This window comes from Gossypium arboreum, chromosome 1, assembly GCF_025698485.1.
Source record: "Gossypium arboreum isolate Shixiya-1 chromosome 1, ASM2569848v2, whole genome shotgun sequence".
NCBI lineage: Eukaryota > Viridiplantae > Streptophyta > Magnoliopsida > Malvales > Malvaceae > Gossypium > Gossypium arboreum.
Window position 1 is genome coordinate 1,002,111 of NC_069070.1, and position 71,663 is coordinate 1,073,773.

At 30.4% G+C, this 71,663-nt stretch overlaps 8 protein-coding genes across 15 annotated transcripts in view; 2 read left to right on the top strand and 6 right to left on the bottom strand.

Annotated features, from left to right (window-relative positions):
- The first annotated feature begins 10,338 nt into the window (after positions 1-10,338).
- On the top strand, positions 10,339-13,634 carry LOC108482230 (protein SIEVE ELEMENT OCCLUSION B-like). The gene is made up of 7 exons (XM_017785342.2): positions 10,339-10,635; positions 10,729-10,833; positions 10,919-11,367; positions 11,460-11,569; positions 11,897-12,033; positions 12,116-12,595; positions 12,692-13,634. Exons 1-7 carry the CDS (start codon positions 10,411-10,413, stop codon positions 13,304-13,306), a joined length of 2,121 nt encoding a protein of 706 aa, XP_017640831.1. The 5' UTR covers positions 10,339-10,410; the 3' UTR covers positions 13,307-13,634.
- A 3,247-nt stretch (positions 13,635-16,881) lies between these two features.
- LOC108481498 (probable serine/threonine-protein kinase PBL15) lies at positions 16,882-19,356 on the top strand. 4 transcript variants are annotated; one of them, XM_053025770.1, is made up of 5 exons: positions 16,882-17,401; positions 17,487-17,635; positions 18,230-18,356; positions 18,466-18,589; positions 18,694-19,356. In XM_053025770.1, exons 1-5 carry the CDS (start codon positions 16,979-16,981, stop codon positions 19,167-19,169), a joined length of 1,299 nt encoding a protein of 432 aa, XP_052881730.1. In that variant the 5' UTR covers positions 16,882-16,978; the 3' UTR covers positions 19,170-19,356. The 4 variants fall into 4 exon arrangements, with proteins under 4 accessions (XP_052881730.1, XP_052881738.1, XP_052881735.1 ...); XM_053025778.1 differs by having other exon boundaries at positions 17,487-17,630; positions 18,228-18,356; XM_053025775.1 differs by having other exon boundaries at positions 17,487-17,624; positions 18,222-18,356.
- A 9,470-nt stretch (positions 19,357-28,826) lies between these two features.
- LOC108482236 (COP9 signalosome complex subunit 8) lies at positions 28,827-31,105 on the bottom strand. The gene is made up of 5 exons (XM_017785350.2): positions 30,960-31,105; positions 30,793-30,872; positions 30,108-30,289; positions 29,768-29,875; positions 28,827-29,026 (listed from the first exon to the last, which is right to left on the bottom strand). Exons 1-5 carry the CDS (start codon positions 31,041-31,043, stop codon positions 28,887-28,889), a joined length of 594 nt encoding a protein of 197 aa, XP_017640839.1. The 5' UTR covers positions 31,044-31,105; the 3' UTR covers positions 28,827-28,886.
- A 1,895-nt stretch (positions 31,106-33,000) lies between these two features.
- Positions 33,001-37,518, bottom strand: LOC108482231 (GATA transcription factor 26-like). Of its 2 annotated transcripts, XM_053025761.1 has the most exons (9): positions 36,940-37,518; positions 35,289-35,633; positions 35,156-35,187; positions 34,755-35,062; positions 34,482-34,554; positions 34,278-34,381; positions 33,900-34,086; positions 33,708-33,810; positions 33,001-33,617 (listed from the first exon to the last, which is right to left on the bottom strand). In XM_053025761.1, exons 1-9 carry the CDS (start codon positions 36,977-36,979, stop codon positions 33,313-33,315), a joined length of 1,497 nt encoding a protein of 498 aa, XP_052881721.1. In that variant the 5' UTR covers positions 36,980-37,518; the 3' UTR covers positions 33,001-33,312. The 2 variants fall into 2 exon arrangements, with proteins under 2 accessions (XP_052881721.1, XP_017640832.1); XM_017785343.2 differs by having other exon boundaries at positions 34,755-35,187.
- A 15,073-nt stretch (positions 37,519-52,591) lies between these two features.
- Positions 52,592-54,970, bottom strand: LOC108482233 (bax inhibitor 1-like). Its single transcript, XM_017785347.2, has 6 exons — positions 54,785-54,970; positions 54,480-54,623; positions 54,281-54,372; positions 53,380-53,566; positions 53,120-53,275; positions 52,592-53,018 (listed from the first exon to the last, which is right to left on the bottom strand). Exons 1-6 carry the CDS (start codon positions 54,893-54,895, stop codon positions 52,965-52,967), a joined length of 744 nt encoding a protein of 247 aa, XP_017640836.1. The 5' UTR covers positions 54,896-54,970; the 3' UTR covers positions 52,592-52,964.
- Positions 54,971-55,446: 476 nt separating this feature from the next.
- Positions 55,447-58,282, bottom strand: LOC108482235 (vesicle-associated protein 2-1-like). Its single transcript, XM_017785349.2, has 7 exons — positions 57,824-58,282; positions 56,669-56,739; positions 56,499-56,580; positions 56,298-56,413; positions 56,097-56,213; positions 55,922-55,990; positions 55,447-55,789 (listed from the first exon to the last, which is right to left on the bottom strand). The coding sequence occupies exons 1-7, from the start codon at positions 57,885-57,887 to the stop codon at positions 55,655-55,657; spliced, it is 654 nt and encodes a 217-aa protein (XP_017640838.1). The 5' UTR covers positions 57,888-58,282; the 3' UTR covers positions 55,447-55,654.
- A 1,858-nt stretch (positions 58,283-60,140) lies between these two features.
- On the bottom strand, positions 60,141-61,472 carry LOC108482234 (50S ribosomal protein L19-1, chloroplastic-like). Its single transcript, XM_053028376.1, has 5 exons — positions 61,429-61,472; positions 61,316-61,364; positions 60,941-61,027; positions 60,724-60,857; positions 60,141-60,490 (listed from the first exon to the last, which is right to left on the bottom strand). Exons 1-5 carry the CDS (start codon positions 61,470-61,472, stop codon positions 60,382-60,384), a joined length of 423 nt encoding a protein of 140 aa, XP_052884336.1. The 3' UTR covers positions 60,141-60,381.
- Positions 61,473-69,344: 7,872 nt separating this feature from the next.
- The window catches only part of LOC108482232 (uncharacterized), a 2,787-nt gene continuing 468 nt past the window's right edge, over positions 69,345-71,663 (bottom strand). Inside the window, exons 1-6 of one of the 4 annotated variants that reach the window (XM_053025781.1) lie at positions 71,365-71,663; positions 70,915-71,003; positions 70,743-70,818; positions 70,270-70,616; positions 70,081-70,119; positions 69,345-69,969 (exon numbers count right to left, since the gene is read on the bottom strand). The exon at positions 71,365-71,663 is cut by the window's right edge and continues 233 nt beyond it. In XM_053025781.1, coding sequence (XP_052881741.1) covers positions 69,787-69,969; positions 70,081-70,119; positions 70,270-70,616; positions 70,743-70,818; positions 70,915-70,992 — 723 coding nt within the window. In that variant the 5' untranslated portion in view covers positions 70,993-71,003; positions 71,365-71,663 and the 3' untranslated portion in view covers positions 69,345-69,786. The remainder of the gene's footprint in view (positions 69,970-70,080; positions 70,120-70,269; positions 70,617-70,742; positions 70,819-70,914; positions 71,004-71,364) is intronic. The other 3 variants (XM_053025785.1, XM_017785345.2, XM_053025782.1) reach the window with 3 other exon arrangements.

A 71,663-nucleotide genomic window follows, 5' to 3' on the forward strand; every position in this document is an offset into this window, starting at 1 on the left:
AAATTATACAAAAGAGGTTGAAGAATAATATTATCTCTGATTTCAAATTGAGTTGATGTCACGAGTTAATTAAACATCAATTTAATTGAAAAATTATCGATGTATTTTTTTATGTACAAAGCAAGTTATATTATCATAAAAGTATTTTTATCTTTCTACATTTACAAATCAATGAAAACTTAGGCGTAATTATATTTGAACTCATGACACAAACTTTATACAATTAACTTTACCATTTATATCAAAGGACCGTTTGATTTTTGTATAAACTTTTAATTAAATATATTTGTTTATGAAAATAAATAAATAAACAAAAGAACAACATGACAAACATATATGAAGCTGTCTCTAAAAATAATTAATAACATGAGAAAAAATTATATATAAGTTTACCCTTTAAACATAAGTTATGAAAGGTATAGAATTCCAAATACATAAAGTGTATAGAAATTTAGAACGTATTTTATAATTTTACGTTATAATTTAAAGGAAAAGATATTGGTGTACACGTGTCAAGTGAAAGAAAGTTTTTTTTTTGAAAAAATAGTATAACTAAACTAATTACAAAAAGTAAACTATCCCCTCTAATGGAAGGTCTCAAACAAAAGTAAATTATATGTTTTATATTTGACCAAATTAGTTAATCAATCAATTTCTTTATTATCCTCTCTAGAAATGTGTCTAATGCTCCACTGCCTAAACCGGGACGACATGATGGATCCTCTTAAACAAGGTAGAATTGGACATTTATGGAGAATTAAGTGGAAGAAAGTTATTAAATTGAATGCGATTTTTTTTTCTTTTCATTGTGAAATTAAGGGACAACATCTAATAGCTAGAGTGAACGGATGTTATTCACTCTAACAAAAGTGGTAAATTGTTTTATTTGAACTCAAGGGTTGATGTATCAAAATGTTGCGCGGAAGCGTGTGAAAGAGTAAAATTATTGTACTGAAAAATCACACTAAGTTCAATTCCCAAGAAAGAGAGGTAGATCACGAAGATCACTTAAATACCAAGTCTTTCCTAGCCAGAATATCCCTCTATCGTAATTTAATAGCACAATAAATCACTACAATCACATTCACAAAATATGCAAAACAAATAATAAAGAACACGAATTTTAACGAGGTTCAAAGAAATTTTGCCTACGTCCTCGGGCACTACCAAATATATTTCACTCCAAAATTACAAGTGAAATTTACAAATAGAGAGAGAGAATAATGCCTTAAGTAGAGAATGGCAATTATGGGATGAAGAAAGTAAGCAATGGTTAGGCCTATTTATAGTTGAGGTTCAAGGATCAACTTGCAATGTCCCTATACAATTAGGGACCAAAATTGCAATTATCCCATGCCAACTTTTAACCCAACTTGCCAACCAATATTACTTTCTACTTTGATGCCCACCCATTTGACTTTTCAAACAATGGTGGGTTCCAATAATCTCCACCTTGAAGATTTGATTACGATAATCTTATCTTCACACAATTCTTCTGCTTTTGACAACAATACTTGATAGTGCCTTCTTCAACTGTTAAACTTGCAGATATTAATCAAGTTCAAACAATGTTCGAACTTGGTTCTTTATTACTACCTTGGTCATCATATCTGCGGGATTATCTGCGGTCTTGATCTTCTGAAGACAAATTTTCCCCTCTTCAATAATTTCCCGCACAAAATGGAATCGTACGTCGATATGTTTTGTACGTGCATGATAGACTTGATTCTTTGCTAAATGAATAGCACTTTGACTATCACAATACACGTTAATATGCTCCTGAACCAACCCCAAGGTTTTAGCCATACCTTGTAACCAAATAGCCTCCTTTATAGCCTCTGTTACAGCCATGTACTCGGCTTCTGTGGTTGACAATGCAATCAGAGATAGTGTAGACTTCCAACTTATTGGTCCTCCAGCAAGTGTAAACACATAACCGGTGGTTGATCTTCGCTTGTCCAAATCACCAAAGATAGTCGAATCAACGTACCCAATAACACCTTTACCAAGTGTATTATCACGCTTGAGCAGTAATCCAACATCCTCGGTCTTACGAATATACCGTAGAATCCATTTCACGACTTGCCAATGTCCTTTTCGAGATTATGCATATACCGCTCACTATACTAACTTGCACGTGAAATGTCGGGTCTTGTACACACCATTGCATACATCAAGCTACCTTTGCATTAGAATACGGAACTTGCAACATGTATTCTCGTTCCGTATTCGTCGAAGGAGATAGTTGTGCAAAAGCTTGAAATGAGAAGCCAACGGGTACTTACAGGTTTTGTCCGCTCGTTCATGCCAAACTAGTAGTACCTTTTTCAAATCGCTTACGAGACAAGCTAACTCTATCATGAGCTCTATCTCTCCATATTTCCATGCCGAGAATCTTTTTAGCTTCTCCTAGATCTTTCATCTCAAACTCGAGATTGAGTTGAGTCTTCAATCTTTCAATCTCAACTTTGCTCTTAGATGCTATTAGCATATCATCAACATATAAGAGCAAGTATATGAAAGTTCCTTCTTGTAGCTTCTGAAAATACACGCAATGATCAAATTTACTTCTTGTGTACCTTTGCCCTTTCATGAACTGATCAAATCGCTTGTACCACTGCCTCAGAGATTGCTTCAATCCATAAAGTGACTTTTTCAGTTTGCAAACCCAATTTTCTTTTCCAGCAAGCTTGAATCCATCTGGCTGAGTCATATAGATTTCCTCTTCCAAATCACCGTGTAAAAACGCGATCTTCACATCAAGCTGAACTAGTTCAAGATCATATTGCGCAACCAAGGCTAGCAAAATCCGAATAGACGAATGCTTCACAACTGGAGAAAACACTTCATTGTAGTCTATTCCTTCTTTCTGAGCGTAACCCATTGCTACTAATCTAGCCTTGTATCAAATTTTATTTTTATCAGGAAATCATTCCTTCTTTGCATATACCCATTTGCATCCAATTGCCTTCTTTCCCTTGGGTAGTGTCACCAACCCCCAGGTCTTATTTTTATGAAGAGACTGCATTTCTTCATTCATTGCTTGCTTCCACTTTACACCATCAGGGTTACTTATTACTTCTGTGTAAGTAGAAGGAACATCATCATCTGTAATTGGAAGTGCATAGGCCACTATATCATCAAAGCGAACAGGCTTACGAATCTCTCTTCTTGGCCTTCTATATACAATTGAATCTTGTTGCTGTAGAGGTTCTTGGGTAGGAACCTTTTCATCATTTGTCCCTTCAATATTAGCTGGATCATCGTTAACCTTTTCAAGCTCCACCTGCTGCAAAGTACTACTGGTTTTGTCATCCTTTTGTGAATCCTTGTACTTCAATATGGTTGATTCATCAAAAGTCACATCTCTACTGAAAACAATCTTCCTTGTATCAGGACACCAGAGACGATATCCTTTTACTCCATCAGTTATACCCAAGAATAATGCTTTCTTTGCTCTTGGGTCTAACTTAGATTCTTTACATGATAATATGCAGGTGGAACCAAATACATGTAAAGAATCATAATCGATGTGATTTACCATCCACATCTCCATAGGAGTTTTTCCATTTATTGTAGCTGATGGCAAACGGTTAATTAGATAGCACGCATATGTAACTGCCTCAGTCCAAAATTCTTTACCCAATCCAGCATTGGACAACATACATCGAACTTTCTCGGTATAGTTCGATTCATGCGTCTGCCACCCCATTCTGCATGGTGTATCCCGAACGGTGAAGTGTCGCACAATGCCCTCATCTTGGCATACTTGTAAAATGGATCGTTTTGTACTCGGTACCATTATCGATCGAAGTCGTTTGACCTTTCGACCAGTCTGAGTCTCCACCATCTTCTTCCATTTCAGAAATGCATCCAAAACTTCACTTTTTCTTTTCATTAGATACACTCATACTTTTCTTGAATAATCATCAACAAAAGTAACAAAATAGTGCATACCTCCCAAAGAAGCTACTTTGGTAGGTCCCCACACATCACTGTGAACGTAGTCCAGAATTCCTTTCGTATTGTGAATTGCTGGACCAAATTTTACCCTCTTCTGCTTGCCCAAAACACAATGTTCACAGAATTCCATTTTGCAAGAATTTGCACCTTTCAATAAGCCTTGCTTCACCAATGTCTGCAAAGTTTTTTCACCAGCATGTCCCAATCGCATATGCCATAATCTGGTAGCCTCTGAATCTACATCTTTTGTAGAAAGCTGTTGATGTTGATCCAATAAGCGTACTTCTATTTAAAAATACAAGTTATTTCTTCTTGTGCCTTTCATCACCGTCGGTTGCCCACTACTACTTTTAGTAATCCATCTCTCAAAGTGATTGTAAGCCCTTTAGATTCTAGGGCCCTAATGAGATGAGATTTTCTTGAGGCTAGATGCGTAGTGAACATCTGTCAAGACTTGGATTGAGCCGTCGTGATTCTTCAATTGGACTGTACCCACTCCCATTGTCTTACAAGCACTATCATTGCCCATAAGAACAATTCCACCTTCTAGCTCTTTAAGACTAGAAAACCAGTCATTATTAGGACACATATGGTAAGTACATCCTGAATCCAAAATCCACTCATCCGTTTGACATGCCATTGCCATGCCAACCAAGCTAAAGTCTGACTCCTCATCATGCTCCGCTACACATGTATTAGAAATAGCCTTGCCCTTTTCTAGCTTAGGACAATTCTTTTTCCAATGCCCTTTTTCACGGCAAAAGGCACATTCATCTTTGGCGGGTCTCCCTTTGGACTTTCCCCTTCTACCGATTTTCTTTGTGTGAACGACCTCTTCTTGTTAAGACTTCTGCGGTTGTATCTCTGTGATCTCTTTTATATTTCTTTCGAGTCTCGGATCTATACAACGCACTCTGATCGCATCAAATGTGATCGTGTCCTTCCCATGAAGCAATGTGGTGGTAAGATGATCATATTCATCGGAAGGAATTCAACAATAATAATGCCTTGTCTTCATCTTCAAATTTCTCATCCAAATTTAGCAAGTCTGCTAAAATTTTATTGAATGAGTTCACATGGTCATTCATCGACATACCGGTGCATCGTGAATCGATAAAGTTTCTTTTTCATATATAGCCTATTTTCAAGACTTTTCGTTAGAAACTTTTCTTCCAGTGTATCCCATAACTTCTTGACGATGTCTCCCTCATGACAGTACTTCGCTCTTTGGCCAAACATAGGCGGATTGTACCACACGCTTTGTCTATTGATCTTGGCCCACCTTGTCATCCATCTTGTCGGGTTTTTCTTCAAGGGCTATATCTAGCTCTTGCGACATAAGACATCCAGGATCTCACATTGCCACATACCAAAATTATTTGTACCGTCAAATTTCTCTACTTCAAATTTTGTATTTGTCACGATAGTCCTTCTTGATGGCGATCTTTGCTGCCATTTTTCTCCTCAATCCCAACTCAGTATCGTGAACAGATCAGTATATCGTGAATAGTCTTTATATCGTGAATAGTTACGTATCGTAAATAGTGCCGATATCGTGAATAGTGCCATATCGTGAATAGTACCATAAGCGGTCGTATTCCCCAAGTACGAATCGCTCTGGTACCAATTGTTCTTGTGAGCGTGTGAAAGAGTAAAATTATTGTCTTGAAAAATCACACTAAGTTCAATTCCGGAAAGAGAGGTAGATCACGAAGATCACTTAAATACCAAGTCTTTCCTAGCCAGAATATCCCTCTATCGTAATTTAATAGCACAATAAATCATTACAACCACATTCACAAAATATGCAAAACAAATAATAAAGAACACCAGAATTTTAACGAGGTTCAGCAAATTTTGCCTACGTCCTCGGGCACTACCAAATATATTTCACTCCATAAATTACAAGTGAAATTTACAAATAGAGAGAGAGAATAATGCCTTAAGTAGAGAATGGCAATTATGGGATGAAGAAAGTAAGCAATGGTTAGGCCTATTTATAGTTGAGGTTCAAGGATCAACTTGCAATGTCCCTATACAATTAGAGACCAAAATTGCAATTATCCCATGCCAACTTTTAACCCAACTTGCCAACCAATATTACTTTCTACTTTCGGTGCCCACCCCATTTGACTTTTCAAACAATGGTGGGTTCCAATACAAAATTTACCCATTTTTGTTTATTGTTCTTTTATGTTTTATGGGTTTGCATTGAGAATGGCTAAACAGGAACTTTGGGTGGTGCTGTTCTTCTTATCTCAGACATGCACAAAAAGAAAAAAGAAGTGTTTGTTTTGGAGATATAGACACATGGATGTTCTTTTGGTCACAATTCTCAAAAGTGTTTTACTCCATTATTTGTTGGAAGTGGCAATATTTTTGTTAATGGAGAGTTGCCTCATTATTTAAGCCAATAAAAGTGGTAGTCACCATCTCAAAAGAGCTGTTAAAAGTAAAAAAAAAAAAATATGGTTTTTGGCGCTACTACCATATTTAAAATTTGAGATGGGTTGATTTTTGAAAGCAAAGAGGGTGTCTATAGAAAATTTGATTTTTCAGTCTAAGATGAGGGCTCTGTTGTGGATTTGGTCTGTGTATAATGAAGTTAAGTTGCAGAAGAGTTTTTGGTGAATTTGTCCGAACAGGTGTAGTTTTGATACTTGTGAATCCAAGTCAACTGCTGCATTTTGGCGACCTCCCCCTCGTGGATGGTTAAAGTTTAATGTGTGTGGCGTTGCAAAAGATGGTAGAGCGGGAAGTGGCGGGGTATTGAGTGATAAGGAGGGTGTTGCAAGAGCATTATTTTCTAGTTCAGTGGCTGCTAACGATGCTGATGTGCCCGAGGCTGGTGCGGTAAAGGTGGCTCTGGAAGTATTTTTAACTATGAATTGGAAAACTTATGATTCTTTATTTATTGAACTTGGTTCTTTGGTGTGTTTTCTTGGTGTGTTAACAAGGCATCAATAGAGATTTGTTAAAGGCTGGAAATGTTGTATTCTAGGTGCAGATAAGAAAGGTAATGAATTGGCATTTTCCTTCGTGATCGCTGGTGTTAATAGGGAGAAAATGTTTAAAGCTTGGTGGTGAGATTTTTGTATTGTTGCTCTATTGATGTAGTATTGTTGCAATGTGATTTTTTATCTGCTAAAATTCTGTATTATTGTTAGATATTCTGTTTGTCTTTAGATAACAGTACAATTCGAATGTTGCAAAAATAAAAATAAAAATTGAGATTTAGTCTTTATAGTAAGGCTTAATATAACATTTGGTACTTGAACTCGATAACTTTCTTTTTTAATTTGGTATTTAAGCTGTTTTTTTTTAATTCAATTTGATATCTAAACCTGTCAAATGTTATCAAATTACCCCAAAACATTATCGGTGTTAGTTTTATATGTGGGGACAAAAATAGCTAAAGTTTTATATGAAGGGACAAAAATAGCTAATGTATGACTGACATGTGGTAGATGACATTAAATTTAATTGCATGAATGATTACATTTATTTGGAGTTTCCTCTGTTTCACTAAGCAAGATGTTCAAATTTTAGTTTTCATTGGGACTAAGATTATTTTAACTATTGATGTTAGGAATGATTTAAGAGGGACTACATGTTTAAAGCATGATTAGGTCTTCACAAAACCCTCAATTCCATAAAAATATAGTTAGTATCAAAAGAAATTCATGTGCAAAAAATTATACTTTGATATCACATGAATATTTATAGCATTCTAACAAACTTTTAAAAAATCCAACAACAAATGTGTGAAAAGTACGAGGGAACTCTTGAAATTTGACAAATTAATTTTAATATCACATGAATGAGGAGTACTTGCTTTGCAAACTGAAATTATGGCTAAAATAGTGTTTGAAACTGACATCATAATTTTAACCACGAAATAAAAAAAAAACATGAACAATAGTAAAAATGAACCCCAAGATTGAATATGCAGTTCAACCTCAGTCTATGTCAGCGGAACGAGGGCTACTTGCTTTGCAAACAGAAACGGTTGGTAAAATAGTGTTTGGAACTATCATCATAGTTTTAACAATGAAATTAAAAAAAAAAAAGGTGCACAAAAGTTAAAATGAACACCAAGATTATTTATACAGTTCAACCTCAGTCTATGTCTGCAACGCCTTGTCCAAAGTAACGACACATATCTTTCTCAGAGTACAACCAATTATTTAAGTTCTCAGAGTACAACCAATGAATTAAGTCCTAATACCTATTTAACTCTCATCAATTTAGCTATCTCACCATTGTTCAAAGACTAGATTACTCTCCTACTAAGCTTCCCCCTCGAAAGCTTAGTTTTGCAACTTAAGAGACTCTCTTGATTGCTTACAAAAACAATGCACGCATAAAACATTACTAACTTGAACAAATTTGTGCTCTCTCTATCTCTTGGTATTTTTTGGTCCACTTAACCTAGATAAAACTTAAGTTTATATATCACTTAAGCTTTGCTTACATAAGAGTCATAGTCTAATATCTTTCCTATAAAAAAAAGGTACAAACCAATGTAGGATAATAATTCCATAAGAGTCTTGATGTAATTCAATGTCTTAAAATATGGAAAGTGAATTTATATGATCCGCAAAAACCAATCTTTAAGTCTTTAATCTCAACTCGAATGGTTTTCATCTTTTGGGCTCTAACTTGTCCGATTATTTTCAAAATAGGTAGCCCAACTTATATTAGGTCCATAATTGAGTTGGTGTTACGAGTAAACTGAGCAACAACTTAATTGTGAAATTACCAAAATAGCTCTTTACAAAACAAGTTATATTATTGTAGGAAGATTTTCATGTTTTTATCTTTTATAAATAATAAAAACTTAAACATAGTACAATAAATTTTAAACATTTAATTTTTTTGTATATATAAAATTTTAAACATAGTACAATGAATTAATAACATGAGAAAAACTATATATAACTTTATATTCTTTAAACATATAAACATACAAATATATAAAATGTATTAATATCAATAAAAAATAATCATTATATTAAAATATTATAATTTTTAATCAAAAATAGCACGAACATTGAAACAAATTTTTAATATAAATTTATAGTATTTTAAAACAAAAATTAATACTACCAAATAAAAACATGCGATTTTAAACACAATTTTTATATGAATTTATAGTATTTAGAAAAAATAAAATAGTTCAGTGACTTTAATAAAAATTTTAAAAAGATTTAATAATTATTTTATAAATTTTAAAATTAAATGACTGAAACATAAATTTATTAATAATTTAATAACTTTAATTGTAAACTATCCAAAAATTAACCAGAAATAAAAAAAACACCCAGTGTGAACAGATGTTATTCACTCTAACAAAAAAAAGGTAAATTGTTTTGTTTGAACTCAATAATTGATGTAGTTTTTTATTGATATGGAAAAAGCCAACCATTTTAAATAACCAAACAACAACAATAATTACGGAAAGAAGGCCAATTTTACTTTATTATATTTTATAAGGAAACGTGCATATATTTTATAAGAAAAATGTACACATATTTACTTTACATTTTATAAAGTAGGATATATCTTATATTAAATTACAATCAAGCAAAATGTATTTCTAAATAATTTTATATTTTGTCAATTAAACACTTGAATGTTTATAACTAATTGAACTAAACAAGATAATTTTACATTACACCGTCATCTTACATTTTATAATTCTCTTATCAAGCGCATGTAACCAAACAACGAAGAAAGATAACAACAATAGGTGTGAGAGAAAAATAATTAATAACTGTAAAATAATTTTAAATAGTTAAAATTCATGTATTGTAAGGTAATAAAATATTTAACTAATTATAAATATAGATTCAATAATATGATAAAATATTTTGCATAATTGAACCAAAGTTTTTTTATTTTATTTTTACCTTTGAATGTTTGGCATTTATTGAAATTTGATTATTTTAAATAAATATTTTAATTTTCTATTTTAATATTGGTAAATTGAAATTTGTAATATTAGAGTTAAAACATATTGGTAAATTGTATACTTAAATATTTTATTACTTAATAAAATTTAACAAAATATTTTACATTTAATAAAATTAAAAAGCCAATATAACCTTGGTAAATAAAACTAAGAGTACAGTATTCTAACAAAAATTTAAATTCCAAAATTATAAAAATAATAAAATTTGATAAATTAAACATTTACTTATTATTTTTAATTATTAATAAATATAATTAAAAAGACAAACAACGCATAGTCGGATGTATTCCTCCAAGTAATATATAAAAGTTAAACGTAGTTACAAAGTGGAAACAGGACAAGGACCGGTAATAAAACAAGACAAAGAGCACCGTCCCCATTGCATGCTCCCATCATTATATAAACCCTACAATACTTACTAAGCACATCACACATCAAACATCCAAAATAGTAATACTTTCATATTTTCAACAATGGCTACCCCTATCTCACTCTCACTCTCATCACTAGCTTCTAAATCCCAGCAACTGGTGAGGAATGAGCGTCGGATGTTGGCCGCATCCGACGATGGTGCAATGATGAAGCAAATTCAGTCGACTCATGCCCCCGATGGTCGTGTTGTTGATGTTAAACCAATTCTCCAAGTCATTGACAATGTGTTGCATCATATCATTCCCAACATTGATCATGCTATGAATGTAAATTTTGATAACCCTATGATTTCATGATGTTTATATTCATGAAAATAGAAGGATTTTCAAGAAAATGGTAATTTGTTTTTTGTCTTGTAGGGTGGAACGGGACACATCGATGCCCTCGATGATCGGACCAACTCGTCTGCCGTTGATGGTGCACTTGATGCTTTGGCTTATATCGTACACAAAATCTGCTGCGAGGTTCTTCGGCTCTTCTTTTTTCTTTCGGAATCTCGATCTTTTCCGAAACCGAAAAATGACGATAGTAACATTTGATGTTTTGTAGGTATCATGCAAGTGTTCAGGAGGAGGGGATGCTCATGCAACAACAATGGGGATTCTCAACATGCTTTCAAGCTATTCGTGGGATGCAAAAGTGGTGCTAACATTAGCTGCTTTCGCAGTGAATTTTGGGGAATTTTGGCTGATCGTTCAGCTTTGCACTTCCAACTCATTGGCCAAATCCGTGGCTCTCCTCAAGCAGTTACCCGACATTTTAGAGCATTCCCCAACATTGAAACCCCACTTTGATGCACTTAACAAGCTCATCAATGCAATGATTGATGTAACCAAGTGCATTGTTGAGTTCACTGAGCTACCTTCTGAGTTTATTTCGATCGATGTGCCACCATTGTCGACCGCCATGGCTCATATCCCCACTGCTACCTACTGGATCATTTGGAGTGTCGTCGCTTGTGCTGCACAGGTTACGGGTCTTGTAGGGATGAGACACGAGTGAGTGATGAATTTTTTACGTGCTCTCAATAACACAATATGATGACCAAATTTATCAATAATCAAATCTTTTGTTCTTTTTTTTGGTTCAGGTTCATTACATCGACTTCGGAGGCATGGGAACTATCAAGCTTGGCACATAAAGTTAGTAGCATACATGAACACCTTCAAAGTCTATTACATCTTTGTTATCAACGCATTGGTAAGTCCATCCTAGAGAAATCTAGAAACATAAATCATATATGTATATATATGCTAAAAAGTGCAATGGATCATTTATATTAATAGTTCGGTTGTATTTTACTTTTTATATTTAAAAAGTGAGTAAATTAATCATTATATATTAGAATTTGATGAAATTTTTAATAGAAAGAATTATGTTGCTCTTTGATCTAATATATAAGAACTAATTATCAATTTTATAAGTAAAAGGGACAAAATACAACCTTACTCTTAATATAAAAGCCTCAATAGTACTTTTACCTTATATTTATATAAAGAGATGACACATAATGATAATGAGATGCAGATGAGAAGAAGCTATTGGAAGCTTTTGAAGACTTCAAGCGTACTATTGAAACACCTCAAATGGACAACTTGAAGATTCTCCTAAAAATATTCCGCAAGGAAGAGACTTATTATCTCTTGAATCCAGACAAGACCAAGGTTGATTTAATTCCATGTTCCAAGTTTCAACCATGTTTTTAAATTGATTGGACCGTATATTAACTTCATATAAATTTAGCAGGTTCTTATCGATGTCTTAAGAAGAAAGCATGTTTTATTGCTCATTTCAGATCTTGACATCTCCCATGAGGAGATTCGAGTTCTTGAGGCTCTTTACAAAGGTGAAAGGGTATCATCTGAGCTTAACTATGAGATCCTATGGCTCCCAATCGTGGACAGATCAACTTGGAATGATGGTTATGAACAAAAGTTTTTGAGCTTGCAATCAATTATGTCATGGTATACAGTGAACCATCCTTTCGCCATTGAACCAGCAGTGATTAAATACATAATGGAAGTATGGGGTTTCGTTAAGAAACCAATTGCGTTGACATTGGATCCACAAGGAAAGGTTTTATGCCCAAATGCACTCAACATGATGTGGATATGGGGAAATTCAGTTTTCCCATTTAGCAGTGAAAAAGAAGAAAGTTTTTGGAAAGCTGAAGCTTGGACCCTTGAGCTTCTCGTTGATCGCCTTGAGCCAAACTTACCTACTTGGGTACATGAACATCTCCATATAACTTTAATATACATATGTATATCAATTAATAAGCTTAATTTATTCATGGTTTTGCATGGTTTCTTATATAATCAGGTGAACCAACAGAAAGTGGTATGTTTCTATGGTGGTGTGCAAATGGAATGGATCGAAAGTTTCACTACCGTAACAAAAGGGGTTGCGAAGGCTCTCGACATTGGCTTAGAAATGGTTTATGTTGGCAAAAACAATGCAAAGGAACGAGTGAAAAAGATTACTGGTCTAATCAAAGAGAAAAAACTTAGCCACGCTTGGGAAGATGACAATGTGTGGTTCTTTTGGAACCGATTAGAGAGCATGTTGTACTCGAAAACACAACATGGGAAAGCCATTGAAAACGATTTTATAAAGCAAGAAGTGATGACCTTGCTTGCATATGACGGTAGTGAAAATGGATGGGCAGTGTTCTTCACTGGTTCAGATGAAATGGTGAGAGCCAATGGAGAGAAAGTGCTTAGCAGCATGAAGAGCTTTGATGAATGGGAAAAACTTGCGAAGCAAATGGGGTTTATCCCAGCACTTCGTAAACATTTGGAAGGGATTATCGATGAACATCACTGCACTCGCCTTATCCTACCGGGAAACAGTGGCGGGATTCCGGAGAAGGTGCAGTGTGCTGAGTGTGGACGTCCGATGGAGATGTATTTCATGTATCGCTGCTGTGTTGAGTGAGCTAAACAAAGCCAAAAAATTACTTTTGGGAGGGACCAAGTAAAAGACTAGAAATAAAAATAACAATCATCATAGTTTGATGTTTGTTTAGAGTTATTTATGATTATCATATCTAAAGTCTACGATGTAGTGATGTTTGTGCGGCTTCTAATAATGTTTAGGGATCTTTTATTAGCCCACACCGGCTATCAAAGAGCCTTAGCTGATTTTATATGATTGTGTGTTTTGTTTGTAAGATTACTTTTGCCAAATATAGTGTTTTCCAAGTTTATGGCTTGGATTTATGTTTTCACTTTTAAATAAAGTATTTGCTGGTTGTAATAATAAACCATCACCAATATTCCCTTTCAAATACCTTGATATATCCTCTTGACTGCCTGCCAATGTGAATAGTAAGGATTACTCATATACTAACCCAGAGTAAATCTAATAATTTATTTATGTTCGAAATTGAATCATAAAATTTTAAAGGTTAAAATATAATAGTAAAAATTATAATGACTAATTAATTTAATTTTTGCTTCTTTTCACTTATTTAATATCATTTAATTAAAAATATAATTTAAAGAAAGCTACAAGACACATATACTGATATAAGACTCAAAAAAATTTATAAACTTTGAAAACAAAAACGCTCACATGAATCCATAATCTCCTTGAGCCTAGTTCACATCAAATAAGTTGCTTAAAGCATCACCAGCTAAGTATAAACAGTTGCCATCCTTAACTTCAAAGACTGATAAGCAAGTAAGAATGCCATACTCAATGCACCACTAGTTTCTTAATGGCCGAAGCAAGATGAAAAGGAACAACAAACCATAATCTAAACATCACGATTCGCACCCGTTAATGCAAATCAATAATATCAAAAAATAAAGACACTCATGCCAAAGCGAGGCAGCAGCCCAATCACATTTCACATCACCAATTCTTTAAAAAAATCAAACCTCCTCCACCAAAATTCATCCAACAACAAAAGCATCGACCAAGGCTGTGACAAACCAATCACTCTGAAAACCAAAAAGTAAACTTGTTCCTATGTCAAGATCATCAATGCTAAACTTTTGGATTGAAAATTTACAATTCAGCACAACAATGAGTCATATCTATTCACTACCATCTTCACATGCAAAATTACACTTCCCCTTCTCCACACTATCAAACACCAGCTCCAATGTTACACTAAAAAACCACCAGAATTTATCCTTTAACAGAACATCAAAACCTTCCATTATTGTTGTTCTCTCAAGACTTAAAAACCAATAGAAAAGTCAACAATAGTCCATGTAAACCAAATCCCAAGGTCATATCTTTTCAATTTTAAAAGGTAAAGAAATTTCACATCTTAAAATAAATGTATAAATGTATCTCCACACCACAATGAGAATATATGGTCGCAACAACCGATTCAAAAATGAATTCATACGATTAAAATTTACCAATTCAAAAATTATATATTTTTATAATAGTAAAAATGTAATTTCGACATTTTAATAGCCTATATCTTTATAATTTTTAGAGAATTAAATTAATTTTTTATCATTTTTTAGGGAACCAAAATATAATTTACCATTACTAATTTAAAATTTTATAAATTATAAACGGCTTAAATGAAAAATCTTCCATTTTAAGGGGTCGGGGTCCTTTCCAACCCCCCTCGATCCGCCCTTGCCAACAAAGGTCTCATATTGAACCTACAAGAGGTCTGCGATTAACCCTTCATGGGATTAGGGATGGTTCCAACCCGAGCCGAATCATTAGGGTCAATTTTTTTTTGACATATCGGGTTCAAGACAGGTCAGGTTGGGTGGAATTAGAAAAAATAGTCATTCCGTGTTAGCGTTAAATTTTAGGTAAATTCGTCCTACCTGTCCTAAGATATTTACAAAATGCCCTTAATATATATATTAATTTTTTCTTTCAATAAATAAGTATATTAAATTTTAAATCTAAACTAAAAAAAATCTTATTTGCTTCAAAACAAAAAATAAAATAATAAAAAATGTTATCTTATTTGCTTCAAAATAAAAATAGAACAATTAAATTAAATTTGAGTTGGGTTCAAGTCTCCAATTAAATTTTGGGTTCAAGTTCGGAGCAGATTGGTCAAAGTTCGGGTCAAGGTCGGGGCAAGAAAAAATCTGCCTCGCCCCATTACCATCCGACACCTTTCGCTTAAGATTTCTTTCCTGAGACTTCTTGCGTAAAGACGAACGAACCCACCTATCATTTGGCACTCTAAAGGACAATAATATCAAAATAAGATAATCCATAACATAGATAAAACCACGCAACACATACCATAAAAACAACTAACCTGCAACAATAATACTGATTTGGCATCTAACTTCTAACCTTTGGTTTATCCGCACAACCATACGACTCACTCTATGTGACTATAAAACAAAGAATATCCCATTATATAATCATCCAGTTTTTCGCCTGAACCGAACTTTATCTTTACCATCGGGTACTTATTATCATATTCAAATTTTAAAGAATTTTATAGATTTGAATCCAAATTTTAAAGCAGCAATACGAATCTTGATTCCAACCTTAAAAAGAATACAGGTATTATATATGCTATCATCCCTAAACAAAATCAAATATTATATGCTCTTGGAAAAATAAATACCCACTTCAAGTAAACTTTATTGCTTCAGTTGGGTAATATATACGAGTCTCGTGACTCACAATTAACCAAGGAAAATTTTAATTTATACAACCAACCACTTGATTATGATAAAGATGAGTATTAAAATTATCATAATAAGCAGTAAATGGAAATAAGATAGCACATATTTCAACACGCTCTGTGAATATTTTAATGTGTTTGAGAAATGAAATATTGGAGTAGCTGGCTGCTTAGTTTCTAAGATTAGGAATAACATGCATACATCATTATATTCTCAAACCCCAACTACTCCAACTTTACATCCTCACCTCAGGAAACACCGGTTTAATTCACCTAGTTCTACGGGTTTTGAGCGATTCTCTCAAAAACTGATTCAATCTTCTGTTTAGATTAATATATTAATCAATTCTTGGTCTGATTGGCTAGTCTAATCAAATTCTGACAATCATATAGTATAAGTTAAAAGATTTCAATTATATATAAAGAGAGAAAACCTAAGTTATCAATGATTGATAAAAACATATGTGATTTATATATAAATTTTTTTTTCAAATTAGGATATTTACTACTCCCCACAGTAATTAATCCCTGCTATTCGAAAAGATTAACATTTAATTTTGTGTTTTATTCCCATGAAGGGATATCAAACCTCTGATCATACAAGTAAGAGATAAAATGAGAAACCATTACGTCATATGCTGAACTTTCTGGTTTAGATATAGATATTATACTCACTCAAAAGAAAAAGAAATTAAGTTGTTCCATTTAGCAGAGTAGTTGTTAGAGCAGTTAGAACAAAAATTTGCGTCTGTCTAGCCTTTTATGGTAGACTATTATATAATATATATATATATACATAACTTCAAAGATACTGGCCAAATCATATTATTATTTAACTATCTTTATATATGATATGTAGTTTTTTATCATAAATAGCCACTAGCCAGCCAATCCATTATCACATATTTAATATATCATCTTCTTCTCTTATATATACATATATTCTTCTTAATTTGTGTATTTGCTAAATAGTAACCATGGCTACCACCGAATCCTCAAAGCCTTGGAGACCATTTACTTCAAATTGTTGTTCAGCTGATAACCAAACAATTTTGGGCAATTTCAGCCGTTGTAGGACATCCAAATCCGATTTCTCAAAGAACATTGCTCCGTTACCATCGTTTCGACGATTGTCATTTTCCGATCTTAGCCGTTCATCGTCGATACGTATCAACGAGGATCTCGCACAATCTTTCGGTCCCGATTTGTATGATTTTCAACTAAGTGAGCTACGGGCTATAACCCAGAATTTTTCTGCCAATTATATGCTAGGAGAAGGTGGGTTTGGGACTGTGCATAAAGGTTACGTGGATGAGAATTTAAGGCAAGGGTTGAAACCTCAAGCTGTTGCTGTCAAGCTTTTGGACATTGAAGGTCTACAAGGACACCGTGAATGGCTTGTAAGCTTATTTACACCTACATGGACTCCTTGAATCACTGTGGAATCTTTCTTAATCATTATATATATATATGGGTGTGTTGCAGGCTGAAGTGATATTGTTGGGGCAACTACGGCACCCACACCTAGTGAAATTGATTGGGTATTGTTGTGAAGACGAACAACGTCTCCTTGTCTATGAGTTCATGGCCAGAGGAAGTTTGGAGAATCATTTATTCAAAAGCAAGTATTTCCGATAATTAAACTCGGTAGTATTCAGGGTTTAAAGTTTAAGATTATAAAGCTTTGCTGGCAAAATTTTGGAAAATTTTTATTGAGCCTTCTAGAAGTTTTAAAAAATTAATTAGATTTTTAAAAATTCTTATTAATTCTTTCAAAAATTTAAATTAATTTCTTATTAAGTCTTTAAATTTTTAAAATTTTAATTAAACCCTAAAATTTTTAAAATTTTTACTTAATCTGTCTCAAGACTTAATTATACATCATCTATATCTACCATTTATATTTATATTTAAATCCTAAATGAGTTGAAATCATGAGTGAACCAAGCATCAACTCAGTCTCGATTATAATAAAATTTAAACACATAAAACAATCAATTTTAAACATTTAACTTTACAATTTCAACTAAAATCTCGTTTAATTTTTATATCAATTTTTAAAAATATATTTCTTACATAAACAAATTTTCACCCATTACCATAATATGGTATATATAATCCTCATGTTGTAAAAACTAGAAGCCCGATAAACAGATTAAATATTCCCAATTTAATAGTTATAATTTTAAAAAAAAAATTAACTTGATAACAGGGCCGGGGATCTCAACATCACTACCATGGGGAACCAGATTAAAGATAGCCATTGGAGCTGCGAAAGGGCTTGCATTCTTGCATGGGGCTGAGAATCCTGTCATATATCGTGACTTCAAAACTTCCAATATCTTGCTTCATTCTGTACGTACGTGTGTTTACTGTTTGCAAACATATATATATGGCAAGCTTAATTAGCTTTAAAAATCTATATTTATGTAAGACCATTTCTTGATTAATTTTGCTTTATCAGGATTTTACAGCTAAACTATCGGATTTTGGACTTGCCAAGATAGGACCTGAGGGCTCAAACACGCATGTCACAACTCGCGTTATGGGTACCTATGGTTATGCTGCCCCAGAATACGTATCAACAGGTTAGGATCATCTATCTATCCATATGTGTTATGATTGATGGCATCTGAGATGAATAGAAACTGACCATGACATGACACTATTGTTATGATTGATATACATTCAGGTCACTTGACCACAAAGAGTGATGTTTACAGTTTCGGAGTAGTATTATTAGAGATGCTTACAGGAAAAAGAGCAGTGGACAAATCGCGGTGTAAGAATGAGCAAAACCTAGTTGATTGGGCTAAACCTTACTTAAATAGTAGTCGAAGGCTGCGCTATATTATGGATCCAAGACTTGGCGGCCAGTATTCAGTGAGAGGAGCAAAACAAATGTCTCTTCTAGCTTTACAATGCATTAGTTTGAACCCAAAAGATAGGCCGAAGATGACAGTCGTTATTCAAACACTTGAATCCTTACTAGAGTACAAGGACATGGCAATCTCTTGTGGGCAATGGCCTGTCTCCTCAAACTCTACTAAAAAGACTGGACTTCCTAGTTCTGCTCCTAATTTTAGAGCACAAAGTAGATCAAGTTCAGTTGGTGTTCAGAATAAAAAACCCAATTCAGCTGTTCCAACTCCAAGGAAGGTTGTATGATTCATTCAGGTCAACCATAATATATATTATATATTTCTTTTGTAATCTTTAATGTATTTATGATTGTAAGTATATATAAGCAAGTTTCAAAAAGTAATGCAGCTGTGCTTTGTAAATATTTGAACAATGGGGACGAGCTGCTATATATCATGTATACAAGTTTTCAAAACAAAAAAAATTAAAGGAACTGCAGTTGTCGAAGTAAGTTGCCACTTGACACGTAAAGGCAACATAGTTAGGCAGGTGTTCATCATTACCAGTTTTTTCACTAATTGAGTCATCGTCACTCCATGTTACCACCAACATAGTTATAAATGCGTAATTAGGATATTATTTTAATAACTCAATATCGATTCCGTGAGCACATAAACACATAGGTTTATCTTATTTTTAAGATTTTTTAGGATTTTTATACACCTCTTTTCATTTATTTTTTTATTTTATTCTGTCCCTTTTTGATTATTCAAATTTTGAATTTATTTAATTATTTTTCTATTTTAATTGTTCCTTTAATTTTGTTTAGTTCTGATTTTGATTTGTTTGCGCTTCAGATTGTCTCAAAATTCAAGTTTCTTTTCGATCATCTAGAGCTCTAAGTCAAATCCACAACTTGGACAAGTGTTAATAGGTTAAAAAACGTTGCACATAAGTTTGTCAAAGTCGAGAATTTGACTTAGGGCTATAAATGATCAGAAAGAAACTTGAATTTTGAGACAACTTGAAACGCAAACAAATCCAAGTTAGATCTAAAAAAATTAAAGGAAGCAATTAAAATAGATAAATAAGATAGAAAAAGTAATTAAATAAATCCAAAAGTTGAATAATTAAATAAGAACAAAATAAAATAAAGAAGATAGATGAAGAAGATGAAAAGTGACGTATAGAAGTCCTAAGGAGTCTTGGAAACAAAATGAATCCACAACCCCTTCAAACGACTCTAATTTCTTCTCCAAAAAAAGAAAACTTGGTTAGAAAAAACTTGAAGATGATCCTCAAAATTTGAAAAGATTATTAAAACTCTTCTAAAAGAAAACTCAAGAGAAATTCTTTAAAAAAAAACTCAAAGAGAATTTTATTAACTCAAAATGAATAATTAATGAATTGATTGAATTGTGTATAATGAAGAGGCCTTTATATAGGCTAGCTTACATCTAAATAAAACTCTCAAGTATACTGAAACTCTAGTTAATCTAAACAAATAGTTTTAAACTAAGCTTTCTTGATGACATAAAACTCCCGTCTAGAAATTCTGCTCGCGTAGGTTTCACTAAGACGGTCATAACTTGAGTTCCCGAACTCGAAATCGAGTGATTCAAAGGAGTATAAATTAGATCTCACATACTTTTAGAATCAAAACGTCAAAATTCCTTTGACTAGAAAAAGAGTTTAGCAACTCAGCGAAAATAAAACACAAAAATGAAATAATATTAAGGTAGCTCTATGTGACTATCTTTAATTCTAAACCTAAAACTATGTATTTATAGGGGAAAAATTGCGTAAGAGAGAAAAAAAGTGCCTTTAATAAATTAAATGAGTTTTTCTAGGCTTTTGGTAGATTTACATTGCAAATTTCTAGGACACTACTGGGCACTTTCTTGATGTTTTAATTCTGAGTCGTGAAATGAATCCACCTAGATCTTTTGATTCCCTTAGAAATAGTATATAATGGGCTCAAATCAGAGTCCTTTAGCTCAAGATATGATCAACATACTGAAGCAATATAAGTTGAAAGTCCAATCCATAAAAACTTACCAAAAATAATCTTTAAAGTCATTTTTTTTCCAATTATTTCACCTAATCTATGAGAATAAAATACAAGTTTGTTGAAATATTTGAAGTTGTTGTAATGTACTTGAAGAAGTGCTCACATTTTTCACCACCACGATAAAAAAACTTGTCATATTTAGAAGATTGACAATTTATTAAATCATATCTTTAGGCTAAGATGAGATTTTGGATTGTATCAAGCCAATCAATGAAGAGTAAATCACTTGGAGAAACTTATTTAAAAGATCAGATTGGATTGGATTGAATAGTCTTATCTGCCAAATGTCCATATTACATTGGTTGTTTATATTATATTATATTATATTATATTATATTATATTTCAGCTATTTTAGGTACTATTTAGGAGGGATCATGACTGATCTTTATTATGTTAGCAAGTCTTAAATTTCTTATATAATTAAAAGAATGTATAGGTTGATGTACTAAATTTTAAGAGCACTTATCTGTTTGAAATGAGTAACATTATTTGTAGCAGTGCATTTGATTGTAAAACATGTATTGTGGTTTTACAAACTAAGTTCTTAAGAGGAGAATTTAATAGTGAGAGATCTAGTCTTCAAGGTACAAGAGTGAGGATTCCAAACGTGGGAGTGTTAGAATTTGGTTTACTAGTTGTAATTGTTTAAAAATTGTGGATTCTTCTCACTGAGCTAAGCTCCGTAAATGTAGGAAAATTGAACTTCATAAACAACTTTGTTGTCCCTTGTCACAGTTCTTGCAAAAGTGCCCATTTTCTCAATCACTTCTGCTCATACTTTGTTTGTTACTTAGCAATTGTTTCAGGTTAACAATTGGTATTAGAGCTTCCTACTTAATAATAATTAACCACCAAACTATATTTCAATAACCAACTCATACCCAAAATAATGTCAGACTCATGAAACGACATTACCATAAGATTAGCCAAAAAGACAACTCATTGGATCTCAAAAGGACATTGCTTACAAACTCTATTGACTACCGCATTTTGTCCCCAAAAGACTAGAAGCAGAAATCTATTATCTCTAACAACTCTACTAGAATACTCCATCTTTAATCGTACTAATATAGACATATGAATAAGCAAACCCTAAATAAATTAATGCATGAATTGAGACAAAAAAATAGAGAAAATACACATGTAACCACATCGATAGCTCTCTTTAGATAGATCACCAGTGATGTGGTCATCTTTGACATATGAGAGCTCCCTTAGGTGGCTAGCTTCCTTCTCCACTTGACTTGGTTCATGAAGATCATCTTGCTTAGGCTCTTGAACCAACTCATCTTGTGATTACTATTGTTATGATGCTTCACTTAGATCATCTTGATAAAATTTTACATCATCAATATCAAAAGACTCTTTTCTAGAAGGAGAACTAGATTTTTATTAAAAATTAAAAGAAATTAGATTAAAATTTAAAGTTAATAATTTTTTTTATATTATTATACATAATAATTAAAATTTTTTTTTATTATTAAAAAAATAAATATAAATATAATTTTATATTATTATTTTTTAATTGAAATTTATTAATTAAATTAATGATAAAAATATTAATCAATTACTTAAAAATTTTATTTATTATTAAAAAAATAATTTATTTAATAATTTATAAAAAAAAGTAGACAATAAAAATTTTGATAATTAATTTATATTACAAATTTATAAAATTTTATTATTAAAATATTATTTCAAAAGAAATTAAATTATTAAATTATTTAAAAATAAATTTATTAATTTGGATTAAATTTATTTCTTATTTTATAACATAAATTATTTATTAAATTAAAGTTTAATTATTTGAAATTAAAGTAATTTTAGTTAATTTTAATTTCAACAAATTTTAAATAATTAAATTTATATCATTAATATAAATTTTAATAAAAAAATATTTAATCAAGTATTAAAGTTTTAAGATTATAACATATAATTAAAAATTTACATTTTATAATTTTAAAAGATTAAAAAATTTATATTTTTTTAATTATAATTTTAAATTTAATTAATTAATTACAATATTCTAAAAAATTAAATTTAATAAGATATTTTATTAATATTGACTTAATCATAATATTAAAATAATTCAAATTAAAATTTATTACAGAATTAAAATTAAATAGAACATTATGCTATTCATTTAATTAATAAATATAATTGATTTAATAAAATATTCTAATAAATAATATTATAGTGAAACTTAAGTTCTACCCAATTATTTAGTATCAATAAATATTTAATAAATTTATCTATTAATTTATCTTAATAAAAATTTAATTTATAAATTTATATTACTTATTATATACAAATAATGTATTACAATTTCAAATCACTTATTTAAATAAATTAATTAGCAATAAATATAAATTTATTAAAATATTCAAAAATTCAATATCCAATAAAAGTATATTATTGAATTTAGTAAATAAATTATATAGATTAATTTATAAGTTATATAGAATGATTAAAAGATTATAAGAACAAAAATTATTTGAACTAATTAAATTAATAACATTAAATAAAATTAATTAAAATAATTATAATCTATTTATTACATATATAATAATTATTTTTAATTATATTAATACATAAAAATAGATATAAATTTTCATTTTGATATTTAAATATATATTTTTAGATTTTATATTAAATTGATAATAATATTAAATTTATTAATTAAATTAAAGTTATAATAATTAAAAAATGATTTTAATATAATTGATTGTAATATAATAAACTTATATTTAATTTATTAATAGAAATTTATATTAGTGTAATTATAAATTTATACAAATAATTATAATCTTTATAATTAAAATGGCACAATTTTATATATTATATAATAATTAAATTAATTCTTAAATTGCAATTTGAATAACAATTAATTATATTATTAATATTTATTTTAATTAATCTAAATGTTACAAATAATCTAATACAATTTATTTTAGCTTCAATTTATAAATTTATTCTTAATCAAATTAATTTTTTAATTTAATTATTATTTATTTTAATAAACTTAAATTATTCAAAATTATATCTTTTAATAATTAATATAATATATTTTAATTATATTTTAATAATTTTAATCAATTATCTTATATATTTAATGAATAATTGAGATTACTTTATGTATTTATTATTAATAATGTAATATTTAATATGCGTATAAAATATGTGATCTTTATCAATTTAAATCATTAATAAATGAAAATATTATTTAAATTATAAAATTAATAATTGTATATATAAATATAATATTTATTTAATTTATTACAATTAAATTATATTATTGTGTTACTTATATTTTTTATAGCTACATTATATTTATTAAATTTTTAAATTTAATGATATATTTTATATAATAATTTTTTAATAAAAGTTCTTTAAAATTAAATTTTGTCAATTTATATATGTTTCATAGTTAATTAATTACTTATTATAATACATTATATTAATATCTTTATCAAGTATTTCATCATTGTATTATAATTTTATATTTCTAATTGATCACTTAATTGTTAATTGTAATTTGACTTCAATAAATTATTATCTATTAAAACTATTTTAAATTATTCATTGAACAATATAATAGCATTTATTATAATCTTAAATTTAAATAATTTTAATATAACTTAATATAATAATTTACTAAAATAATTAAATTTTAAAATAATATTTTTAATATTATGATTTAATATATTAATGAATAAATTTTTGATATACATAGTTACTAAAATTAGATTGATTAATAATATATTATTAAAATATATTTGTAAATTATTTATAAATATTTAAATTGATTATAATAGAATTTTATGATCATCAATATTAATTAACTTAAATTAATTTTCTAATTTAATTTTAATGTTTAATTTTTTAAATTAATGTTTATATCAAATTTAATTAATTAAGATATTTGAATACAATATTTTAAATAAAAAGTATTCAAATTTGAAATATTTTAAATGTTATTTTCTTGATATATTTCTATATATATTAATTAAATTATTAAATCTTACTATCGAATGATAAACATATAATAGCATAATATACCTATTTAAATGTTAGTAAATTAATTAGATCAACACTTCATTTGTATTAATATTTACTAAATTATTACCATTAAAATCATTAATTTTTGAATGATCTTATATATTAATAAAATTCATTTAGTATTTAATGTCATATTAAATTTAACATAATCTAAATTTAATTTACAATAATGATTTGATAATATTGACAATTCAATGATATAATGTTGATTCTCTAATTATTTTATATGATTTTAAATTAATTAATTTAAATTTAACACATAATTTCTATAAATCATACCAATAATTGAATGAGTTAATTCAATTATATATTTACATGTTTATTGCTAAATAAAGTGTCATTATGCATTTGTTCAATGTCATTGAATCTATTATGAACTTAACAACTTAAATTTACTATATAAATTCATGATATTAATTACTTGCAGATTTTGACACTCATATACAATTGGTTTATCCTTATAATGATATTTATCAAAATATCTAATACATAATCTAACTAATCATTTAATACTATAATATTAAATTAAGTGACAATGCTTAATTAGGATCAACTGATAATTTTTAATATGCTAATTGTAAACAAATGTTACATTATCATAAACGTGAAATTACTGAAAATATGATAGTGCATTAATACTCAATTATCATTAATGAATCATAATAAATATTTTTCAATACTAATACTAATGATTTACATGTTCAATTGATATAATTGGTGCTTAGCATATCAATAGTTGACATTATATAACGTTTAAGCACAATATAATATTAAACTATTAGTTATACAATTAGATTTTCAATAATTGTAAGCTTGATATTCTTTATATTTTTTATACTGTCAATAATAATAGTCCTATATAATACCTACTTAGATTACTATATTTAATCATTTCAATCCATTTTATCATGTACATGACATATAATCAATTTCTTTGTCAATTTGCTATAATGTTTATTCTATAGTAAAGGTTCTCAATATCTTAGATTCAATTATAATTGCAAAAGATTATCACAAAATTATATTTCATGATCATTATGCATTCTTAATATTTTTTCTACATACTTCATTGTTACTTTGAATAATCTCACCTGCTTATACTCTACATTCTGTCTTGATATCACTTACTTTCATAATATATCTCTATTACAACTCAATACTTTAACTTTTTTATATCACTAGTACATATTGATAAATCTTCTTGCCATATCATAGAATATATACATTCTAATTTTCACTCAATCAAAATTAGTTTACAAACATGCTAAACACTTTTCTTTTAATATTGCAATATTAATCATTGATTTCTACTATTAAATATTTATATTCATAATTACAATAATTATATTCATTCATCAATTATGACTTTATAATCACTACTTTTAGTATCCTATAAATTAACATTTTTATTATTAAATTATTATTTTCACATGTCCATAAGTATCAATAATTTCGTACTTCATAATTTCATATCTCAATTTCAAGTTATATTGATTCTGAATATATTATCTAATATCAATATTTACTCATTATATATATATAATTATCTATTCAATATTCAATTTATATTTCACATTATACTATATTTAATATACTATTTATAACACTTTTAATTCATTTAACTATCTTAATTTCCTTCTATTTCTTATTCTATACTAATCATTATTCAAATTCTTATCATTAATCTTTATATAATTTCATTTTAATTCATCTTCATTGTTATAATTTCTATAATCAATAAATTTTTTCGTATATTCCATTATATATGATAGTTCTATCTTCTCATTTACTTCATTTATTCATTCATATTATAATTATTATCTAACTTATAATCTAATTAAAATATCTATAAATTCATATTGATAAGTAATTTTATAATATCTTAAATGAATTCATTTATTATCTTCTAATTATCTAAGTTTTCTTCTTTATTTGAATAATTAAAATTATTAATTCTCTATATTTATATCATTGTATTTACTATTCATTTCTACTTCAATTTCCTATTCATTCAATATATCTTAGTTCATCAATTACTATTTAATTTACTTCAAATTGTATCTAATCTTGATTCATATTTTATTAATTTCATTATTTTACAATCTAATGCTTACTCACTTATTCTCAATCTTGATTTAATCTATCTTCTCATTAATTCTATAGTTTCTAATATCCTATTTTAATTACATTTACTCATCTATGACTAAATGTAACTTCAATTGCATATTATAATCCTTCACTTTATTTACATTCTTTCTATTTTATACATTACACTTAGTCTTCACATTTAATCATTACAGATTGAGTACTTTTATCTTGTCTAATTCAATTCTAGCTTTATTTGACTTTAAGTACAACTTCTTACATTATACTAGGTTACCTTTTTCAATCAATAGCTTCTATCTAATACTTTCTTACTTGCTACATCATTTATATCTAAGATTACTCCTTTACACCATTCTACAATATCAGTTTCCTATTTCAACTAGCTTCATACAATTTCTTCATCATTATCACTCTTTTTCTTATATGCTCACTTATTCTTCAATTCATTAATTTCTCCTTATACTAATTGTCACTCAATAGTTCTCTTATACTTATTATTCAACTCAATTCTACAATTTTTATCTATGCACTCATGCTTACATTTGTTTCTCAATCATCTAAGCTTGTACATTATTTCCATTATCATCTTATAATTGTCTGCTCTTCTTACATAGCAATTTTCCTCACATTAGTGCTTCAATTATCTTGATATATCCTTAAACGATTATACTTCGTTGAATTCATTATTTCTTTGTTATTATTCACTTCTATGTTCTTGAATCTTGTCCATTGATTATTCCTTACTTATTTAGGTGCATATTATGTCATATCAATGTTAACTTTGTTAACTGCTTTAACTCATAGCTTTTTAATTTGCCTTTCTATGATGCATTTCTCATTCCATGTTTTGCAATTTGCCAGTCAATTGCAATCATCATTTATTCAAACATTTAAGGATTCAAGTCTCATAAATGTCATCAATTGTCTCAATGTTACTAAGTTGTTGATTACACTTAATATGTATCACTTTCTTGAATTGTATACCTAATTTGCAACTTGTAAACTAATTCTAAGTTCATATCATTATAGTTTGATCTTAACTTAGTTGTTGTTCATTGTATACTCTTTATGACTTTTGTATCCTAGCTTGTGTTTCAATCTAAGCTTAATTTGTATTACGTATTCATCTCTGAATTCCTTAGCTCTAATTGCTAGTCATATGTTCATCATTGACTGTCGCATTAATAGTCTTTAATTTGACATTATTCATGGGTTTGTCAGCTTAAGTGATCTATCTAGAGGTATCAATTCAGTTAAAAAACTTATTAATTCTTCTATCATATTGCTTGATTACTAATGCTATAGTTCATAGTCATCAGTTATAGATACAATGTTCTATATAGGTCTGACATTATTGAAGACTAGCATAGTAATCATTATATGGTATAGATAGCTGTAATGGGTAGACTAGTTTGATTAAGCTTGAACAATGTCAAAGTTTATAGAACAATAATGTTGAACAATAAGATCATGCTAACATAATTGATCAATTAACTAATTAGATCATGTGGACCAATTGTCAACAATGTAACTTTAGCAATACTTATCTATTTGCTTGCTTACAAGATCTCACCTTTAGTCAAAACAATCTATTCTAATTTCACATTACTACAAACTTAGTTTCATTAATTACTTACTACTTTCCCTATACAGCTTACTTCGATCCATATTAACTTAGCTTGCTCACTAAATATCTTCAAATCTCTAACTTCACGTAAAATGTAACTTTGCTTAAAAGAAAATTTCAACAAGACAGTCAAAAAATCACAGAAATTACAGACATGATTTAATGTTCGAGGTGGAAGACGTATTCAGTTAGTCGCTGCAATTTGCCCGGGTCTAACTTCTGCTCCTTCACGATAGCCTGCTTCATCACGGTTATCATTCGAGAAGTAGGATCGACCGTCCAACCTTGTCCGAGTACATCTGCAAGTAACAACCAAGAAACAGCTAAAAACAAACCTCGAAATAGTCTATTCAAGGCTTGGAAAACCTTGTAATCCTTAAGTAACAAGCATCCCTAAACCCTAATGGAAGCTAAAACAACCCTGAAAAGAGTCAGAGGCTCGGAGAAACATTGCAGAATCTACAATCTGCTTTTGCAGATAAAACCAATAACCCACTTACACACATAAGCCATAACATTGTAATTAGTAACCCGTAAAACGTATAAGTTTATTGCTTTTCAATGGGAATTTAGTTTTTTGTACCCATTCTTGTTTCATAAAATCCAAGAACTAAAGACAATGTATTAGTAGTAATAGAGTCTCGAGTTTCATACATTATGCATGTACGGGGAGCACTTGAAAGGCAGAAGTTTTGAAGCCTAGAGACGTTGACTTCTCTTTTAAAGAAAAAAAACAAAACCGAGCTTGTACCTAAGGTAGTCTAGAGATGTCGACTTCGTAATATAATATCTTCTCTATTTTTCTTTCATTGTTTGGATAATTTGGATGTAGTATGGATGCTCGAATTTGAGCCAAGCTATCAATAGGCTACAACAGGGAATTCTTAGCACTAAACTACATCATAAGTCATCCTTCAGATATCACATGTTTATAGTACACCACAAAGATATACGGCGAATAAAAGAAGCTTATGCAATACATCTAAAAGTAGTAAAATAATAAGAAACTTCACAGCATAAACATAAATGTGCATGCTTACAATTCGAGGCATCTTCCTCACTCATTCCAAGAAATTGAGCTGCATCTTGGATGCTTATTGTCGAATAAGCAGATTGCAGCAGTTCAAACATCCTCTTAGTGTAAAGCTCTAAAAACAGAACCGAAAATAATCAAATCAACTGCTACATTACCTAAATCTTTAATGCACAACAAGACATTCTATAATATAAAGTTAAGGATTTTACATGATTTTGCTCCTATTTCATGCCATAAAGTCCAAATTAACATATATAGGTTCGTCTTTTCAAACAAACGTATTTATTTCATCATCTATCTAATTAATCAAATTAGTATGAAGACTATGATAGAGAAAGCTTTGCCTGAGAAAGCAGCAACAAGAACTTGTGTTTGTTGAGTCCAATCAAAACCACGAATAGCCTCGTAGACACCAGCATAGTCCCTTGTCCACAGCTTTTGACCTATTTTCCAGGCCGCAACCACCTCCGGTTGGCTCTCTTTGATTGCAGGAGGTATTGATTTCCAGAGAAACCTTGCACTATTACTGTAAAAAAAAAAAAACAAATCCCATCCAAGTATCAAATCCTACACCGAGTTCATACAATCTTGAAAACCATAATAACCCAAACCCAAAACCATCCAAATTCGAAACTGACTTAACCTAAGAAGAAACAAACTCAAGACCAGAATAACACAAAAGTTGTAAAACTCGAAATGATTCGACCCATTTAAATAAAAGCAACAAAGAACCTTTACACTATTACCGGAAAACCATACCCATCCAAGTATCAAATCCTATTTGAAAACCAACCGACTCGAACCCAAAATAAGACGAATCCGAAATGGATTTAATCTAAACAAACAAACAAACAAACAAACAAAAAACCCAAAATCAAAATAACCCGAAAATTATAAAACTCGAATTGACGCAACCCATAGCTCCAAATTAACATTTTTTGAAGAAACTAAAGTCATATAAAGATGTAAACCCCAAAATTCTAAAATTCATTAATTAAACAAACAAAAGAAAGATAAAAGGGTTTTTACATATCATCGATGTAGATGTGACCCAGAAGATGAATTGCGAAAGGCCATTCGTCTCGAAAAGGAACGCCCTCGGCTGCTACCTGTTTCAATCATCATTTTTTTTTAAACAACGCTTTTAGTTTATAAATTCGATCTAAGATTTTGAAACCCAAAAACAGAAAAATTACCTGAAGCATGAGATTATCGCATATATCAGCGATCTTATTGAAGGATTTAGAGACCAACGCTTCATTGAGAACACTGAAATCCATCTCTCTTTTCTTTGCTGCTATTACTGAAGTTTTTTTTATTTTTTGAATCCTTTCCTCGTGTATATATATGGATTGGATGGGCCGAAAGATCTACTAATACGCATTTTGAGTTGAAAGGCCCAATTCTTTATCCAATTATCGAAATTTAAAAGAAAATGAAAACATAATCCGTTTGTAATATATTATGTTGTTTTATTTTTATATATTATATAATTTATAATAAAAAATTAAATATATAATAATATATATAATACTATTATTTAAATATTAGAAAATATGTTAATTGCTTTATCTAGAATTTTAATAAGTGAATCGATTCACTCTTAACTCGATTGCAATTGGCATTGTTTAAATATATAAATAAAATTATGGTTTTTCCCTATATTGCATTTTATTTAAGAAATTAATTTTTATTTTATCTTTCTACTATTATTAATGGTATTCTTTAATTGAGTTGATTTTTTTCTAATATACATTGTTTTTAGAAAAAGAAGCTCGAAAGTAAAAAAAAAAAAAAGATGTGATTTAAAAATGAAATTATAATTATCAAAATAATTATTTTAGATTAATTTATCATTTTAAAAATCAATTCAGTCTCATTTTTTATATAAAAAATTAGTAATACTAGGAAGACCAAATTATAATTATTATATCAAAGTATAGGGATTAAATCTTCAAGTTTAGTATAATATAGGGATGAAAACCAGAATTTTACCAAATTATATCAAAGGCCGGTCATGCCATGTCATCAAACGGTCGTTATCAACATAAAAAGGAAAAAAGGGCGGGAAATCTATTAAACAAATAGAAATTTGAAGGACTCTAGCTTTCCTAACCGTTCATATTTTTGGCCTGTCGAATTCCCGTGACTCCACCTTGGGTTGGCGAAATCCGACCGACATCCCGATGGATACCACCGCTGTCTCCGCCATAGTAACAAATGACTCATATACCCTTTTTGAAGATTTAAAAATCTCCCACTCCCATTATAAGTATAAGGCTCACCTCTATTCCTTTGAATAACTACATCAATGAGCAAATGATGGAAAAAACAATAACGCATAGTGTGGATTCAATTATTTGTGTTCATACAACTTACTCTTTTTAATTATTATTTAAGTATAATAGGTTGAAATAATATCTGAATTTAAATTTTTAATTATTATCTATGATGTATTTAAAGTAAATATAAATATTAATTTTAAATATTGATTATCTAAATCTGCTTCTTCTTTTATGCGAATACAAATTCAAGTTTAGATATTCGAATTTTTATCTGCTTGACTTTTTAATATTTTTATTTTTTTTAAACTTATTAAATGCATATAACAAAATGTATGATTTAAATTTCGCTAAATTTCGCAAACATTCAATCCACCACCTGAAGTGACTTAATTTTGGATTGAGTCAATTAGCCATTCCTTATCATGCATAATATCCCTTTTTATTCTAGGGAAACTAATCAAGCTACATAAAAATTGAGTCTACAACTAAAGCTATTAAACTATTAATAAATTTACGTTTTAATTGCTCGATTTTAAAAAAACATAAAAAAATCACTAAACTATTTAAAAATTTTCATTTAAGCCATTAAACTATTAAAATCACTAATATATGACATTCTTTATTCGTACCACCTACACCAATTAAAAACACTCCTCTTTTATAGTTCAACTTTTCTTTCATTAAACAATTTTAAACATCACAAATCTATAAATCAAAATCCAAACAGTTTTTTTCTTTGATCGCCGACACTAACCGTCAGATCAATTTGGATCTAAAGTATGTTTTGGTACTTGTTTATAGATATTGACATAGTACCAGTCATCAAATCATCTCTTGAAACTCACTAAATAACTCTAAAAAAAAACTTAACAATCTAATGACTTAAATTAACTTTTAAATAGTTCAAAAAACATTTTATATTTTTTTAAAGTTGAGTTACTAAATCGTAAACTTTTAGCAAACTTAGGTCTAGCTTACCATTAAAATTATGTTCGTATGCAAAAAAACTACATTTGCATACAAAATTCTTTGGAAAATTACTACCTTTTCTGCATTTTTTTTGAGCTCTATATTACAAATCTATTGGCAACCTAAACAAAAATACCCACCCCAAATTCATCCCTTACCATCGTAAGTTCGATAAAAGAAACGAGCAACCATCAAACCTCAGTTTTCGGCATGCAAAATATGTCGACCCCATTCATCGGAATCTTGCATAAAGGAGCATAACTTTTATAGTTTCTAGTTATTAAACAATTCATTGCTAGGGATGGACAAGGTGTGGGTGTGGTGAGTTACTACTAGTACTTGCCTGTTGCCCGAAACTCGAAGTAGGACAAAGCAGTTCCGCCTGTGGGAACGAGCCATTGGATGGCACATCCAATAGCAAATCTTGGTCTGAACATTCATCGACAAAATGGAGCGAATCCAGCACGGGAGAGCTACCATCAGGAGGCAAAGCAAACAGGCTTCTCGGGCTAAAGCAAGAACTCTCATTGTCTCTGAGTTCTTTGTTTTCGTGTGTGGCTTTCATGATCACTCGTTTCGGACTCATTAAAGTCCTTGCTTCTGGAAAACGAAAAATGCAATTTTTCTTAAGCAAAATGCCGTTGTTAACCCGTAACACTTGAGCAATTCCAGCAGAGAAAAGTTTTGAACCTGGAATTTGACCATCCCGTGATCTTTTCACAGTTGCTGAATTATTCGAAGGAACGACACTTGGTCCTCTAGTAATAACAGACCGTCCAACACTACTACATTTCTGCACCAAAAGAAATGTTTTTAGGCCTTTAGTGAGCACGACAAGAAGTTCATGTCATGGTGTCACCATTAAAGAAAACCAATTCAAACCTTAAGTCCATGATGGCATTCCACCCAGTGTGATTTCGTCAAATTGATTAATGCAAGTCTTTTTAAAGTCTTACAATCTTCAGCATTTACCCCGGGAACGGAGATGTTAAAGACCCCTTCCTCAAGCAGTTGCTGAAAATAACACAAGTTATCCTCGAATTGAGGACTTTCAAACATGCTTTTGAGGCTGCAGGCATGAAGAAAACTATCAGTGATTCCGATTCCAACATCATGTTTCAACCATTACTGGTTTCTGCCCATGAGATACTATCGAAATAAAAACGGTATTATTATCAGTAAATGCATCCCATTACAGACAAAACACGAAAGCGAAAGATGTATTTTCCCTCTCCTGATAAAAGAAATGAAAAAGGGTACCTCTCGGGGAGTTTTGCAATGTCAAGCGGAGGTAGATACTGCAGTAAGTGCTGCTGCTCGTCTTTTGTTAAATGCTTCACAAACTCCTCAAAATTGATAATATCCTGCACCAAAAAAAATAATCATCGCATAAATGAGAAAAGAATATGTGCAGTCACATACATTATCATGGTAACTCAACCCTTTCTTAATCAGGGGACTTACACTCAAATCTATGTTACAAAGCGGCAAATTACGACTTTCCAGTATTAGCAATTTTTCATGTTGAGCCTTGTCTCTGCCAAATGTTATAAAGGAAAAAAGAAAAGACATATTAATCAACATGAAAGCACCATTCTGCCATATCTCCTCGGAGCTTTTGAGATAAGTTACATGCTTTGCATTGCTATAAGAAATGTATTGTTCCGATAAATGCATTTATATCTTAAGCTTTCTGAGTGACATCGATAAATACCATAACAAAAGTAAAAGATTTACCTCTTAAGTTGCTCATGCTGCATCCCTTGTCCAGCAGGGTTCTTAGCCTTTTCAATTCCATGTCCCAAATATTTGACGCCCTTGCTATCATTATACGCAAGGAAGCTTGATGAATGCGAATAAGCCTCGTTCATTGAATATTGTTTGTTTTCAAAAGAGAGGGAGCTAGCTTCTGATTCCTCTTCTCGAGCTATTGAGCTCGGATGTTTGATCAGAATGCCTCCATGTCCAATCTCGACAGAAACCATGGGAGTTTCACTCTCAAGAAGCAAATCATCATTGGAAGATACAGAGAAATATGAAGACTGCTGTTCATGTAAAATAGTACATAAATCTTTCGTAAGTTTCTCAACTGGTGACGGCTTTGGACGATTTACACATGTTCTTTTCTTAGAAGGTACCATTGAGTCCCATACATTAGATTGAGAAGGCCCTGGAAAAAGATAAACAAGAAGACAACTTATATCAGTATTTCAGATCATTATAATGCTAATATGCAACTAACGAGGGAACGCTGATGGCATTGTGTCAAACCTGTCAAGTCACTAACATCTGCACTGCCAAATTGTGCACAGCTTTCAGAATTAGAAATGGCTGAACCAGAACTTGATCTATTACTAGTATCCTCATCCACAAATTTACGGAAACCGAGGTTGTAATCAGGGGAAACAATGGCTATATCATGATTTGGCTTTCTTTTTGCTTCTCTGTCCTTATTTATAGATATGCTCTTCACTCTAGAAGCTCTAAGATCCTCAGGTTCAGCCCGAGCATGAAGTGGGGTATATTTTGCAAGTGTCCCTTTAGTCCTCCACCGTGATCCACATGCATTACACAATACCGGTTTCTCAGGAGGTCCATTGCGCCAAAGAGGAGTACCTATCACATTGCATTGTTGTCAATAAGTATAGAATGATCAACGACAAATAGATATGCTTATGGCTCTTGTTGATATTTGAAAACTCCATTTTAGAACATAATGATGGATGCAATTCGTTAAAAGAAATTTGGGATTGATGCTCTTGTCTACACCAAGGCAAACAAGGACAATTGGCCCTTCCCTTAACACTTTTACTTGAAACAATTTAACATCCAATGGCAATCAGTGACCAGCAAAATAAGTTCTGTTGCAATATGTGGCTTAAGTGCCTTAGGTTAGTGGTTCAGGTCTCCCCACATGCAGGTGACCTCCATTATTAATACTACACACTATACTAGCACCTCTCCTCTGAGTCTTCCAATTCATATCTCCACCAACCGAAGCACTCCCAGCTCTGTGAACCAAGCCTCTTAGGGCACACTGGCTCTTACCAGAGTACAGGAGAAACCCCCCCCCCAACACACACACAAAGGGACAATGCCTTCCATTGTTGGGGACTCGACCAGCTGCCTGGTAGACAACACTTCAAAGACTTCTCCCAAAGGAGTCGGCCCCCTCAACAAGGTTGAACTGCTTAAAGGCTAAAGATTTTACACAATTAACTTCAAAATGCAAAAGAATGTTATTTCACATTAGAATTGGAGTCCATTGGAGGTTTAGAACAGACATGTGAAAATTTTTCTTCTTTAACATTGACATTATTTAAGAGAAAATGAATAAGAAATCAATGGCAAGTGCAGCCCTAAAGGATCAAAAAAATTGATAGTGCAAGAAAATAACATTCCAGTCAATTGAATAAAAGGAAAACTAATGTTTGACTTGATATTAAAGCTTATAAACATCAATGGAGCAATGGGAAAACCAATACCAATCAAATTTTGAATATAAATTCAACAAAATAGAGAATTCAAACTCATTTTATACACTGGGAATTTGAACAACAGTCAAAGAAGACTAACCCCAATTGATATAAGGCTTAGAAAATGCGATTGACAGAAACAATTCAATTCAATACCAAAACCCCAAGTTAAAAATGTCCTAAATTCATATACAAACAGAATTAACACAAAGAACATAATATATTCTAAAATTCATTATCTTTGTTCATATAATCTTTCTACATACAATTAATTCCCCCTTCCAAATTCCAATGATAAAATTATTCATCCAAGCATATATATAAAATCATACACCAAAAAAGACATTTACATATATCCCAGAACTCAAAATTCACTCTCTTTTTTTCATTTCTAAAGATTTATATAAAAAAAAAAAAAAGGTTAAACTGGAGAAACAAGAACTCACTTGTAACTCCACAGTGATAGCAAGGACCTTGCTTTCCCATATCTTTTCTCTTTTGCTCAAGGGAAAAAATATATATTAAAAAGGAAAAAAAAGTCTTTATTGACCCAAAAAAAACTTGGTAGTAAAAATTGAAAAAAAGTTTTTTGTTGTATAAATTTGATTGATTTCTTCAAGCTTTATATAACATATTCAACTGGGTATTAAAGGCTTTTTTCTTTCTTTTCTGCAACAACCCAGAAAGCTAAATTAGCTTACAGAACAAAGCAAAAGCCAAAAAAAAAATTTGAAAAATACCCAGAAAAAGCTTGTATGTCCTTTTTATCAGTCCAATAAACAAATACATACATATATATATATAAATTAAAACAAGCCAAAAAATTTAAAACCCAAGAAGAAATTAAAGATTTTAGAGATGGGTATTTCAGCTTTGAATTTATACAATCCAATGGAGAGAAAATTTATAATAAAAAAGGACTAATTGAAAGGAATCTAATAAATGGCTATGAAAAGAGGAAGGTTAAATGGGAAAAGAGGATGAAAAAGAAAAGAAATGAAAAAAGAGACAGCAGTGTTAAGTGTGTTTTATGTGCATTATATATATATATATATAAATCCCTTATTCTCTTTCTAATTTTCATATCAAAGATTAAAAATAAATATTTATTTTGCATTTTTTTAATTTATGATTGTATTTGTTATCACAAATGTAGGTAAATTAATTTAATCTTCAAAATATAAATAAAAGATTAAAATTTTTAATGAGATCACCTTTTAATTTTTTATTGATTTGATGCTTTAATTCATTAATAATAAAAGAAATGAATATAAAACCTCAAAAATGATAAGATAGTGAGAGAATAATAGAATATATTGGTAATGTGCTGTTGAATAGACTTTTTAGCTTTGTTGATATATAATAAAAATTATAAAAAATTATTACCAGAAAAATTAAAAATAGTCATGCGTGGGTCCACATAAAAGGGTCACCCAATCACGTCTGTATTTCTGTTTTAGTCACCCCAACTTTAAATTTTTTCAATTTAGGCATTAAACTTTGCATTTGTTCCTGTTTTAGTCATCCACCATTAAAATTATATATCCTCAATACTTATAAATTCTTTCGATTTGATCCTAATTTTAAATAATACAATAAATTTAATTCTTCATGTTTACAAATTTTATCAATTTGATCCCTAAACTTCCTAACCAAGCTTTCAACTTTCAAAATAGAGGCATTCCATGTTTATAAATTTGTAAAACCTTAAAAAGAAAAAGAAAAAAAATTCTCCAATTTTGCGCTATTGAAAAAAAATTCTTTTGATTCGAGGATTATCATCACATATATGGATAGTGAAAGTTTACTTTTTGTTTAAGTGAAGTTTTAAAAGATACCATATGTTTAATTTACTTTTTATTTTTTATTTTATTACATATATATTTATATAATTATCTTTTTTATTGAATTATTTAGAATTAGGATCAAATTGATAGAATATATAAATATTTAGGACTAAATGTGCTATTATATCAGTTAGAAAAAGGCTTTTCGTTATTAATTTAAGGATGGGCAACCAAAAATGAACAAATACAAAGTTTAATGTCTAAATTAAAAATTTTTCAAAGTTGAGTGACCAAAACAGGAATATGAGCATAGTTAGTGACCATTTTACTGTTTACCCAAAAAGTCATAACTATTGTTGGTTCTTAAGTGGCTTGGCTGGCTCTTTTATGGCTTACCCACTTATTATTTATTTATTTATTTATATTTGTATATGTTGTAACACTAATTAATTTTAATTTTAATTTTTAATAATAATTTTTTTGTTATTAAAAGCTTTTTTAAATTAATTAACAGTCTATTATTGGCTTGCTATTAATAATATACATTTGGTCTATACGTTTTCAATATAATTACTTTTTAGTCAGAGATGTAAATTTGCACTTTAAAAATTTTCAAACAATTATTCCGTGTGTTAGTTTGATGGTTAGGGTATTTAGTGTCTCAAGTGTGGTCAGGATTTGATTTGCGCTAATCACATTATTGTTAGTACTTTACCTTACTCTTGTAATTCAATTACAATAAATTTATCAAATAAGGTTAAAAATATTATTTACTAAAAAATCTATCCATTCAATTTTTTATCTATATTAATAAATAACTATCATTCATCTAAAAAATTATTTTCAATTAAACCTTAATTTAGTTGGTATCATTATTATTACAACAACTAAAATTATGTTTTTTCTCTAATTTAAAATTTGATTAAATTTTAATTTAATTTCAAAATATAATTATTTTTATAAACAAAATAAATTTAATTAAAAAGTATAAATTTTGTGTAATTTTATATATGAAATTTTAATCGATCCAATTCTTACAAATTATTAACACTGTTATTGATATAGCATTATTTTATATTTATATATTACATACATAAATAATTATATTTATCTAATATAAAATAAATTTATATATTTATTTCTTTAAATATGTATGATTGAATCAAAATTAAAGTTTTGTGTATACGTTTGAAGCACAATCAAAATTTTAAATGTATAACTACACCAAATCAAAATTCATGTATCAAATTACAAATTAAATTTTAAAATTTATTCCTTTAAAATAATAATTTTAATAAGCCTTATAATTTAATTGATAAATACATAGAACAATCTATATATATATAAGTATGTTTGTAATTATTAGAGAGAAATATTTTGATGAAAATTAACAATATTTAATTTATAATATATAACATAAAAATGAGATTTTTTTATTTAAGAAAATGAGAGTTAGTAAAGGACAGTTGGTGGGATCTCAAATGTGATGTTTTTTAGCTAAATTATTTGAAAAAACAAGTCTAGATTAGGTTAGATGTATGAAGCAACATATTTTATAGTTTATTGGCACCATATCCCTTAATTTCCTCATCTTGTTTTTTATGTTTTATTTTTAACTTTTTATTTTATTTTTTAATGTAAGATGTTAGTTTCTACATAATAAATGTAAAAAGTGGTCTAGATTTTTGGGTGATTGAACATGGTCTCCACAATTTTATTTTTTTTTGGTGTTTTTTCTTTTTATAATGCAATCTTTATATATAATAAAATATTAAATCCTTTTACCCTCCCATGAATTCATGGACCAACTCTATGTAGGAGCCAATGAAAGGATTTAAGAACATTAAATTTCAATTGGACAAGGCCATCATGCCCTTTCATTTGATACTAGTAAGTAATTTCTCTCTTATAAAATGTGCAAAATCTTTTTTATATTGTTATGAATTGTCAATAAATTCCTCAAATTTTAATTAATTAAATTAAAGATGTTACAAGCTACAATAAAAAATACAAATCATGTTTTTAAGAGATAATAAGGTAGCGAATTGTTTGATAAAATGGGGTTAACCCATTCAAGATATTGGATTTTGGAAAATTCCTTTTATTTTAAAAATAATAATTGCGTGTTAAAGCACATTCGAACTTACAATTTTTAAAACGTTGCAACCAACTAAATTGGTATTTAGGAGGGGTAAACTATTCAATTGATCACTCAATTTTTAGTGCGCTTTCATTTTGGTCACCTCTAAAAGTTGTTCTTGCAATTTTTGTCACTGTCATTAGAGAATGCTTTCATTTTAGTTGCCAAAACATTAAATCCTAACGGCGGTTAACTGAACACACCATATAAAAAAGTCATTATGGATTTAATGCTTGAGTGACTAAAATGAAAGCATTGTCATTAGGGATTTAATACTTGGTAACTAAAATAAAAGCATTCTTTAACAACAATGACGAAATTGCAAAAAAATAATAATAATAAGTGACCAAAATAAAAGCACCTTAAAAATTAGATGATCAACTAAGTAATATTAGGATGGTTTCAAGCTATTGTTTGTAATGGTCATTTATGACCATATGTTTATTTATTATTGTCATTTGAGTGAATCATACTTGTAGAAACAAATGGGTACTTACTTTGCAAAGTAGAAATTGTGGTTGCAATAATGCTTGGAACTGTGGCCACAATTTCAGCCACAAAACAAAAAGTGCGAAAACAATAAAGAAGAACACCAAGATTGTTTATGCCAAATATATGAAAATATTTAACATTAGGTTTCTTATCATGCCATTCATATAGAGTTGAGCAGGTCTTTGGTCTTAAGTGGACTTTGTTGATGATATAGGCAACAGTATAAACTGCTTCAACACAAAACCTGTGAGCTATTCCTTTACTATTCAACATTACTCAAGCCATCTCCTGTATGATTCTATTTTTCCTTTCTACCACTTCATTTTGTTGATGAGTCTTGGCAATAGAGAATTCATGAGCAATGTCTTCCTTATAAAAAAACTTAACAAATTCTTGATTTTCAAACTCCTTGCTATGATCACTCATAATCCTAACAATAGCTCCAATGGTTCTCTCTTTCTCGATCATGAGGCTTTTGCAGATTTCTTAAATTCTCTAAAGGTGTCTAATTTTTCCTTCAAGAATCTCACCCAAGTGTAACGAGAGAAATCATCTACACATATCAACACATATTTATTACCTCCAATACTCTTAATTTGCATTGGTCTAAAAAGATCTATGTGAAAAAACTAAAAGTGGGGTTATGGTTTGAATATGTGCCAATAGTTTGTGAGACTCTCTATGCTGCTTCCCTTTGAGACAATCTCCACATACTTTACGAATTGTTCCTTCTAGTTTTGGCAAGCCCCGAACTGCATCATATCGAACCAATCTTTGTAGTCCTTGATATTGAATATATTCCAACTTCTCATGCCACAGCTCTAGATCAAACACTCTTGCCTTTTTTGCACTTGGAAGGCAAAGGGACTGTAACACCCTGAACCCGTATCCGACGTCGAAACAGAGTTTCGGGGCATTACTAAAATTTGCAGATCACCTAAGAAAAAATTCAATTAAATACTTACCGATTCAATGTATCATATAAATAAATATATTACCATTCAATCAATAGCTCGGCACTTGTATAAGCATCAAACAGAGACATTGTTAGTATACCAGTACATATTTCATATAAATTCAACATTGATATACTTATTTTCTCGACATGTCACACTTGAGTTTAATAATTGTCTTTACCTACATAATTTTCTTGTATCAACATATCAAAGATAATCATATATGTACATATCATGAAACATATCATTCTCTTATCGTTTCTTCATAAGTATATATCATTCATTTCATTATATCAATATTTCATGCTCCATCATTTCCATATATTTTATGTATATTTATTCGGTAGTAGTTTATATCAAACTTAAAAATATATTGAAATCATGATGTTCTTACCTTGTTCTATTGATTTCAATCTTCATCTTAATTTTCTCTCTCCTTCAGCTTCCATTTCTTGAATCCAACTTGATATTCTAACTTTCCATAGTCTCCTTAACATTTTTCTCTCTTGGTAGCTATGGAAATTCTTTTGATTTTTGGGTGAAAATGGTGAATTTTTGGTAAAAGGACCAAATCGTAAAGAAATGAAAACTTTTTTTCTTCTTCTTCTTCTTCTCACGTTGGTTTTGCATGGGAAAAATGGATGAGAATTCCTCATCTTTCTTTCTTTATATACTAATAAAATAATAATAAAATAATAAAATATCTTATTAAAATATTAATAAAATAATCTAATTAAATAATTATAAAATATCAAAATATCTCTAGCATCATTATTACTTTCTAGATTTCTCTCTCTTTCAATTGAACATTTTGCCATTTATTATCTTTTAAAATTCCATCATTAAGTCATCATTTAATTTGATAAAATTACAATTTAGTCCCTCATAGTTCTTCACCTATTCAATTTGGTCCTAATTCATCCATTTTCCTTAGTTTCTAGATCATTCCTCCCTTAAAATATTTACACTATTGGTCATTCAACTCTTTTATATTTACACTTTAACCCCTCAAATTTTGAGTATTTACTCTTATGCAACAAAACTTTTCTCTCTTTTACAATTTAGTCCTTTCTTGAATTAATATATCATAATATACTTCCCAATGTGGACATAACTCAAAGTTTCCTTTTTGTCACTTTATTTTCTTATTTTACTATATCAAGGATAATATCTTACTGTAAAAAATTTCGGAGTATTATAGGGACTTTATAGAAGTTGTCAAAAGTCTTGGCAGCTTCCATGATTTTTTTTATTCTACCTTGAGGTTACCACACATTTTTGAAATTCACAAGCATTCCCTGATCACAGAGTTGACTAATGCTGACTAAGTTAGCTTTTAGGCTATCAACATATAGTACATTCTTAAGACTAGGGATCCCATATAGCTTTTACCTGTTTAGACCATTATCTAGGAAAGTGGTTACTCCCTGCTTTTACAAATGCTCTAGGGCTTTCTACAACTTCCTTCCCTTTATCTATAAAGCCTAGGCCTTCTCTCTTCTAATATATTTTTCCAATTGCTACCATCCTATTCAATTTACCAATGCGGCAATTGAATTATTCGAGAGTCTGCCTTGCATCCCTTAATTTTTCTTCAAGTTTTGCTTTCTATTGTTTATCAAGCTCCATCATTTTTACATCTATTTGTCCAACCAGCATGGAGACTTTTTTCTTCAGAAAATCATTCTCAGTTGAAAGCTTTGAGTTAACTTCACATAGAAGATTCCATTTATCCAACATGAGATTGTAGGCTTTTAACAATTCCTCACATGCCTCTTTTTCATTACACTCGACTAACTCACAATCAAAATCATCTAATTCATCCACCTTCGTTGTAAAAGCAAAAAAGTTACTTGTTCATTATCAGACTCTGATTCTAAGTTGGTTTCCTCATCACTCCATGTCACACATAGAGATTTTCCCTTCTTCTTTTTTAAGGTGCTAGCACATTTTGCTTGGATATACCCAAAACCATGGTACTCATGACTTTGTATTCATTATTTATTCTTCTTAATAGGTTCATTCAATTCAGCTTTGTTCTTGAATTTTCCCTTCTGGATAGTCTTGGATGACTCATTGCATTTATTCCTTCCAAACTGTTTTTTGGCCATCTTGTTGAACCCTTAAGTAAGCAAAGTTAATTGTCCTATATCTCCTTTATAACGGTGCTTTGTTCAGTGGGCACAGTTTCTACCACTGAAAAGGCAATGTTCTTCTCACATTTTGATTTGCCATTCTTGGCCTATTCCATGTTAATCTCAAAAGTTTAGAGGGATTCAATTAACTCATCAATCCAAATGGCATCAATATCTATGGTCTCCTCAATTGTTGTCACTTTGTTGTTGAACCTCTTAGGTAATGACCTAAGAACCTTCCTTACAAGCTTGGAGTTTAAGTACTCACTTCCTAATGCAAAAGTTTGATTAGTCACGACATATAGTTTTGCATAAAACTCTCTAATGATCTTTGTTTCTTGTATCCTCAGATTTAGTTGTCAGCATCTAAAGCTTAGATTGTTTCACTGTATTAGTCTATTCATGACTTGTCTCTAGAATTTCCTAGGCCTCATTGGCTTCAATACATTTAGAAATTCTCATGTACTCCTGTGCATCTAAAGTTCTAGAGTTGACATTAATAGTCATTTCTTCTTCAATGGTCCAGGTTGCCTTGAACGTGGGAGTTTTTACTTCAATTTCAACGAGGGGATGAGTCCATCCAGTTAAAACAACTTTCAATGTTCGTTCATTAGTTGACTTAATGAAAGCTTTCATATTAGCTTTCCAGTAGGCATAATTTTCTCCATCAAGCATAGGAGGCGAGAGACTGATGATCTTTCTATTGCAAGTAAGTATATCAACTAGGGTAATCACTATTTATGTTAAGTGAGAGGCTTTGATACAAATTGTAGAGGCGAGGGGGTACTTGCTTTGCAAAACAGAAACTATGGTTGCAATAGTGCTTGGAACTGTGGCCATAATTTCAACCATAAAACCAAAAGTGTGAAAACAATAAAAAAACACTAAGATTGTTTATGCAATTCGATCTTAATCTATGTTTGTGGGGCCTTGTCCAGAGCAATGATCTACTACCTTTCTCACAATACAATCAATTATTTAAGTCTTCACACTAGTCTAACACTCACAAATTTAGCAACCTTACCGTTGTACAGAGATTAGATCACTTTCCCACTAAGCTTCTCCTTTGAAAGCTTAGCTTTGCGATCCAAAAAAATCTCTTAATTACTTGCAGAAACAATGCACGTAAAACGTTCCTCACTTGAACAAATTTGTGCTCTCTTAATCTCTCGGTACTATTTAACCTAGACAAAACTTAAGTTTATGTACTACTTAAGTTTTGTTTACATAATAATTATAATCTAATTACTTTTCTATAAAGAAAGCTAAAAATCATCATAGGATAATCTTTCTATAAGAGTCTTGGTGTAATTTAAAGTCTTCAATCATAGAAAGTGACTTAATTTGTTCCACAAGTAACCTGACTCAATCTGCAAGAAACCAATCTTCAAGCCTTCAATTTCAACTCAATTGGCCTTCACGTTTTGGACTTTAATTCGTCCAAATAATTCCACAATACATAGCCTAATACTTTTGTTTTAAAATTTGTCAACTATTAAAATAAACAAGTAAGACAATGAAACAATGACCATAAACAATGCCTGAAATTATGACCACTGTTTCAGCTACAAAATCTTTCTTACTATCAAATGTGTCAACAATACTCATTTAATGTAAATGGTAGTGATAAATTTATTATTCTTTACCCAAACTATATTAGCAAGGTTCAAAAGGAAAAGGAAATAAAGTAAAATTGCTAGGCTCTCACAATGTATAATAATTTTGATTACATTTTTTTCCTATTTTTCTTAGTGCATTCATTTTTTATGGAAAGAAATATAAATTATTTAATATTAATTTTGTTAGAATTAAGTGACCCAAATTCTTATTTAAATAAAATACGATGGAAAATAAAATAAAAGTAAAATCCATATAGAACTAGACTTCTTTTATTTTATTTTAGAATAAGGTTTTAAACCTTATTAAACTCCATCTATTTTATATTGATTAGGATAAGGTGTTTCAATCCTACTAGAATATGGCTTTGCAAGCCTATAAATAGACATAGTCTATTCCTCTTGTATTTGAGTAAAAAATTTTCGACATAGTGAATTTTCTTCTCCTCTTGCGTGGTTTTTTTCCGAAAGGGTTTCCACGTAAAATTTATGTGTTCTTTATTTTTATTTATTTTATTCTATTTTATTTTTCACAAATTGGTATCAGAGCTTCCGGGTTATTCATCTCGATCACGGTAATGGCGTCTTTGAAGTATGAAATTCCGCTGTTGGATCGCAACACCAGATTTGCGTTGTGGCAAATTAAGATGCAAGCAGTTCTTGCACAAATGGATCTAGAGGATGCCCTGCTAGGGATAGATAAGATGCCTTCGACATTAACAGATGAAGAGAATAAGCGTAAGGATCGAAAGGCATTAACACAATTACATCTGCATTTGTCCAACGAAATTTTGCAGGATGTGATGAAAGAGAAAACTGCCGCTGCATTATGGAAGAGGCTAGAAATATGTATGTCGAAAACTCTAACAAGCAAGTTGCATATGAAGCAGCGTCTTTATGCTCATCGTTTGGAGGAAGGTGCGTCAGTACACGAACACTTAACAGTGTTTAAAGAAATTCTCTCAAACTTGGAGGCCATGGAGGTTCGATGATAAGGAAGATCTAGGGTTGATTCTACTTTGTTCGTTGCCCCGTCTTATTCAACCTTTAGAGACATTATTTTATATAGCCATGAGTCTCTCACAGTTGATGAGGTTTATGATTCTTTAACCTCGTATGATAAGATGAAGCATCTTGTGGTTAAACCCAACTCTCGGGAGAGGGTCTCATTGTTCGTGGGAGACAAGACCGGAATGTTGATGATGATCGTGGTAGAACACAGAACGGAATCCTCGTGGTAAATCTAAGGGTAGATCGAAATCTTCAAACAGAGGTAAAACTTGCAACTTCGCAAGAAGAAAGGGCACATTAAATCGAGTGCTATAAGCTACAAAATAAGATTAAAAGGAGGTGCGAATCAAAAGGAAAACAGACGAAAAATTCGGTGAAGGCGATGTTGTAGAAGACTACAACGATGGTGAACTTCTAGTTGCTTCATCAATGATTCTAAAGTGCGAGAGTGGATACTTGATTCAGCGCACCTTCCACATGAGTCCCAATCGGGATTGGTTTACAACTTATGAAACGATGTCTGAAGGTGTTGCTTTGATGGGAAATAATGCTTCATGTAAAATCGCGGTGTTGGAACAATTAAAGTTAAGATGTTTGATGGAGTTGTCGAACACTTAGTGACGTGCGGCATGTTCCGAATTGAAAAGAAATTTAATTTCGTTGAGTACTCTTGATTCAAAAGTGCAGATACACAATGAAAGTGGAGTTTTAAAGATTTCCAAAGGGTCCCTTGTTGTGATGAAAGGGCAAAGAAAGATTGCCAAGTTATATGTTTCTGAGGTTCTCTTTATTCTTGGTGATGCAATTGTCGCTTCCTCTTCCTTGTCGATGATGATATTACTAAACTTTGGCATATGCGCCTAGGGCATATGAGTGAGAATGGCATGGCGAAATTAAGCAAAGAGGACTTCTTAATGGGCAAGGAACTTGCAAACCGAATTCTGTGAGCACTTGTGTTTTGGGAAGCAAAAGAGAGTTCGATTCACTAGAGGAATCCATAACACGAAGGAAACGTTGGAGTATATCCATTCTGATCTGTGGGGGCCGTCCAGAGTGCCTTCGAGAGGTGGAGCTAATTATATGCTAACCTTTATTGATGATTTTTCCAGAAAAGTTTGGGCGTTCTTCCTGAAGCAGAAAAGCGATGTGTTTTCCACATTTAAGTCTTGGAAAATTATGATTGAAAAACAGACGGGAAAACAGATAAAATACCTCCGTACAGACAATGGCTTAGAGTTACGCTCGATGAGTTTAATAGATTGTGCAAGTCGAAGGATCATGAGACACTTGACGATTCGTCATACTCCACAACAAAAGCGGCGTTGCGAGCGAATGAACGAACGATCATGGAGAAGGTTCGATGTATGTTGTCAAATGCCAACTTACCGAAGTCATTTTGGGCGACGACCTCTCTTGCATGTTTTTGATCAACCGATCTCCATCCGTTGCCATTGAGAAAAGACTCCACAAGAGGTATGGTCCGTAATCCCGCTAATTATTCGATTTAAAGATTTTTGGGTGTCCTGCGTATGCTCATGTTGATAATGGAAAATTGGAACCAAGATCCATTAAATGCGTTTTCTTGGTTATAAAGTGGTGTAAAAGGCTATAAGTTATGGTGTCCGAAAATAGAAAAGTTGTGATTAGCGAGAGATGTTGTTTTTGATGAAACCGCTATGCTACCTAACTTATCTCTTAAAGACTCTTCCAATAAAGAAAACCAAAAGCGGTGGAGCATCGATTAATACGAATCAACTCCTCAAGCCAAGTACAAAATTGAGAATAGAGTTGCTTCTTCACCGCAATACTCTATCGCCAAAAACAGGACAAGAAGAGAAATTAAACCTCCAAAGAAGTATGCCGAGGTTGATCTAGTTGCTTATGCTTTAAATGTGGTGAAGATATAGATGCGAATCAAGAGCCATTTAATTATTCGAGGCGATTAGTGTGAAGACTCGAAAAAGTGGATGTTTGCTATGCAAGAGGAGATGGAATCACTCTACAAAAACAGAACATGGGATCTTGTAAAACTTCCTAAAGGTAAAAAGGCATTCGTTGTAAATGGGTGTTTAAAAGAAAGAAGGGACTCAGGAGTTGAAGAACCGGATATAAAGCAAGGCTTGTTGCAAAGGGTGACGATCAGTGCCATCTTTCTTACAAAAGATCAAATGTTTCATGAGAGAACAAAACACATTGATATTCGGTATCATTTTGTTCGTGATATTATTGCTCGTGGTGATATTGTTGTGAGCAAAATTAGCACTCATGAAAATCCTGCAGATATGATGACTAAGTCACTTCCTATAACCAAGTTTGAGCATTGCTTAGACTTGGTTGGTGTTCATTGTTGAAGTTAAACCCTTAAGGGTTTTTTGGAAGAGGTGAAGAACTTGTTTATTGAAAGTTCGCGATGAAGAACTTGTTCATTGAGAATTTGTGTCAAGGTGGAGATTGTTAGAATTAAGTGACCCAAATTCTTATTTAAATAAAATACGATGGAAAATAAAATAAAAGTAAAATCCATATAGAACTAGACTTCTTTTATTTTATTTTAGAATAAGGTTTTAAACCTTATTAAACTCCATCTATTTTATATTGATTAGGATAAGGTGTTTCAATCCTACTAGAATATGGCTTTGCAAGCCTATAAATAGACATAGTCTATTCCTCTTGTATTTGAGTAAAAAAAATTTTCGACATAGTGAATTTTCTTCTCCTCTGCCCGTGGTTTTTTTCCCGAAAGGGTTTCCACGTAAAATTTATGTGTTCTTTATTTTTATTTATTTTATTCTATTTTATTTTTCACAAATTTAAGAATGAAATAATACGTACCAATCAATATAACCGAAACAATATCGGTTTAAAGTCTTAAATTGCAAATATTATATATACACATATAAAAACATTGAACCAAAAATCTTTTAATTAATTAGAAAAATGACTTATATTTCAATTTGGTATGTGTTGTCAATGTTGCTTGGCAATTCATGAAAGAATCTTACTATTTTAAACTTTCCTTAACCATATAATTACTTTGGTTATATGGATTCCAAAATTGGATTTTCTATAATAGAAAATTAGTGTAATCAAGAGACTATTATATGTTCAACTTTTATCTTTACATATTCTGTTTTACTTTTGGCTTTCACTTTAAAAAGTCCCTTTGAAATAAGAATGAGATAGCATAACAAATTACCTAAATTTAGTGGTTTTTGAATCCACCTAATTTTATAGGATAAATTAAAAGTTCAATTAAAAAAGAAATAAAATTCACCAATTCTATTCAAGTGTCAATGGAATTATGAAAAGTAATTGAATAGACACTAATTCAAACCCAATAACCCAATTAAGTCTAATGATAGATTTAGATGGGTGGTGTAGGTTTAGATGGATGGTGTATTTATTTGCGGTTTATTTAAAAATAGCGGTGGCGATGAGATTACATACTATAGCGTGAGACAAAAAGTAAATTAAACGCACCGCACCACACTGAACCACACCCAATTGCCCATCCAAACCTACCCTAAATGATTTTGACTAAAAGCAAAGTGAGAGAAGCTTTGGTTTATGTAAGAAATAAAGCAACACCAAATCCTTAAATTTAGTAATTCTTCTCAACTTAGTCCTTAAACTATTTTTTGTTTACATTAGTTTTTGAACTTAACAACTTTTCTCAATATCATAGTGCCACATGATCATATGGACCTAAACTTGAGAAATATTGTCAAGTTCAGAAATTAATATGGGCAAAAAAAAAATCAAAGATTAAGTTGAAAAAAATACCAATTTTATAGACTAAATGTTGTCTTATCCTTTTATGTAAAATATGAATTTAAAGAAAAAAAAAGGATAAGTAAAAAAATAACGACTATACATATTGAGAGTGGGCTCTGATTTTGTAAATTTATATGTAAAGAAAAAAAAAGAGTATGGGACCGAAGAATAATTTAGGGCTCATCTTTTTTTTCCCAATAAGTTATATCGCTTTATATCAAAATCATCAAAATCATGCACTAATCAAGTAATTGGGCATGTTTTTATTCAGATTCTAAAAGTAAAATAAAAGGCATTAAAGTTGGATCACCAAAAGTAAAATTGAATTGAATAGTAAATTCCATTTTCAAAATTTTTGGATTATTTAGTTGGGGTTAATTTTGAATTGAAGGGATTTTAGGTTTGAGGTTTGATTTTTTTAATTAGATCATTAGGATTTTGAATTATTTTAAGTTTTAATGTTATGGGCCATGAATCAAAATCAATGACTAATACACAAAGTAGCGTCTCATGGAGGTTAATTGATTAAATGTGACTTATTTGACCCACTTGAACTGACCCAATTCGTAAAACATATGGAGAATTCTATCTACTCCAAGCACTTAAGGAAAATTAGGGCTACCTTTTAATTTGTAGCCTGATATTGACTTTGTAATGGTAGGGGGTTATGTAAATCCCTTAAGAATCTTAATTGTAAATTAGTTTTAATCTTGATCATTGATGTAAAGTAAGTTCTACCGTTGGATTTGGGGGAACTCAACTATAAAAAGAGGCATGCTCGTAATTTGTAATCACTCAGTTCTAATCTTTTATAGTAATTGAATACTATTGAGAGCATTTACTCAAACACTTTGCGTGTTTTTGCTTTCTTGTGGCTTTTGTTTTTTCATTGCTCTTTTGTTTTTGAGTTACTTTCGCTTTATTTTCAATTCCTTAGAGAATTTCGATTATAAATTCTCACTTTTTAAGAGTTAGGCCGACTTAGGCACATTTGAAGCAAAAAATCACTTAAGATCATACAAATTACGAGACTAAAGTTCTAGCCTCGTAACACTAGTCACTTCAAGTTCTAATCATTTCATTGATCCATATTGTTTTGGGTTTGAGTTGTTTTAAGTTGAGATCATTTTGGGTTCCAATTTAGGTTGTTGGCTTTTTATAATAAAATTAACTATAATCGAGTTTAAGTTTAAGAAAATTAGATCAAATTTTCGAGTTTGGATAAGAACTGATAAATTTAGAATTTGGGCGTGACATTTTGTTATGGTCCAAGCAAAATTATGGGCCATGCTAGGGATGGAAATTTAAATAATAGGCCTTATTTTTTTAACCTAGAAATATGGAACTTAAAATTTTTTTTTATTTTTTTTTGAGGAAGTGGTAGGAGTTATGAACTCGGTGCAATATAAGAGTTGATACCAAATTTGACCTTATGTTGGTAAAGGTCGAGTTAAGCTTGAGTCAAGTAAAATTACTTCAATGATAAGTTTCATTTTGTACTAGTCTTGTCCAAATATATTCTAATTTTTATTTTATCGTGCTTTGCACTGAGTTTATTCTAATGACTTAGTTGATCCGATATATATTATTTGTATTTTTATATTATACTTATCACTATGGTGCATTTGTAATTATACTTATAACCAATATTTTTAGAATCAAATCGATGGTTAAACTGGTCAAATCATCAGTTCATCGATTCTATTGGTTCAATTAAAAAAATTATTAAACATTCATAAAAAAAATTATAAAAAATAGTTCAACTAGATCAATACCATTCTTTGAATCGATACTCCAATTAGTTCCTGATCCAACCAATCTAGTTCGATTTCAAACATCATTAATTGTAATTGCTTTAAAAAAGTTTAAATAAGAAAAAGATTTGAATTACATTATATGTCACCTATTGAACTCTAGTTACAAAATCCAAATAGGGTACCAAATACTTTTCTTTCATATATATTTCTAGCATTATTTCACTTGTTGAAGGGGCCTATGACCTTAGTATAGTGAATGGTCTTAATAAAATGGGCCGAGGCTACCCTATACCGCCGAGGACTAAGGAAAAGATTGCCCTTTCAGCTGAAGTTGCAAAGCATATTAATTTGCCCCATATAAACAAAAGGGTGAAGAAAAATAGAGAAAATCGAAAATTGATTTGAATAAATCTAGAAGAGAACCTACACATTTATATAAGATAGGACTCGAATATGGGAACTCAAAAGTTCCCAAGACCTCAACCTTGCCATTGAAACCGAACCATTATCACCTAAGCAATCAAGTTCACAATTACAATACCACAAGCAGATAGGGAGATGCAAGAAACTGCAAACCTTGAGAGAAGCAAATATGAACATGTCATTAGTTTGACCAATGTTCCAAAACAAAAACCAACATAAAGATGAAGTAACAGTTAACACCTATCTTTTAGGTATATTAACATAGTGATTCACCACAAAAAAAAAAGCAAGAAAACGAACTTGTATTGTCAACTAACTTCCATATTTCCAAGGCAGGTTATATCTGATGAGCAAACTTTACTGGGCTACGCCTTTACGGTTCAATCATTCCTTCTCTTTTTCTTCTTCTCGTTCTTCTCAGCTGAATTTTTCAACTGAAACATGTACGTTTGGATGAGTTGATGTTAGTACAGATATACAAGTATACAATAAAGTAATTAAAAAGAAAACTTTTAGGTATTCTAGCTTGAATCACCATGATTATCAGGATGCGAACAAATACAGCAACAAAATCAGTGAAAAGGGTGAGGGCTTGCTTCACATAATCCAGGTCACCCAAATGTGCTTTCTCAATTATGTCCTGTGTGTCCACTACCATGTAGCCAACAAACACCAAGAGCCCAAAGTAGATCTGTGAGAAGAATCAAACACGAAGATGAATATTGGTTGTTGCGAATAGCAGCTTTTAAGTAGTATAAGAAGAATGGGGAAAGTTTACGATTAATATTCACTTGCCTCGAACATAAAGAGGGTGGTGGAGCCACCGAAAACAGAGGAAGCAAAATGCAACCACATAAGAATGGACACACCAGATGAAAGCAAGCCACTGAGGTAAAGGTACTCTCTTCGCCTTGCTAACATTGCAGCTCCTGAAAAACATGCAAAGGCCAATGCTGTCCCCACAAATGCAGCTACCAAAACACTGTCATAGCGGAGAGAAAAACCCATAACTAAAGCCATTTTCTCTTTTTCATTTCATTTTTTTTTTTTTTTGGAAAACTATGATCAATTGGAAAGAAACAAAAATCAAAGTCACCCGCTAAAAGGAACATATTATGTATCTATCCTAGGTGTAAATAAGACATTGGTGCTTGCAAGCTACTCGAATTTGACTTGGAAAAAACTCAAACTCGAACTCGATTTGATAATTATTAAGCCAAGCTGCGCTATCGGTCGAGCTAAATTTGAGCTTAGGAATACTCACCTTGAATGGCTCACAAGCCTCATCAAGCTTTTTAATATATATTTTAAATAATTTTATATTATTAAATTATGTTATTGCCCTTAATATATATTATTAAGCCAAACTCAAGCGAGAGATTGATATGTACGAGCTTAAACAACTTGAGTTCGAAAAATGATAAACGAGCTTAATCGAGCTCAAGCTTGAGTAGCTTGATTATATAAGCCAAGCTCGAACTTAAGAATAGATGTTCGATCGAGCTCAAGCTTGCCAGCATTTGAGCTCATCTTGGCTCGATTACACCTATCCTAACTTGATGCTGAGTAAAATATTAGCCAGAAAAGGTTAACACATATCCTAACTTGATATAAAATCCAAGTATTTTCACCACATTGATACATTATTAATAATACAAAATTATCCATTTAACAGTTATAGGACTAGGAGAGATACCTTGGGTCAATCTTGATGGCCAAATCAATCAGAGGACCGATCGAAGCCCCTTGGAATACAGCTGATGCCATAAGAAGAGAAACCCTCTTTTGCTGCAAAGTTAACACAAAAACAATACCAAAAATAAAACATGAGTTCTAAACATGAAAAAGGAACCAATCATCATTATTTAAGGCAAAAATAAAGTAAAGATTATCACTTCTTGATAAGTAGGGATAGAGAGGAGCCAAATCATGGTTCCGAAGCAAGCAAATGTTGTGAGATAACCCCCAATGTTCCAAAGGATATGAAGATAAGCCCCAAAAGCTGAGGCAACCAACGCACAGCATAGCGTCAAGTAAACCTACAAATTCAAATTACAACATTCAGATAATCAAGAAAAAAAGAATAATTAAACACATGAACTTGTATTAAAAGCACAGATTCAATCCAAGAGGTAAATAAAAAATGAATCTACAAAAACCCAAGGTTAGAAATTAGGGTTTAGGGGAAGATTGATTATACCCTTTTGAGATGAGATTGAACGAGCGGAGAGATCTGGCTGAAATTCTTGAAAGTAGAGTAACTCCAATGGGTTCTCGATTGAGAATCGAAGAACGAAGAGAAAGAATCCATTTTTTTTTTTCAATATTTTGACGAAAATAACAGAGAAATTGAAAGAAATTGGTATTTGTGTTACTTCATCCTCTAAATGAAAAATAAAAAGAATTTTAATTTAAAAAATTTTAAGGTTAAAATTTTCTATTAGTCCTTGTACTTTGAAAATTTTGATATTTAGTCCTTGTACTTAAAATGATAAAATTTGACTCCTCATACTTTTCTAATTTTAAAATATCAATCCAACTATTAGCATTATTAGTATTTTCCATCAAAATTTGTCAAATTGACATATTTTTAAGCTATCACCAACAAAGATAACGATTGAACTAAAATCTTTTAAATTAAAAAATATAAAGACTAAATTTTAAATTTTATAAAATTACACAGACTAATAACGTAATTTAACTAATTTATAAATATATTTGCATTGGTATATACAATATTTCAACATCATACAAATAATTTATTTAATTTGAAATCAAATTTAAGTAGTAATACTTGAATTTAATACCGATAATAAATAGATTAATATTTTTGAAAAACTAGTTTATTATCCCATGCATGAATTTTTCAAATTTACTTGTATTAGGTATAATTTACTGACAACTTTTCTCTAAGTAACATTCCAACTTATGAATTGAATGAAATAAAGCTGATCAAAGACATACTATGGAGAAAGATCAAACATATTACAACATGAACATTCAGCATTATACAGTGAAATGTTGAACAAATTTACTGGTTCCTACACACTCGGTAAACGGCAGCGTATATTCATGCCGTCGATGGCGAAGCCAACGAAAGATTCAACAGAAAACCGACCGTTATCCCGATCAATCCCACTAATGACGCGAACACAAAAGAGAAACTGGAGCCATTGCTACGTTTTCTTTGCCTCTTCAGAAAATCCTGTCGAGGGAAACAATATCGTTACGTACCGAATTGGCAAAGCCGTAAGCCCATAATTGTGTTTGTCCGAGTGTGCACGTCTACTTTCGAGCTTATAATCGAGAACTGAAACGAAAAAAATCAGAAACATACCAGCTCTTGTTGCAGTTGCACCGTTTGGCGAACCGCTGCGTCTCTTTCGTCCTTAAGGTGTTGTAAGGCCTAATGCATAAAAAAGTAGCATTTCATGGGGAAGACATATAAAACAAGATCCTTAATCCGACAACAAGCATTCCATACAAGCGAGCAAATCACCGAATAAACTCACCCTGGTCGAATCAGGGCTTTGTGATGTGAAGCTCTTAAATCCACCGTCGTCCGAATTCGTTTCATAGATAACTTTAAGCTTGCACTCTTGTATCTCCTTAGTACCGTCCTTATTGAACTGGACGTAAAGAAATAGATCACATTCCAAAAAACCAGATTCGTTTTAAAACAACTTCGTAAATGAAAACACACGAGTTCTTACAGTATCTGCCGGTAGATCATCCATGTTGGTGTTTCTAGGCACGATAGTACTTTGTAGCAAAAATTTGTCCTTGCATTGCATATCGTGAGGATACTCCCGTCTTGGTTGGAGAGTGACTGATATATGTCAATGAAATCAGTATCATACACCAACAGAGTCGAAAAAAGAACAAGACGGTTTTTGGGATCAAAAGAAAAATACCTCTAATAACACACGAGTCATGAGGCAATACGATACCGGTGTTCGGTCGAACAAAGTACTTCTTAGGCGAAGTCGTTTTAACCTAACATTGATAACAAGTTGGGAACTCATTAAAATAAAAAAGAGAGAATAAACATACACATGCAACAACGACGGAATCGGGTATGTACCTTAAACGCCACGTGATGTTCTGTGTTGTTGGTAACTTGAAGATCACAAAAATTCTGTTTGTCGAGCTCAACTGAAAACATGAATCACATGAACAAAAGTCACGACATGTTAACCTTACATTTGCCTGTTTAGGCAGTCGAGGCATTTTTACTCTATGAATCCATTAAGGCTCTTGATCGGGATTCGGGAACAATACTGGACCTTTTTGAGGGTCCAGCTCTCAACAGTTTACTTATTATTCAAGTTAGCATACATAAAACATTACCAATGATTGCCAATTACAGACAAGGGACCCTAATGAAGTAAATAATCCAAATCATAAGCAAAAGCAATAAACAAAGTCAAATTCAACCTTTGAAACCATTTTTTCTCATAAAACCATCATGGACCCGTACTAAGAATCAAATTACATTTTACCTATTCTACTTAACAAATGGGCAATTAGATCCTATATGTTAAATTAGGGAGTAATTTGGTTCTTTCTGTTAAAATTTCATCCATTTGTATTGTTAAAAACTGATGTGGCTAACAAAATAACTAGATAGTGACACTTGGTGTGACACTAACTTTTAAGAGTAAAATTGATGAATTTTTTAACAGAACGACGAGTTTATTTTTTGATTTAATATACATAGATTAATTTGCCCATTGTTTAAGAAGCAAAATGCAATTCAACTCCTAGTAAAATAGCCTTATGGTACTTTTACCTTTTTCCCTCCCGGAGTTCATCACATAATCATAGCATTTAATCAATGAACCATACATACATACATACATACATACATACATACATCTCCATTGTTTCCTTCCCAATCAAAACCTGAAATTCAACACAAACCAATCTTTTGCACCCATATTTTTTTTCCTTCCCCTAATTCATCACATAACCATAGCATTGAATCATGAACTTTCACATACATACATACATACATGCATACATACATTTCCATTGCTTCCTCCAATCAGAACCTGAAATTCAACACCACAACCAATCCTTTACACCTATATTTTTTTCCCTTCCCCTAGTTCATCATATAACAATAGAACTGAATCATGGAACTTTGAACTTTCCCATGCATGTTTACATAGACACATAGATACATACATCATGTACGCATGTATGCAAGTTTAAACATAGATAAAGTGGGACTTACTAATGAACTTGAGATCATTGGGTTGAATAGAGATCAACTGATTAACATCACCACCAGCAGTCATGACTGGATCCCACCACCAACACTAGATCTTTTACCCTTTTAGGAAAATTTTCAATCAAAACAACCCACAAACAAAAACCCAAAACAAAAAAAAATTCAACAAACAGAACCCTGAAAACCCTTTAAAAAACCAACTCTTCAACACAGTTTCTACTTTTAAAAAAAAAAATTGAGAGAGAAATAATTTTCCAATTTGGTTAATATCAATCACCCAAAGTAGGACGAATGAGGAACCACCAAGTGGAGGAAACGGAAACTGGGTCGGCCGGAATCGCCGCCAAAGTCGGAGGTTACTCCGAACAAGAGTTAATGAAGAGAATAAAAATAAAAATGGTGGAAGGTAGTTTGGAGAGACTGTGCACCGTCTGTTGTTGCCCGGGGGATGATATGAGTAAATAAAATGTCGACACGTGTTTATTTAATGTGGTGTGGAGCCTGGTTCTTGTGTAACAGCCTGTGAGTGGGACCCATTGACGTGGCACTAATTAAAAAGAAACCTCTTACCTTCCACTTTAATGTAGAAAAAAGAAAACACTATTGGAAGGCATAGGAAAATCCAATGGGGGCAGCCGTGGGCTCTGCCATCCTTATTATTCAAAAGGTTAATTTTCATTTTAGTCCTTCAAAAAAATTATAATTAACTTTTTCCCAATATTCTTTTTATTTTATTCCACTCTTTCTAATCCAAAATTCTAGATTCACCCCTATTGGAATGGATTTTTTCTAAAATATCCATGTCAATATTTAACTAAAATAATAGATGGTGTTAATTATTTGGACTAACAAGGATCAAAATCATAAATTGACATTTATCATTTTTAAAATTAAAAATAAAACAATTTTTTAAACATAATTGTTCATTAATATATTGTTTTAATATAAACAACATCATTAGCTCATTACAATCGATGAAAACTATGATAGATTGGTAATATCAACATGAATTCATGAAATAGCAAAAGTACAAATGACTTTTTTTTTAAATAAAATAAAGTAAAATAAAACTTATTTTGTATTAAAAAAATTAATTATCCCTCAATTATGACTCCATGAGGCATGATAAAAATGGGGACATGGCGTAACATCATTATAACACTCCTACCACCCACCTAATAATTTAGATAAAAAATTGAACTAATTCTTCTATCATTTTCACTGTTAAAAATTGGTCTCTATACGTTAGCACGAGGTACACGTGGTACCCCATGTATAATTGTTTAATTATTCTACTAGTTACGCTTGTTTTAAACAATAGAAATGGATGTAATTCTTAATAGAAAGGACTAGTTTATTCTTTCATCTAGTTAGATTACCCATTTTTTAAATGAAGGAAGTAAAATATAATCTAATTCTTAATAAAGGGTGTCCATAATAATTTTACCAAACATATTAGAAGGCTAAAGCTTGGGATTTTAATATAATAATAACAATAATAATTGAATATTAGCTTTTAAGAATTCAATTGCCGCCGTTGGTTGCTTGTGCTAACAATCATATGGGGGCTTAAAGCAGCATTTTTCCACTTTCTTGTTGAAGAAATCTTTAGGGGATCTTTTTAAGCTTTAACAATTGAAAGATCCCCCATCTTAGCTTAAGGAAAAAAAAAAAACCTTTTAAAGTGTTTTAATTAATCACTATCTTATATCCAATAATTACAATAAAATTCGATTAAATTTGAAGTTAAATCAAATTGAATTTTAAACGAAAACAAAATTTTTTAATACTGTATTTTCTATTCATAGAATTCGATTTAATTTTGTTTTGTTGGAGGTTTTATGGTAATAGTTACAATTGTACCTGTAATTGTTCGGAATCTATAACTTATTATATTTAGTGTTGATCAAATAGATATGATTTAGTTGATTAAGTGAACGTGTGTTGACTCATTTATAAAAATCGATCTAATAAAATAACAAATAATTGAAGATTGGATCAATTTAAATCATGTAAATTGGATCCTCGTTTTGTGGAGATAGGTAAGGCTTTCAAAACCAATCAATGGTCTAACTGTTTTTGTCCAATTTAATTGATTAAATTATTAGAAGTAAAAAAAAAAAAAACTTTATTTAACTGGTCCAACCGTGGATTCAACCAATTTGATCCAACTTTATTTTGGATCGATACCTTAATTGATTCTTGCTCCAACCAATCTGCCCTGTCCATCTGATCTGATTCTGAAATCAATAGACGTAGGAACTGCATAAAATTTTTATTTTAACCCACATGAAGTTTTGCCATGGGATCAATAGCAATATTTGAAGGCTAAAAAATTGAATTGTCAAAGTAGCAGATTGAAATGAATTAAGCAAAGCATTGAATATTTGAATTTAGTTGTTTTTTTCCCAAATCAAAACAACAAATTTTACAACAAAAGGGGAAAAAAGGGGGGTGGATCATAGAAATTAAAGCTCTTACAACATGTATGCACCTAAGAAACTGGCCTTGGAATATTTGGGGAAGAAGACCCCGAGTGATGATGCCATCGGCAGTGTCTTTCATTTGAAAGTCGACAACCTTGGAAGCTTATCTCTTAGATAATACAGCCTCGCCCTCCGGACTTTCCGGTGTTTGACTACTTTAATTTCCTTTATGTTCGGCGAATAACTACGATAACAAATTAACAAAATCGATAGAACATAGTTCGAAAACAAAGATTCCACATGTTCTAAAACATAAAAGGTCAATCAACCAAGATAAATCATTGAGATGACATGTTAGTTAATCAGTTAGTTAATTAGGTGTAAGAAATGAACCAGTAGTATGCTCGAACTAAACAAAGGAAATGGTCTTACAGTTATTGTTGCGATTATGCATAGTGATATGAAAGAAATACTTACACAGGGAATACAATCTCAACTCCAATGCCTGCAATGATTCTCCGAATTCGAATGGTGGTGTGGATACCGGCATTTTGTTTTGATATGACTATACCTTTGTACACGGAAAGCCTACGTCTATTTTCTGGAACTTCCTATAAATAGACCAAACAAAGGAAAACCATAAGACTAACAATAAAAAAGAATTCAGTATGAATAACGAGAAACTTGAATTTACCAATTTGATCTCTACAATATCACCGGTCCTAAGGTCCGGAGTTGGTCTTTCCTTATCTGATGCTTCAATTGCTCTTTTATTCAATATCTACTCACAAAAACAAGCAATTATGTTTATCAAATTAAACAGACAATTAAAATGCTCAAAAGAGATACTAAAAACCAGTTTAACAAAGTTAGCTCTTTCATCAAATGACTCAACCGTTTAATAACAAATGGGTGAAAAGGTCCTCTCTTTAGCAAATTATTCAACTTTCTCAATTCCCAAACCAACTCAAAAAGAAAAAACCAAAACGCAATGCCAAAATTTTAATTTTCTTTTTGTCAAGGCTCAACAAGTCCGATATTATCCCTTGTTTGGGTTTTGTCTCTCTACTCTGGCGAGAACATTAAGAGGTTCACAAAGTGACAGACACTCGGAGTGCCTGAACAGATAAAAACATACACAAATTGAAGAGTTCCTAGGAGCATGATACAAATTGAGCTAACCTCGACTCCACCAACAGACCGAGTTCATAGGCCGAAAGGTACATCAACCAATTGGATAAAAGGTCCTCTCTTTAGTAAAATTAAGCTCTTTCATCAAATGGCTCAACCATCTAACAGCAATTGGGTGAAAAGGTCCTCTCTTTAGTAAATTATTCAACTTCCTCGATTCCCATGGGTTAGACCCTCAACAAGTTTGGTATTATCCCTTGCCGGGGTTTTGTCTCTCTACTCTACCGAAAGCCTTAGCAGGTTCATAGAGTGAGAATGACTCGGAGTGCCTGAGCAGACAGAAACATGTGCAAATTGAAGAGTTCACATGAGCATGTTACAACTTGAGCTAACCTCGACTCTACCAAAAGCCCGAGTTCACAAGCCAAGGGGTACATCAGGTGAAAGATCCTATCTATAGTAAAGTTAAGCTCTTTCATCAAATGACTCAACCATCTAACAACAATTGGGTGAAAGGTCCTCTCTTTAATAGAGTCAAGCTCTGTCATCAAATGACTCAACCATCTAATAAAAATTGGGTGAAAAGGTCCTCTCTTTAGTAAATTATTCAACTTCCTCAATTCCCAAACTCAACAAGTCTGATATTATCACATGTCGGGGTTTTGTCTCTCTATCTACTGAAAGCCTTAGCAGGTTTGCAAAGTAAGGACGATTCAAAGTACATACACAAGCAAAAACATACACAAATTGAAGAGTTTGCGCAAGGCGTAACACGATTCATACATGACCTATGGCTTACTAGTCATTGATGGGAGCATGTTACAACTTGAGCTAACCTCCCCGAGTTCATATAAACAGTTCTCAATTCCTATATAAGTGAGTAAATAAATAACATTACCAACATAAAGAAGTAAAAGATTTAACGAAATTATTGAATTAGCATTATGAAAAGATGCAATCTGCTTGAGAAATATGATGCAAAAGTTGCACGTAAAATGAAGCGCTATATGAGATGCTAGTCTAAGATTCTATCGAATTGTTGTCTCAACGAAACTTAGCATAGGATGAAGTAGTCTGAACTGTAGCATTGGAGTCCAGAAATGTTTTGAACTTAAACTTAAGCAATATACAGTTTTAGTTGTGTCTATCTTTAGGAATGATTTTAATCGATGAGCTCGCCATTACAGTTTGGAGAATGGCTTGCATCGTTAAAGGAGAAATTCGTAGGAAATTCGTAGGAGTGATCGTGGATTACTCTGAGTTCCTAGTGAAACTTAAGGAGTGTACTAATGCTATCTAAAGGAGTTAATTCAACTCGAAGTAAGATCGGAAGATTAGTGGATAGAAACTAACGGAAGGTTAACATGTGAAAAGATCGATGAATGTGAGATACATGAAACCAAATCTGGGAATGATGTTCAGATAAACTTAAGCAAGGAATGTAAAAGACTCGAATGTTCGTAAATGTGAGCAAGAGTCGATGTGAAAATCAAGATCGAAATTTAAGATGATGAATTGTCAGCATTATAGGACGTCAATATGCAAACTTTAATGTCTATTGAGTGATACTTATGAATCGAATTCAATGAAGAGGTGTTGAAAATTTAAGCATGTATAAGAATAGTGGTTGTAAATCCAAGATTTGAGTTTCGATGAGTGCTATTGTTCGTTGCAATGTTATCTGAAGGATTATTCAGAACATCTGATATGAGTTAAGATTCATGGATTGTGAAGGACTAATGTGCATAATTCCGATTTCAAATTTGGATCATGATGGTTTGCTGAAATGCTAAGGACTTGCTATGCATAGTAGGTGAAGATTGCTATTAGATGTAATGGTCAGTGATCAGTGAAATGGACGTATTAGGAAGAGAATTGTTAACTGGCAAGTCTAAGAAGGAAATTGTATTGAAGAGATTCAGTCCTTAATGCAGGAACATGTATATCTTCGACTGTGTGTGAATGACTTCTGGAAGTATTCGATACTAATTGATGTACGAATGAGCGATTCAAGATATCCATAAGATGGATAATCTTGTAACGGTTGAAGAGATATCAATTCAGAAATCAAGTTCGAGGAGTGTTCAATCTAACGTATGAGATCCTGATTGAAGAATAATTTCAATGATGGGTATCTGAATTTCGAGAAACGTTCAGTTCTTCGAGAAAGGTCTGATTAGATTGTAACTGAAAATGTCAGATTCGAAGTCATAAGCATTTGTCAAATGTTTGCATAGATGCTGAAAGGTTCAGATATAACATTCGATTGAAGTTTGTTCGCATAGCACTTACTGTATGCAAGTTTGATGAACTTCAAGTACCAGTTATGTCAAAGTATACGTGAATTAGAAAAGAAGGTGCAATGATCATGTAGTATATAAACGTGCAGACTACTAAGTACTTAGATTAATGAAAGCGATGGATAATGAAGATCATGAACAACGAATTGCTAGTAAGTTGTTCTAGAATGATCGATGCGTAAAATCGGGTAAATTAGTGTAAATGATTATTGCTATGACTTTTGTAAGATAGTAATAGACTAAGTAGACTTAATTCAAGTAAGTTTATGAAAAGCTAGAAGTAGATCGAAGTTGAATTTCGAATAAAGAATTGTGATAGTAAATTGCATATTTATTGAATGCAGTAAAATGAGTCAAAGAACAATACATGTATAGTTCATTGCTTGAAGTTTGACAAGATTAACTAATAATTCAGAAGAACATGTTATCGGATATCATTGGAATTGCATAGCTTGTACAATTTAATACTGTAAAGTTCAGAAGAATGTGTTAAGATGACGATTTTAGAATTATAAGGTAAATGAATATAGAAGGTTTGAATAGTCAAGAGACCTATTATTAATTCAATAAGGAGATAACTTCATTAAATATTTCTACAATTGGTTTGGATTTGATAGTCATTATCATCTATAATGATTGATAGGAATAACTACATAAGCTTAGATAGATTGCTAAGATCAGATCTTACACTATATAATCACTTGTTTAAAGTTTGTGTTCAAAGTAAATTAGTTTTGGTAATGAAAGTATATTCATTGTTTTTAACTAGATAAAAGTTGATATGTATTATAAATGTATGTGAGTCTATTATTAAATAAATTATAAGTACTAAAATTACAAAGTTAATTATAATTTTAATATAATGAATATTATCAAATTAATTAAATTATGAAAATCTTAATTAATTATACTTACTTAAATTGTTAATACTGTAGATATTCAATGATTCTATAGATTGTTATCAATAGTTTTGATAAATGTTTCAAATTGATAAAATATTGATTTGCTTTTAGATTAACATTTTATTTTATTTCTCCTTAACTCATATTAATATGAAATGATAATATATTTGCTGAATAGCATAATGATTAAGCATTCTTATAATAAATTACAATTATTAATAATGTTCAGTAAAAACATTTTCAATAAATGTGTTTAAGTTGAATAGATGTATTAATATATTGTTATTAAATAAGTTAAGTTCAAATGTAGATATATAGAATTATACGTTTAATTTATAATGAAATAATTTTACAGAATTAAAGACGTACAAAATTATATAATTACAGTAAATATAGATTTATATAATTTTAATGTATTCAAATATCAATATAATATGCTTATATATAATTGAAATATTGATAAATATTATATATTAAATCATTAATTAACCTTAATATTTTGATCAATTTGCTTATATGTTAATTATAAGTCATAGATATATATATGTAAAGTTAATAGTAAACTTAAAAATTAATACAATTGACAATTGTGTTTTCAAGTATATTTTAGTATAAAAACAGTTAATAATAATACATTAATAGTATGAATAGTTCTAAAATTATGAATAAATCAATAATAGCAAATAACAATATTTAATAATTAATGTTAAAACATTATTAAAATATTATTATTAATGAATGTGTGATTATATTTAAGGTAATTCAAAGTTATCAAAAGTTCGAAATTAATTGCTATTTGTAAATGATTTTATTAATAATAAAATAGGTTATGATAATTAGAATAATTATACTTATTTTCCAATTTAATTTTAATTATTGATATAATGATTGGAATTTATTATGCATATAATAGAATATTAAGTATTAGTTAATTATAAAATAAGAAATTAATCAAAAATTATGAATTATAGAACTAATGATTAACTTTTAATTGATATGAATTTAGTCATCATGGTTGACTAAAATATTAGTGAACTTATTATAACATTATGATTTGATACTATGATAACTAATGAATACATTGGTTAATTTTAATCAATTAATTCTACTTCATTTAGAATATATTATGACTTCAGATTATGAATTGTTCAATTTTATTACATAATATAATTAGGTTATAAATCTAGATTTAATTGATATATTATCAATTGATATTACTTGTAATAATAAATGATTTAGCTATATATCAGTAATTTTATTAGTAATTGATTTGATTTATGATTTTTGTTCCATTATTTTTTATATCATAAATTTTAAATCTAAAGTTAATTATAAATTGACTTATTCGATAGCCATATTGAACAAATTATAGTGTAAATATTTCAAGAAGTTAGGTGTAAATAGTTAATGATATTTATTTATAGATATGTATTAAAATGTTTAATTTAAGTGAGATTAATTGTCAACTAATTCGATTATAAATTAACTAAATTATTTAATAGTAACATTGATTGTAAAATCTAAATTATTTAGATATTTGATAAAGCTATAAATTTAATGTTTGTAATTTTTAGAATTTAGCTGAGAACTTTAAATTGTTTAGCTTATTATATATTTAACTATTTTTGTAATTTTTAGTTTTGATTATAATGTTATAATTTGCATCGATCAAATATGACCTTATTGATTACATGTATCAAAATTAATCAATAAGTATCAAATTAATGTCATTAATATCAATTAATTCTAATATTTATTATCAACTTTTATTTAATATGAATTTAAGATAATATTTAAATGTCTTTATAATATTAATAGTTATTAAATTATAAAATTGTCAAAGATATAATGAATGAATATTGGTATATTATGTAAGTCAAATAATCATATCTATGATTTAAATTAGCTATTCTAAATTGGAATATTAAATATTCATTATATCTAGTTAAAATTAAATAAATTGGTACCAAACTAATTATTATAAATGCTATTTTTCAATTATTGTCAAGCTTACCTTGTATTGTATGTTAATAGCATTTATTCATTCAGACTTCAGACTTAAATCTAGTGATTGATAATATTGCATGAATGACATGTATTCAAAATAAATGACATCAAAAATAGAAAATCAAAGATTGATTATAGATAATCGTAAATGTGAATTCGAATCATGCACAAATACTTCATTAAACTCAACATATTCTCAAGATAATTCATAGCAATACTTAACTTTAGTGGATAAACTCTAAACTTATTGAGTCATTGCATTTAATAATAATTGCTTTAGTAATTGAAATAACAGATAAATAAATTAATAACTATGTAATCAACATTATTCATTATTAATAGTGATAAGAATATGATCAAAATTAATTAGTATTGCATTAGATGAGCAACTTACCATGGTATTGAGTAGCTGCTTCTGGATTTTCAACTAATCTTCATGCAATAATCTGTAGTTATACAATGAATAATATTTAGCAATATTTATATAGTTAACATAAGATATACTGAAAGATAAAATCATACTCAACTGAATGCAATATTTCAGGCATATATACAATAGTACAATTTACAGATGAAGCATAGGTACATACAGTCTATGTCAACTTAGAATCATAATTAATTCAAATAGTGTAAATTAGACAAAATAACAGAATTATTAAAATGTTTAATATTCACTTTAGTATTGGATATAATATTGAGTCAAGAATAATATCATCTGGATAAATGGTGATGTCACATTACATGAATACTCTACTTTAATTATACACATTAGGACTAATTTCACTTTATCTATTTCACTGATTAACTAAGGAATTATAAGAATTATGTACAAATAATATACGAAGAACAAACTTAGCCATATTGATCATTCATTTATTTTTTTCATTGAAAACTTATGATCATATCGTAAAGCATGTCAATAGGTATCACTCAGTGTATCATTAGTTCAATAGACATACATTAAGTTTATCAATATAGCCAATATTAATGGTAATCATAACACGTAGATAGTAATTTAGTAGACCTATTAGGTGTAATTGTAAACATATAGATTTAATTATAACTAAATACATGTAAAGTTACAGAAATCATGAGAATCAAATCTGAAGACATAATACTAACGTGATAATAAGATAAGTTGAATCCAGTAACATAGCTGTAATTGCAAGCTAACTAAGAATAATTCATCAGTCAATTCCAATTTGATAGCTATCTTAATCATCAACATGTCAACAATTACTAATTATTTAACATATATCCAAGTTGGAACATTTACTTGTTAAATATGAATTAAATGACAATATACTAATCTAATATTATTAATAGTTAGAGACATACTTGAATTATACGATACTATTAAAGACAGACAAGACCTTTAGAATTACACAACATGCATTAACATATATACTAAGTAGTAAGAAACTTGAAATGTCAAACATCATAAGTTAAAACATTATATAATTAAGATTACAATATGATCATAACTCAAATTGCAATACATGAAGATTGCTTGAACGCAATTCATTAACATTCAGTTCAAAATGTATCAAAGACTTAATAAGTTGATAACGAAATATATAGCAGAAGCTTAATGAAATCATTCAATTAGATGACATTTAAAACATAACCTATTTGACGAGTAACAGAGTTAAGTAAATCTAATCATATGATAATTAATGTTCAAATTAAATATATAACAATACTACAATACATTAAATTTGCAAAATTCAATGTTATCCAAATCAATAAGAGAATCAATTACTTATCATAGTATCATAAGAAGAAACTATTTTTACAAAATATTTAAATGTATAAATAGAATTATTTAAAATGAAGTTACATATTCATATTGAGACTATTATACATATATTTAACATATAGCATAAGATATAATAACTTAAGATGCAATATAGTCCATATTCTAAGATGCACATAATGATAACATATATTACCAAGTCAAAGTAAGAATAAATACAAATAAATTATTAAAATCAACAAATATAATATAATTTATTAATTTAGTAAATTGACAAGAAAACTATCACCAAATAAAATATTTATTGTAATTAAATTCATATAATAGATTTAATTGAAAAATGAATGTAAATAATTAATATGATCATTTAAAAATAATAAGATAATATTTAAATATTACAGATAAAATTTTGATCTAAATAGTAGATCAACTTATATTCAATAATTATATTTAAAAATTGGAAAGAATAAAAATAAATAGTTTAAATTTAAAGTAGTGAAAATAATTAAAATAGATATAATTATGAAAAAATACTTTGAAATTTTGTGATATAATATTTAACAATCATAAATTAAAATATCTTCGGTTAAAATAAGTCTAAAAATCCAAAACAAAAAATTAATATGAAAAAATCAAGAATTAAATTGAGCTGAATTGAACTGAATTATGATGGATGATTCGAAAAATCTGACCGAATCAAACCGATATCACCTTATGTAGTTATATCTCATCAAATCTTTGTAGGCAAAAATACGATAAAAGTCATTGTACTAAGAGTTAGATTGCATTTTGTCCATCTACTACAAAAATGGACAAATTAGCCAATGTACCTTAGATAAAAAAGCAAACTAGTCATTCTATTAAAGATTTCATTAATTTTTGTTATTAAAAATTGGTCTTTATACATTAGTATGAGGCATACGTGACATGTATTTGATTATTCCAGTAGCCATACAATTTTTAATGATACAAATAGATAGAAATTTTAATAGAAACAATTAATTTACTTTTTAATTTAACATATAACAACTAATTTACTTATTTTTAAGTAAAAATGAAAAATACAATTTGAATCTTACTACAAAGATTTCCATGATACTTTTACTAACAACTTAAAAATCTCGAAAGGACTAGTAAAAACTCGGATAGTAAGGGAACAACCAAAAGACACTCATGTCTCTGGCACCAAGGAAATAAAAAAGACATTCATGTCTCTTGTTAAAATGACCTTTATTGCTTCTGAAAAAGACCTGTTTTGAGTGAAAACAAACATACTTTTGTACAAACATTTGTCATGTCTTGTGTTTTCTAGAGTGAAAATGGTTGAATTTTGTTGGTATGCAACTGAAAACGGCACATAAGAAAATCAAATTCCGATTAGTCATAACCAGGCCGGTTGTGGGGGCGCGAGTGTGCACGTTCGAATGAGGCACGAGACGACTAATCATCGTCTGTTTCTCCTTTGTTTCCTTCGGCAAAAGAAGCAATCCGAACATGGAGATTCCGTTTTACTCAAGTAACCGGTTTGGAGCTTGCTAGTAGGTATGTTTAGGTCTTCCGTAAGTATCTGATGAAGCTTCCGATTTTCCTCCATAAGTTGTTCGATGATTTGTTTATGTTTCATTACCTGAACGGAAAGTAGAAATTCTAACACATTCTGAACGAGACAACGAACATGAACACGAACACGAACATAAAACAACAAAAACCGGGTTGCAAAGCAAATAAGGGGCATTACCGATTGAAGCATGTTGTTTTCAGTTGGCAACCGTGCCGCCTACAAATCAACCAAACCAGGTTAATTATCGCATGCAACTGCCTACCGCAATCACTGATAACCAAAATCGGAACAAAACACAACCGCTCGTTCCCGGGTCGTGTAAACACGATATGCCACACGCACAAGCATAAAAGTAGCTTTGCATACCAGTTCATTTTGGCAGGATTCGTCATCGTTGAAAACTGGATTTTGCAAAAAACTACTGAGAACTTTTTCTGCTCGAGTTCCAAAAGTTGAACCTCTGCTCGTAATCCCGGGTCCAGGCAACCCTTGAGATGTAGAATCTGCTAGCTTTGACACTAGCTGGTTCATGTTTCCGAGTGGATTTCGGGATGGTTCATTCGTTGTGGTCCAACCACTTCGAAACGATACAGGAAAAGCACCTCCAATGAAAGGTAATCCGGGAGCCTTTCCGAACTTCATCATCAATTTCGCCATTGTTTCTATAACACAACATTGAATTTGGTGCAACATCCCAGGCTTCGCAGAGAGTCCTGTACCGGGAACAACATTCTCCGTAAAAAACCAATGTCTTTAGTTCATAGCGCACATTATTTGTATTGCAGCATGGGAAAAAAGATAATAGAAAGCAAAGCTGGTTCAATGAGGACATTGCATACCGACACCGAAACCGTGGCCAAAACCGACACCACATCCAATCCCGGCTTCAATGCTCTTAGCTCCGAATTTCATTAACTAAAACAACACAAGAAAGACGAGAAATGCAGATTGCGATCAAACAAACAAAAATCAAAGACGAAAGGCGATCATAAAACCGCGCATTTAACTTACAGCACCATTTACGTGTTTGCTAACACCAGAAAACGCATCTGTTGCGCCTCTAGTTGCACTCATAACTTGTCCCAACATAGGTATCGTACCTGATATTACAGTGCGGTTAACACAATATCCGCGAAAGAATGTACCATGAACTAGAAATACCGGAAAAACTTGCATCGTTCACCGTACGATATGTTCATCGATCATAAAACTTTTGATGCTACTAATTCATTCCTTATTCTAGATGCAACTATGTAATGTAATCATATAAGTTTTGAAAAATTGTATTTCGTTCTTACTAAATGAATCAAACAAAGACTATCCTATTGAATTAGATGCCAAAGAAATGGTGACTCGTGTTTCCATTTTCGTTCTTAGAACTGGATCGACCTTGAGCTAAAAGTCACTCTCAAAAAACAGAAAATGTTCAAGCTTTAACAAACTACAAATCAACGAACCCACCATCTCAAAAACCATAAACATCCAAATAGAAGCAGATATGGATTCAACAAAACACTCTCGCTATGTGAAGTCCACCTTAGACTTAAGCTATCATCATAATTGAGAGATCAAACCCTCGCTTGATCCAAAGACAATACCAACACATTAAAAGGTCCATCAACTATGACCAGACAATACATTAAAAAGGTCGGCCCCTCTTCAACAATTTACTATATATGACATTATTGACTAAAATAAACAATTCCAAAAAAAAAAATATATATATTTTTCGTTCCCATAAATTTTATTTTGTTCCTATT

Coding starts and splice junctions, on each gene's coding strand:
- LOC108482234 (XM_053028376.1), bottom strand. CDS start 61,472: ATGTACCTTTCGGCCTATGAACTCGGTCTGTTGGTGGAGTCGAG. Junction 61,365..61,428: donor GGTCTGTTGGTGGAGTCGAG/GTTAGCTCAATT, acceptor TTATCTGTTCAG/GCACTCCGAGTGTCTGTCAC. Junction 60,858..60,940: donor ATATTGTAGAGATCAAATTG/GTAAATTCAAGT, acceptor GTCTATTTATAG/GAAGTTCCAGAAAATAGACG.
- LOC108482236 (XM_017785350.2), bottom strand. CDS start 31,043: ATGGATTTCAGTGTTCTCAATGAAGCGTTGGTCTCTAAATCCTTCAAT. Junction 30,873..30,959: donor GCGATAATCTCATGCTTCAG/GTAATTTTTCTG, acceptor TGATTGAAACAG/GTAGCAGCCGAGGGCGTTCC. Junction 29,876..30,107: donor TCTTGTTGCTGCTTTCTCAG/GCAAAGCTTTCT, acceptor TTCTGTTTTTAG/AGCTTTACACTAAGAGGATG.
- LOC108482230 (XM_017785342.2), top strand. CDS start 10,411: ATGGCTACCCCTATCTCACTCTCACTCTCATCACTAGCTTCTAAATCC. Junction 11,570..11,896: donor TCTTTGTTATCAACGCATTG/GTAAGTCCATCC, acceptor AATGAGATGCAG/ATGAGAAGAAGCTATTGGAA. Junction 12,596..12,691: donor AGCCAAACTTACCTACTTGG/GTACATGAACAT, acceptor TTATATAATCAG/GTGAACCAACAGAAAGTGGT.
- LOC108482233 (XM_017785347.2), bottom strand. CDS start 54,895: ATGGATTCTTTCTCTTCGTTCTTCGATTCTCAATCGAGAACCCATTGG. Junction 54,373..54,479: donor CTATCCCTACTTATCAAGAA/GTGATAATCTTT, acceptor TTAACTTTGCAG/CAAAAGAGGGTTTCTCTTCT. Junction 53,019..53,119: donor TTCGCATCCTGATAATCATG/GTGATTCAAGCT, acceptor TACATGTTTCAG/TTGAAAAATTCAGCTGAGAA.
- LOC108482235 (XM_017785349.2), bottom strand. CDS start 57,887: ATGACTGCTGGTGGTGATGTTAATCAGTTGATCTCTATTCAACCCAAT. Junction 56,740..57,823: donor CAATGATCTCAAGTTCATTA/GTAAGTCCCACT, acceptor TCATGTTTTCAG/TTGAGCTCGACAAACAGAAT. Junction 55,991..56,096: donor AAAGCCCTGATTCGACCAGG/GTGAGTTTATTC, acceptor TTTATGCATTAG/GCCTTACAACACCTTAAGGA.
- LOC108482231 (XM_017785343.2), bottom strand. CDS start 36,979: ATGGGAAAGCAAGGTCCTTGCTATCACTGTGGAGTTACAA. Junction 35,188..35,288: donor AGATGTTAGTGACTTGACAG/GTTTGACACAAT, acceptor ATCTTTTTCCAG/GGCCTTCTCAATCTAATGTA. Junction 34,087..34,277: donor ATTGCAAAACTCCCCGAGAG/GTACCCTTTTTC, acceptor TCATGCCTGCAG/CCTCAAAAGCATGTTTGAAA.
- LOC108481498 (XM_017784624.2), top strand. CDS start 16,979: ATGGCTACCACCGAATCCTCAAAGCCTTGGAGACCATTTACTTCAAAT. Junction 17,402..17,486: donor AAGGACACCGTGAATGGCTT/GTAAGCTTATTT, acceptor GGTGTGTTGCAG/GCTGAAGTGATATTGTTGGG. Junction 17,623..18,213: donor GGAGAATCATTTATTCAAAA/GCAAGTATTTCC, acceptor ACTTGATAACAG/GGCCGGGGATCTCAACATCA.